Here is a 72,089-nt window from a genome sequence, read left to right as displayed (position 1 = left end):
TATGGGGCTGTCAAGGCCAGAAATAGTTTTTTGCCACTCGGTAGGCATTCCTGCATAACTTCCGGGTTTGATGATGATGTCACGCGCATACCCTCTATTGTAATAGTTACATTTATCATTGTTCATTTTGTTCATTGTAGTGGAGAATCAAATCTGACACCTTAGCTTTTATCAATAAATTAGCATACCTTTTTTTTGTTTTTGTTTATTGTTTTTCTTGAAACTAATTCAGAACTGCTGCATATTTGTGTTCTCTGTTACACTAGATGGCAGATGCCATGGAAATGATGCTCCTCAGTATTCTGGCCCCTCAGCTCCATTGTGAGTGGAGATTGACCGGCCTCCAGGTGGCTCTCATAACATCGGTATAAAGTCTCTTTTGTTATCGTTATATCTGTGTTCATGCCATCATTTCTTCATCGGATGTGAAAGTTATAATTTCAATAAATAATGATTTACCTACATTGTTTTTCATAACCACAATATGGTTATTATGTCTACCAGGCGGTGTTCATTGGGATGATGATCAGTTCCTCTATGTGGGGTAATGTATCTGACAAATACGGCAGGAAATTTGTGAGTCTCACATATTTTTGGCTTTCATATCATATACAAATATATTTAAATAAAGCACACATTTGATTCATATTTTTAATCATTGAGTTATTTTGGTTTTGATTAAGTTATAACGTTTTTATGTGTGCTTTTTTGTGCCAAACAGGGTCTGATACTGTGTATGGCATGGACTTTGTACTACGGCATTCTCAGTGCCTTGGCTCCAGTGTTTGGATGGATCTTAGTCCTGCGAGGACTCGTTGGTTTTGGCATTGGAGGAGCCCCTCAGTCGTAAGTTCACTGTCTCATTGGAGGAGCCCCTCAGTCGTAAGTCCACTGTCTCATTGGAGGAGCCCCTCAGTCGTAAGTTCACTGTCTCATTGGAGGAGCCCCTCAGTCGTAAGTCCACTGTCTCATTGGAGGAGCCCCTCAGTCATAAGTTCACTGTCTCATTGGAGGAGCCCCTCAGTCTAAGTCCACTGTCTCATTGGAGGAGCCCCTCAGTCTAAGTCCACTGTCTCATTGGAGGAGCCCCTCAGTCGTAAGTTCACTGTCTCATTGGAGGAGCCCCTCAGTCTAAGTCCACTGTCTCATTGGAGGAGCCCCTCAGTCTAAGTCCACTGTCTCATTGGAGGAGCCCCTCAGTCGTAAGTTCACTGTCTCATTGGAGGAGCCCCTCAGTCTAAGTTCACTGTCTCATTGGAGGAGCCCCTCAGTCGTAAGTTCACTGTCTCATTGGAGGAGCCCCTCAGTCGTAAGTTCACTGTCTCATTGGAGGAGCCCCTCAGTCTAAGTTCACTGTCTCATTGGAGGAGCCCCTCAGTCTAAGTCCACTGTCTCATTGGAGGAGCCCCTCAGTCGTAAGTCCACTGTCTCATTGGAGGAGCCCCTCAGTCTAAGTCCACTGTCTCATTGGAGGAGCCCCTCAGTCGTAAGTCCACTGTCTCATTGGAGGAGCCCCTCAGTCGTAAGTCCACTGTCTCATTGGAGGAGCCCCTCAGTCGTAAGTCCACTGTCTCATTGGAGGAGCCCCTCAGTCTAAGTTCACTGTCTCATTGGAGGAGCCCCTCAGTCTAAGTTCACTGTCTCATTGGAGGAGCCCCTCAGTCGTATAAGTTCACTGTCTCATTGGAGGAGCCCCTCAGTCTAAGTTCACTGTCTCATTGGAGGAGCCCCTCAGTCGTATAAGTTCACTGTCTCATTGGAGGAGCCCCTCAGTCGTAAGTCCACTGTCTCATTGGAGGAGCCCCTCAGTCGTAAGTCCACTGTCTCATTGGAGGAGCCCCTCAGTCGTAAGTTCACTGTCTCATTGGAGGAGCCCCTCAGTCGTATAAATTCACTGTCTCATTGGAGGAGCCGCTCAGTCTGAGTTCACTGTCTCATTGGAGGAACCCCTCAGTCGTATAAGTTCACTGTCTCATTGGAGGAGCCCCTCAGTCGTATTAGTTCACTGTCTCATTGGAGGAGCCCCTCAGTCGTATAAGTTCACTGTCTCATTGGAGGAGCCCCTCAGTCTAAGTTCACTGTCTCATTGGAGGAGCCCCTCAGTCGTATAAGTTCACTGTCTCATTGGAGGAGCCCCTCAGTCATAAGTTCACTGTCTCATTGGAGGAGCCCCTCAGTCGTAAGTCCACTGTCTCATTGGAGGAGCCCCTCAGTCGTAAGTTCACTGTCTCATTGGAGGAGCCCCTCAGTCTAAGTTCACTGTCTCATTGGAGGAGCCCCTCAGTCTAAGTCCACTGTCTCATTGGAGGAGCCCCTCAGTCGTAAGTCCACTGTCTCATTGGAGGAGCCCCTCAGTCTAAGTCCACTGTCTCATTGGAGGAGCCCCTCAGTCGTAAGTCCACTGTCTCATTGGAGGAGCCCCTCAGTCGTAAGTCCACTGTCTCATTGGAGGAGCCCCTCAGTCGTAAGTCCACTGTCTCATTGGAGGAGCCCCTCAGTCATAAGTTCACTGTCTCATTGGAGGAGCCCCTCAGTCTAAGTTCACTGTCTCATTGGAGGAGCCCCTCAGTCTAAGTTCACTGTCTCATTGGAGGAGCCCCTCAGTCTAAGTTCACTGTCTCATTGGAGGAGCCCCTCAGTCGTATAAGTTCACTGTCTCATTGGAGGAGCCCCTCAGTCTAAGTTCACTGTCTCATTGGAGGAGCCCCTCAGTCGTATAAGTTCACTGTCTCATTGGAGGAGCCCCTCAGTCGTAAGTCCACTGTCTCATTGGAGGAGCCCCTCAGTCGTAAGTTCACTGTCTCATTGGAGGAGCCCCTCAGTCGTATAAATTCACTGTCTCATTGGAGGAGCCGCTCAGTCTAAGTTCACTGTCTCATTGGAGGAGCCCCTCAGTCGTATAAGTTCACTGTCTCATTGGAGGAGCCCCTCAGTCGTATAAGTTCACTGTCTCATTGGAGGAGCCCCTCAGTCGTATAAGTTCACTGTCTCATTGGAGGAGCCCCTCAGTCTAAGTTCACTGTCTCATTGGAGGAGCCCCTCAGTCGTATAAGTTCACTGTCTCATTGGAGGAGCCCCTCAGTCTAAGTTCACTGTCTCATTGGAGGAGCCGCTCAGTCGTATAAGTTCACTGTCTCATTGGAGGAGCCCCTCAGTCTAAGTTCACTGTCTCATTGGAGGAGCCCCTCAGTCGTATAAGTTCACTGTCTCATTGGAGGAGCCGCTCAGTCTAAGTTCACTGTCTCATTGGAGGAGCCCCTCAGTCGTATAAGTTCACTGTCTCATTGGAGGAGCCCCTCAGTCGTATAAGTTCACTGTCTCATTGGAGGAGCCCCTCAGTCTAAGTTCACTGTCTCATTGGAGGAGCCCCTCAGTCGTATAAGTTCACTGTCTCATTGGAGGAGCCCCTCAGTCTAAGTTCACTGTCTCATTGGAGGAGCCCCTCAGTCGTAAGTTCACTGTCTCATTGGAGGAGCCCCTCAGTCGTAAGTTCACTGTCTCATTGGAGGAGCCCCTCAGTCGTAAGTTCACTGTCTCATTGGAGGAGCCCCTCAGTCGTAAGTTCACTGTCTCATTGGAGGAGCCCCTCAGTCGTAAGTTCACTGTCTCATTGGAGGAGCCCCTCAGTCGTAAGTTCACTGTCTCATTGGAGGAGCCCCTCAGTCTAAGTTCACTGTCTCATTGGAGGAGCCCCTCAGTCGTAAGTTCACTGTCTCATTGGAGGAGCCCCTCAGTCTAAGTTCACTGTCTCATTGGAGGAGCCGCTCAGTCGTAAGTCCACTGTCTCATTGGAGGAGCCCCTCAGTCGTATAAGTTCACTGTCTCATTGGAGGAGCCCCTCAGTCGTAAGTTCACTGTCTCATCCACTGTCAGTTTTCTGAAAAAGCTATGTTTCTATGTCAGTCGTTCTTCGATTTTTCAAAAATAGCAGACCTACAAGCTCGTAGCGCGCCACTCGGTGGCGCACTATGAGCTTGTAGATCTGCTATTTTTCAATAGCTAAAATGGGTTAAGTAATTAATTAAAATATTTCAAATTATCTGGTAGGCTATATTATTCTAACTAACATTTTAAATGTAATGTCATGGTACAGCCTTTTTATACCGAACCAATACAGCACTGGCTACACTGGAGTATCAGAGTTGTTAAGAAGATAACAAAAAAAAAAACATATTCTTTTGTTTAAGGGTGACACTATACTCGGAGTTTCTTCCTACGAAGACAAGAGGTACCTGCATTATGTTGATTCAGGTATTGTGATCCATAATACTCCTTTTAATTTATTTTGTTGTGACAGTTTGGCTTGTTGATTTGGCTTGTTTGCAATGCAGTAGTGTAATGAATCCCCCCCCCCCCCTGTACATGTCAGATATTCTGGGCTCTGGGTGCAGTGGTTGAGGTACTTCTGGCAATTTGGGTAATGCCCACTGGTGGTTGGCGTTGGCTACTAGGCTTGTCCACTATACCATTGATGGTCTTTGTAGGCCTCTGCTTTGTAAGTATTATTTTTTTGTTTTTGTTTTGTTTTGTTTTCTTAAACAGATCATTGCTTTGCATCTCCCAGCCACTTGCTGAGGGAGGGCGTTCGGTCTGACCGACATTCCTGACAAGAAAGTTCACTTACAGCTCTATATCTTTACACAGTGGCTTCCCGAGAGTGCACGTTTTGATGTACTAAGAGGGAACAGTGAAAAGGCGGTGGCGACAATGAAACGTATTGCATTGGACAATGGCAAACCAATGCCCCAGGGGACCCTGGTTGTCAACCAGCAGGTGAGGCTATGAACATGTAGTCATATTATTACATCCTGAAAATATAATAAGAGTTGTGTAAAATTACATGTGTAATTGTATGCAATTACAATATAAAGCTTATTTGAATGATATAAGAAAAGAGTAATAGCCTACAATAAAATAAAATGTATAAAATACCATACATATCCCATTGCCCAATAGGCCTATGACTTCTTAAAGATGTGGAAGAGCTTGTTGTTCAAGATATCTATCTGCAGACAACAAGGTTTTAAGCACTGCACAAACAAAGTTCGGAAAGGAAAATAAGTGCATTGAAGTTGAAGGTTAAACCGTATAAATGCTCCCTCTTCTCTCACCTTGAATTAGTCCATCACTGAAGTAGTTAAAGGGCAAGACTGAGTCTTAACTTGAATATTATGTTTGTTACTGTGGTTGAGCACCATTCCTATCTACATAACATGTGTCGTCTATTGTATATTGTAATGTATTGTACCTGTTTTATTTATTCATGGGGTTTTGATTATTGTTTGGACCCAATGTTTTATACAATTGTAGGCCTACTAACTAGCAATGAGTGCTTGCTCAGAATGGGTTGACTATTTCTGTGTGAGAGGATATTCAACATCGTCGCCATTACAATAATATTGAATGCTTAAATCAAATCATGGTGTTTTTCTTTTTGTATTTATAGCAAGAACGTGGAAGGATCAGAGATCTCTTTACACCACAATATCGCAGGACTACTCTTCTTCTGTGGTTTATATGGTAAGCACGAATAGCACATTGCCCTTGCTACATTCCTGCACGCAAGTTTCCCCCTGCCCTACTACTAGTAGTCAAGGAAAGCGCCGCCCACGCGGGCCGAACCTCACCTTCTAATATAAACACAAACCCCTGTTCTGCCAGCTGCCTTGCTAGCCTAGTGGACTGCTACGCCAGCTTGTAATACATGCTTCGCCCGTTCGTGCCCCACTGCCGCCACAACAGCAGACTTTTTAATAGTTTTTAGATTAAGGTTGGTGAGGGGTGCGTTAATAGTTTTTGGATTAAGGTTGGTGAGGGGTGCGTTAATAGTTTTTGGATTAAGGTTGGTGAGGGGTGCATTGAAAAGACTGGATTTAGGTTAGAGTTAGAGATAGGGTTAGTACTAGTCATAGAGTACTAGTAGGGAGCAGTATGGGTTGGCACCCCAGCCTGTGTCTTCCGTGAGGAAGAAGCCCAACAAACCCATGGTGAGGCCTTTAGGAGGGCCATTCAAGACTCAAGCGGAGTCTGCGGCACCACCAAGGGCAAGGTGGAGCCTGCGGAACCGTTGCGGCTCGAGAATCCACCATTCCTGAATAAAGTGCCTGGTGCTGGGAGTCTGGTGCAACGCACAGGGCCTGACCTGGTGAGAGCAGGAGTGGACCTGGTGAGACGTAGGAGGGGCCCGGACAGGAGGCAACCCACAGAGCCTAGTCCTTCCATGTGCCAGAATGGTACCTCCCAGTCCCGGAAGAGTAGTTCAGGAGGAACGGATTGTGTGGCCCTGGTTTTTCCCTAATGGGACTTATCGAGGGTAGCTACTGGGACGTAAGTCGGGACTTGATCACCCCGGCTGGGTCACCTGAGTGAGGGTTATGAAGTTGCGAGACCCGAAACCCCGATGACCTTGGGATACATCACTGAGGATACGTCCCAGGTGCATCCATTTATGTATGTATTTTGTTATATAGGCATAAACACTTCAAAAACGGTCCAAAACACAGCCCAGCGCTTCCTACTCCACTGACAACCAATCACAGCGCTCCAAATTCCTCGAATCTCGCAGCCATCCTAGGAAAAAAAAACTCGCTTCCTGCACATACGTCATAGCTGTTACCATATTTTGTTCTTTTCTGTCTTACCAGTGTCATACACCAATATTATTTACCAGCATTTACTAACATATTATGCCATTTTATTCTCAGGTTTGCAAATTCCTTCTCGTATTATGGGATAGTGCTGATGACTACTGAGCTGTTCCAAGCTGGTCATGCATGTGGAGGTCAGTACCCGATGCACCGTGGTTTTGTACACTGCAGTGGTTCCCAACCTTTTCTGGATGAGGGTCCACTTGAAAATATCAAACGTTTTTGTGCTTCTGGTCAAACTGAAATCAGTTTCCTTTTGGAACTTTCTAGACTGTCGTTGATATTTATGTTTGATATATCACAATGTAATAACTAGCTCTATATTCTGAATCATAGAGTGTTTGCTCACTATCAGGAATCTCCATGTCTGCAGCTCTTTAGTGAAAAGAAAATGCATTTTCAGTCTGGGATACCAATTTTATCCAATCAAGAGAGAGAACTCACACACAGGATACAGGATAAACAAGTGCAATTGAATCTGATGACACAGACTATCAAATTGAAGCTGATAAATGAGTACTCTCTCCCAATTGGCAGAAATCTATTTTGGTCATCCACATGTTTATTAAAGAGCTGGAGAGACTACAGCAATGATTGCTATTAGAAAATGTCAGTTAACCTATCTTTAATAAAATAACAAAATGAATGCAAATTAAATTGTTGTTGTTTGGAGTCAAAAATAGAACCTTTAATGAATCAAACTATCAGAATATGTCTGCTTCACGCAATCCCTGCCAAAATACAATTGTCCCCCTAACCCTAACCCTTCTTCATAGTTACCAGAGGTGCCAAGATTGAGCCAAGTTGTAACCTGGAATGCACATATTTGACGTTAGATGACTACAAAGACCTTTTATGGACCACGTTGGCTGAATTCCCAGGTGAAATGACAACAGAGCATAGAAATCTACACTGATAAAACAGACAATTTTGAGGAACTTTTACTTTAATTGAGTGATAGTTATCATACTATGATACAACGTTATAATATGTATTAGTCTACTCTAAGTTAAGCTACCCAGCAGCACATAAAGAAAAATGATCCGTCTCACCTTTACCAGCTGCATCATTCAAGTGATGAACACATGAATGCATTATTAAACTTCCAATAATATGATGAAAGGGCCATGTATAATAAGTCCTTTAAGTAGGCCTATATGGATGTTCTACTCCCCGGAGCATGGCCTCCTGCGGCGGGAAGACAGGTGCCCCCGTTACGTTTTTCTCAAGTTCACTGGTTTCTCGATTTCACTGTAACATGTATATCTTCTTCTCTTGCATTGCAGGGCTCCTTGTAACCCTTTTCGTGATTGACCGTATCGGCAGGAAGAAGAGCATGGCCATGTGTTTCATCATGTTTTCTCTGTGTATTTTACCTCTGTATGGCTGTATTGGGAGGTAAGACCCCCCCCCCCCTACACACACACACACACACACACACACACACACACACACACACACACACACACACAGTCACACTTTAGCCAAATTCATGGTATTCATGTATCACAGCTGATCTGTAAGCTCATATGGTATCGCATCCTTGATGCATTGTGAGCTTACAAATCGCCAATTTTTTGGTCTGCTTTCCCCTTTTATCAATCCAGGGTGGCTCTTACAATTTTCATCTTCATCGGCAGAGCCTTCATCACAGGAGGATTTCAAGTGGCGTATGTTTACACACCAGAGGTATTGTATTTAAATCATTGCCGTACAAGTAAAATCTACTCGTTAGATCCTTTATATTTGTCACCATGCTTTCTCTTCTCATTCCTTTAGGTGTTCCCTACGGAAATTAGAGCTGTGGGAATGGGAACTAGCAGTGGAGTAGGCAGGGTGGGTGCTCTGCTTACTCCTTTTGTGGCACAGGTAAGCATGGCTGACCAGCTGTATAGTTAGTGATTTCCAAATTTGTATTTTTAAAAGCGGCAACCCAACTTTTCAAACCATGTTCCCCTGTGCAAGTGCCAACATTGTTTTTGTTTTTTTTACGGTTGAGCTATGAGGGCGAGCTCATTCAGAAGGCGAGTTATTTCTGTTTGACTTTTATGCAATAACTCTCGTCAACCAGGGGCCTGGGGCCTATTTCACGAAACTTGGATTAGAGATTAAGCCGGGCTTTAACACATATCCTGGCTTAATATATCCTGGATCAGTGCTTAACCAGTTTCATGAAAGCTGGTTGATCTTGCCAGATTAACTTAACCAGTTAACCTGGATATGTTGAGGCTTGATTCGGTTTCATGAAAGTGATGCTACATTAGTTACCATGGAAACTAATGCTTTGGACTTAGCCTGAGCAGGCTAACAGCCAGGTTTAACCTAATCCTGATGTCTTTACTGTTCATTAAGCAGTCAAACTGATCACAAACCAATGATGTTTTCCAGATTTATTCAATTATTATGGGTTTATGTTGCCTTATTTGTATCGGTCTGCATTAAAGGACTAATTTAAGCACTATATAAAATCAAATAACCAAAATATATAGGCTGCACAACATCATGACAGCTTGTGAGCTTGTAGATCAGCTGCTTTTGGTGAATGTACCCCATGAATAGGTTTGCTGTCGTGCAAGTGCACGGTTAAGAAGAATTATTATATTATATTATATTATTATTTTATTTTTTTGTAAAAGTGAAAACCACTAAATATTACCATTACTCATTGTTTTACAACATATTACCATTGTAACGTTTCACCCACTACTAGTCCTACATACTTACACCTAGAAACCCCATTCAAACCTATTTAGGTTCATCCTACGGTGGACATGTGTGCCTGAAAAGGAATCTTTGAAATGTTTCATAGTTTTAGAAATATAGTGCTTTCAAATTTGAGACATTTATAGGCAGATAGTGGCACTTCAAAAAATCACTTTCACCTAGAAACTCCATTCACACTTTCTGTGGAGACACATGCTGGAACTTTTTACTTTGAAATGTTTTGTTTTAAACGCCCAATGCATTCTCAATAGCACAAACTTTGGCATGCTACATGAACCCATGACCCTCACCAGTCTGGCCCCTGTCTGGACAACAACCCCCTTCCCCAAAGGTAGCTCCCTCAGAGGAGGGAGTTATGGCCAAATATCACAATGCGACAATATCATTATGCTTACAATATTAAGAATTCTGTTTTAAGTTAATAGTAGTGGTAAAATGTAAACTATATTTTGGGGTAGTTAATCATTCAGTCTATCCACTATCAGTATTTATTTTAGAAGCTTAAGTCCTTGTATCAGTAAGTCTTGAATAGATTAGTAAAGATAATGAGATATACAGAAGGGGGCTGTAATGCAACTATTAAGGATGCAAACTGCCTTAATACCCCATGAAGAAGAAGGATCAGTAAATCTGTGTTCTACAGAATGGGTCTAGAGACAAAAAGCCAGACGGTCTATTAAGCCAGGCTTGCTGATCCCGGCTCGCCAAATCCCCAATTCTGAGCCTCGCTTGGCTTTAGTGGAACGGAATAAACCAGGCTGTAAAGATCAGGATTTAAAAAGCCTGGCTTTGGCCTAAATCCTGGATTAGTTAATCCAAGTTTCGTGAAACAGGCCCCTGTTTCACGAAACTTTGATGAACTAATCCAGGATTAATAATTATTCTTAACCGTGCACTTGCACGACAGCAAACCTATTCTGGGGAACATTCACCAAAAGCAGCTGATCTACAAGCTGTCATGATGTTGTGCAGCCTATATATTTTGGTTATTTGATTTTATATAGTGCTTAAATTAGTCCTTTAATGCAGACCGATACAAATAAGGCAACATAAATAAGTCTGGAAAACATCATTGGTTTGTGATCACTTAATGAACAGTAAAGACATCAGGATAGTTAAACCTGACTGTTAGCCTGGTCCGGAGCAGGCTACGTCCAAAGCATTAGTTTCCATGCATGGTAACTAATGTAGCATCACTTTCATGAAACCGAATCAAGCCTCAACATATCCAGATTAACTGGTCAAATTAATCTGGCAAGATTAACCAGCTTTCATGAAACCGGTTAATCGCTGATCCAGGATATATTAAGCCAGGATATGTATTAAATCCCGGCTTAATCTCTAATCCAAGTTTCATGAAACAGGGCCCAGTAATGGTCCCACATGACCACATGATCTAATGATCAATAGAAGAGCACGGAAACCACTTCAAACTACCGCAGTTGAGTTAGTAATGTTGTATTAAAATAGTCTAACACACACAATAGATTGCAGCTTTAAGATAATTATTTTAGTGATTGATTGACCGTCTATGTTGCAATTCACCGTCTGCTGGTTTTGACCGTATAGGTACTGCTCAGGAAATCCGTATATGCATCGTTGTCGGTGTACTGTGGCTGTTGCCTGCTAGCGGCTGGAGCGTCTATGTGTCTGCCAATTGAGACATCGGGCAGGTTTCTCCAAGAGACAAGTCAGTCCACAGGTGAACAGAACACGGACAGGACAAGCCAGGAGACCAATGGTACAGTGCCTGCTCCACACACCAGCAATAACATGGCACTGAAATCCTAAGACAAACAGGAAGATGTGTCAGCACATCGATTGAAGAGGATCTATCAAATTTCATCCCTATATCCAAGCTCTTACAGATGTCATATCTTGCTGGCCATTGACTTGAGTCTCCCCGGAGGCTGTACTTCTTGCCCCTCTTCACCAAATACAGTATATTAGCCACAGACAATCTACAAGGTAAGGCACTGTGAGCTTGTAGATCTGTTATTTTACTGAATGTTAGCATAATGACGCGGGCATGTCATTATAGTTTTAAATGCATACATAAAAGCTCACAGTGGAGTTGCGAGCATATCTAAATGGATAGAATTTGACGACAGGCTCATTAAGGATAATAGGCACCACAATTAAATGCTAAGCTGACACACTCGTGTCAGCTTGTTTTTATGTGCGTATGTATACAAAACAATACAAACAACCTCAGACCACATTAGTGGCCTTGATATTTGCAGATTATTTTATTAGTTTTATTGAGAGAACACACATGAACATTTTAAATATTTTCATTTTTTGTGATGCTGTACAGTATGTTATGGCTGTTATGCAGTTAAATTAAAGCAATATATTATATAATGATTTTGACATATTATTTGTGTGTGTGTAATAGTGTAAGCATGTGTGTGTGTGTGTGTATGTATGTATGTATGTATATATATATATATATATATATATATATATATATATATATATATATATATATATATATATATATGGTGTCATGTAAAGTGGGCCGTCAGGTAAAATGAACCAGCTAAGGTTTCAGGCTCCTATAGCTACTGTGTCTTTATTTATTTTACAGCCAATGACTCTTCAGCTAAAATGGGCCACCCATTTTGTCTGTAATGAGCCCCTCAATTATTGTAATTTCTGCATGCCTGCACCTGTGTGATTGTGTTGTGTAATTTCTATTCACATTTTTCCTGGGCTGTGTGTGCTCCAGTTCCTGTCGATTTGATCCAATGAAAGCCAATGAAACTGGTCAGATGACCAATGATATCCAATGAAATCAACAGGAACTGGAGCACACACACACAGGAAAAAGGTGAATACACTAAAGCTAAATTCCAATACCGCAACTTTCACACTCGCTCACTCTCCTCGCGTCCTCCACTCGCTCCTCGGCTCCGCCCCCAGCGAGGAGGAGAGGAGGAGGAGGAGAGGATTCGATGCGAGGACAGAGTGGTGGTCGAATTTTCCTATAGAATCGGAATGTACTACGCTGCATTTCAAAGCGACGGCACATTCCGCGATATAATGACGTGTATCAATTCAATTCAATTCAATTCAAAGGGCTTTATTGGCATGGGAAAACATTGCCAAAGCAAAAGTGGTGGAACAATACAGTGTCACACAGCTGGATCACTGGAACTCCGAACAGAGCCGTATACAGTCTACAGAATAGACAATTCATCATTTTGTGCATAGTATCGCGTTTCAAGCAGTGTTTTTGTGCCACATGTGGAGGAGGCGGACTTATGTCACTGGAGAAGGAAAAAAAACAAATACACGTGATGCTACAAGGCTGCCAGTCAGAGGTGGTTACAAATGTAAACTGCTTGTGTTCATATTTGGAAGCCTCTGCAATGTCCATGTGAGACGCCTGCAGATTGCAGGAATGCCCGAGCCGAGAGCTAAGGCAGTGCAAAACTTTGTTCAGCGTCTGTGTTAATTGGTATAGTCACCATATAAATGGAGGAGGCGATGTTTAGCTGTATCCGTGATCTGTATCCTCAAATACTTGTTGTTGAGCTTCCCAAGCCTGTGCTGTGCATCTACTACTGTTTGTGTTCAAGAATGTCTTGCTATATGTGTATGCTACTGTATGTTCGTATGTGCATGTGTCGTGTCACGTGCAGATGTTTATTTGTGTGCGTGTGTTCGTGCATGCACATGTCTGTGTGTCAGCAAGTGGGGAACAAAACAAACCAGGACTCTGTATTAACTATTACTATAACTATCACGTACATAGCTGGTGACTATAATATTGATATTAATAATCCTAATAAGAATGCTTTGATTGATGAATTTATTGATGTAATGTTTGGCATGAGTCTATATCCTCTTATTAATAAGCCTAGTAGAATAACATCACATTCAGCCACTATAATAGATACTATATATACTAACAACATGGAAAATAACATAGTGAGCGGATTAATTATTAATGATATAAGTGATCATCTGCCAGTATTTGCAATATATGATTGTAATTATATGATGTTGAAAGAGGAATCCCCTATTAGATATAAAAGAGTACAAACAGAAGGTGCTCTCAATGAATTTCAAAGTAACTTGTTATTACAGGATTGGAACAAGGTTTATGAGGCAGAAGATGTAGACTCAGCCTATAATTCATTTCTAAATATATTCATACAATTATATGATAGACATTGTCCACTTCAACAATGTAGGAATAAACCAAAACACCAGAATAAGCCCTGGATGTCAAGAGGACTGCAAAATGCTAGCAAAAATGTATAAAAGCATCCTTAAGGCTTTGGTACTTTATCACCTTGGTAAGGAATAATGTCCTAAATGGACACTTCTCTAATGTCCTCAACAACATCTGGTGTATTTTCTGTATTACCTCTAAGGTATCATGCATTTTCATTATTGCACATTTGAAAAATGGCAGTTGAAACGTGCAAGAGTGCATTACATTTTTGCACGCACGCACAGGCAAATAAAGCCTGGTGTTGCAATTATATTACAGTGCTGGTTAATTGATGGACTGATGGTTTTTATAATAACCTTTCAGAGAGCCACAGAAACACACACACACACACACACACACACACACACACACACACCCCTATCTGCATTGTTCTGAAGGTCTTTGGGGACAGAGCCAATCAGCCTGTTAATATCAGCATCTTGGTTTAAGCATATTAAACGGAGGGGGGGTTGACAGTTATGAAAGAGCTGTAACATTCACTGAGTAATAGAGAGAAATAGGAATGTACCGTTATGGCTTGTCTTTCCTACAAACAGTTGTTTTAATATTTGTATTACGTTTTTCAAATAAAAACAGACAGAAGGAAAATAAAAGTGACAAGACAAAAGTGCTGGGAGAGAAGAAATTGTAAATATCTTTCTTTTCAATGGAACTCCATGATGGGGTGTCAGTGGAGACCTCCACTTTGTAGCCATCCTGCCAATATGCAAGGGTCCTTACATTCACTGCCGGGACTGCCCAATAATAATGCAAAAAACATGGTAAACCTAATATCTTTCTTTCCACTGTAGCTAGCTTCCAGACACACTATCGTAGTTCTCAGAACCATAAAATGGTATGTCTGAGTTATACTAAAGAACTAAAAAGATATAAATGTCCTGTACCTGCGTCAGTAATTCTTCATACTATAACCAAACTGTAATGCAGACAAAAAGGAAAACACAAAACTGTTGCTTTTGAAATTAAATTGCAATATCTGATTTAAACTGGATAAAAAAAAGATCTATTAAATATTCAACCATATTCTAACCAATATTCCCTTTGTTATCACGCAGTGGGCTATGTTCCATTCTCTTTCAAATCTCAGGAAATCAGGTGAAAGTGTCTCCAGTGTCCTGTCTGATCTTTCCCAGTATGTCCCCCCATATTAAGCTCAGCTTCTTTGCAGTCCTCTAGCTGTTCTCCTATACAGCTGTGAATGCTGGACCCTGAAGCCTGCTCTACAGATGTCCCTGGACACTGTGCTACACCAGAACGCTATGTGCAGTACTGCATCAACCAGGATGAACATAATGTTACCAACAAGAATTAGGGGGCTACCAAGGGTGTGTGAGAAGAAGGTAGCAGGGAGAATGGGGCAACCAGACGGGTGTGGGACATGGAGATGTGGAACAGGGATTTGAAGAAGGGTGGAAAGTCCAGGTGGAGCGAAATGCCTTCACGACTGACGACCTATGTCGCGACGTATATTTTTCCGTCGCAACGTATATTCGAGTACGTCCTGGCGTAAATATCAATTCGTCCCGGCAGAACGGACTCGTCGCGGCTATATCTACCCGTTTGCGACCTAGTAGTTTGACTATTCTTTTACGTCGCGACAGAACGGGACACGTCACGGCTATATCTACCCTTCTCGACGTAAAAGGTAATTCGTTGTGGCGTGTGTGGACTCGTCGCAACAGAACGGAACTCGTCGCGGCTATATCTACCCTTCTCGACGTAAAAGGTAATTCGTTGTGGCGTGTGTGGACTCGTCGCAACAGAACGGAACCCGTTGTGGCGTGAGCTGGCCTCGTCGCGACAGAACGTGACTCGTCGCGGCTATATCTACCCGTTTGCGACGTAATGGTTGACTTTGTTATATGCCCGGTGCGCGGTGCCCTGCGCGGTGCCCTGCGCTGCCCTACGCCCACCGCGTGCACCTTGCCGGTCCGCCCTGCGCCCTGTGGCCTGGCACGTGTGCACGTGTGCCAGGCCACCGCGTGCACCTTGCCGGTCCGTGGAGCCCTTCGCCGTCCCCAGGCGACCCTGCGTTCCAGAGCTGTCACCCATGCCCACCGAAAATAGCAGATCTACCAGCTCCTCTCCTACATACGGGATGGCCCGACCCGCGTCTGTGGACCCCTGGGGGGGTGTGTGTGTGAGCGTCTGAGCTCCTATCTGTGTGCCTCCCCCCCCCCCCCACCCCATGTGGACCCTTGCAGGGGGGGGGGGTCGGGGGGTCCCCCTATGCACTTTGTGTAGATGCTGCGTATCGCCTCATACTGAAAAAATTACTATTTTACGCACGGCGCAAGGCAATATGTGATTACGATCGTCCTTCTGGGGGGGGGGGGGGGGGGGGGGGGCTGGCCTACACAATAGATAACCTACCCTGGCCAACACAATAGATAACCTACAAGGACATATGAATTTAATTTATATACACGGCTATATTAATTTAGCCGATCATCAAAGCTCACCGCGCTCGTATAGCGCATTGACTGTCTGTCTGTCTGTCTGTCTGTCTGTCTGTCTGTCTGTCTGTCTGTCTGTCTGTCTGTCTGTCTGTCTGTCTGTCTGTCTGTGTCTCAATGACTTGCCTTAGGCGGATAATATAGACTACAAGTACTTTATTAAAGTAAAGTAAAAGAGTGAGTTCTCATTGCGTTCTCTGCGTCGTAGCGCATGCAGATAGGCAGATAGGGGGGGGGGGGCAGTTCTATAGGCAAGGGCAGAAGGTTCCTATAACGACAGTGGGTGCGTGCCCACCTTAGAGTAGCCTATATATTTTAAGGCACCCGCCCCGCAACTTATTATTATTGGCTTATTATTTTGCCACCAGCGGAGTTGACGGTTGACGCCGTTGTCTAGTATAGACTATAGGCCTGTGCCAGGATGATTTTAAATAAATATGTCTCTGTCTCTGCGTCTCTAGAGCTATAACATATATACTGTAGCACACACACACACACACACACACACACACACACACACACACACACACACACACACACCACACACACACACACACACACACACACCGAGTACTAAGTATAAGTAGCATATAGGGTACGGCTCTAAAAACATTAAATACTGCGGGAGCATTACACTAAACAAAGTTGGATTTGTACATTGCAGAAACGTAACATAACGTAAGTGTTCTTATTATTGTCCGTCTGGGTTTTATAATGCAGTGTGAGTCCGCTCCGCGATAGCCGATCTGCAAGCTCACAACGCGTTGCGCTGATTGACAGTGCACGTGCAGCAGCTACTGTATAAAATTATATTTAAGTAGGCTACTTTTTTGTGTGACGTCTGTGTGTTATTGACTTCTTGTTCCTTAATGTGCAGGTTTATCAGAGCGATATAGTGCAGCTGTGAGTGAGTAGGCCTATAGCTGCTGCTGCTGCGTCCGTGCACCAATAGAGCGACCGCGGCAGCGGCACGTATGCTTGAAATATTAAATAAAAATATGTTGGGCTTCCGGGCGTCCGTTTCTGGACTGTACCAACGGGCTTAGGGCCGGACGGTCCCTTAACTCCACGGGCCCCTATATTTTAGTCCCGTGCAGGGCTCTAGTGTGTGTGTGTGTGTGTGTGTGTGTGTGTGTGTGTGTGTGTGTGTGTGTGTGTGTGTGTGTGTGTGTGTGTGTGTGTGTGTGTGTGTGTGTGTGTGTGTGTGTGTGTGTGTGTCGCATGCGTGCGTAAAGTTAGTAGGCTATCAGAAGCAGCAACCATGCAGAGCTATACCAATCAGATTAAATAGGCTATATGCCTTAAACGTTTGACAAGCAATATTAAAAATACAAATCCACAAGCTCGAAAACCACCTGACGGGCCGCCCAAACGGGTCCGGGGACCCCCGGGCGGTACGGGTCACCGTGGACCCTTGGGGATCAAGGGGGGCCACGGGTGTCCACGTTTGCGGAGACGCTGCCTTCATATTAGCCTACTTAAATAACAAGCAGCTGATCTACAATTGACAATTTGACATGTCATTGCGTCGTATTCTGTCTTTCTTTCACGCACGCACGCACGCAGACATGTCACAGACCACCACATAACCATATTTGTATGGCCATATCGTTTATAGGCCTTATAGCTGAATAGCGCCGGCCGTCGGGGGTTCATTTGGTTCCAACCGTCCCATTATGGTCAACACTTATGATATGCTATTGCATTCTTCCAACTAAAGATTTAAATATTAATCTGAAAAAATGACATGGCACGGACTGGCTCAGAAAATCTCCCTGCATCATTATATCAAAACCAGGCCTATACTGAATGTAGGCAATTGAATTCCATGACTTTTGTTTCAATCAACTGAACTAGACCAATAAAATAGTAGGCTAGTATTTATGTTTTTCGTTAATAATAATGCATGCTAATTATTATTGAACGGTAAGTACGCTGGTATGTATACGCTATGGTACACTATAAGCTTGTAGATCTGTTTATTTTAAGCATGCCGCCGCATTCTGTCAGAATCTCGTGTGTGTTATTATTGAACCATTTCATTTCATGTCTGTCTGTCTGTCTGTCTGTCTGTCTGTCTGTCTGTCTGTCTGTCTGTCTGTCTGTCTGTCTGTCGGCATCTGATCTACAAGCTCACGCATCGCAGCGGACAGCGGTTGATTATCGCTGGGCCGCAGCGGGTCTATATCGCCTAATGTATCATACAGCGAATGAAAGCAAACGTGTGTGTGTGTGTGTGTGTGTGTGTGTGTGTGTGTGTGTGTGTGTGTGTGTGTGTGTGTGTGTGTGTGTGTGTGTGTGTGTGTGTGTGTGTGTGTGTGTGTGTGTGTGTGTGTGTGTGTGTGTGTGTGTGTCGCGTGTGCGTGTGCGTGCGAACTTCATGACAGTGGTGCAGCATTACATTGTATTTTGATTTGAAATAAATAATGATGAATAGATGTCTATACTGTTGCTTGTGTGTGTGTTATGCTATAGGGTTAGCTGGAACACACGCCCTGTATGATCTGTGGTGCGCATCTACAAGCTCCAAGTGTTGCGTCCACATGCAGCGCGTTGTGAGCTTGCAGATCGTCGGTGCCCCACTATAGAGAGATGGTAGGGTAGTGCCCAAGCCTATTCCTATATGATCTGTGGCTATATTAAAGGCCTTTTATGTGATCTCACATAATGTGCGAGTCAGAGCTAACGTTACTCAATGATCATTTGCGTCTGATTGATATCACAGCACAGCGTGTGCTGAGAGAGAGAGAGAGAGAGAGAGGGGGGGGGGGGTGTATGCTCCGTTCATTGGCTCTATATGCCGTGCGAGACAGGATGATTTTAAATAAATATGTCTGTCTCTGCGTCTCTAGAGCTATAACATATAGCACACATGTGTGCACATGTGATGTGTGTGCGCGCACACACACACACACACACACACACACACACACACACACACACACACACACACACACACACACACACACACACACACACACACACACACACACGAGATTCTGACTAAAATAAACAGATCTACAAGCTTATAGTGTACCTTAGCGTACATACCAGCGTACTTACGTTCAATAATAATTAGCATGTATTATTATTAACGAAAAACATAAATACTAGCCTACTATTTTATTGGTCTATAGTTGTTTGAAACAAAATGGTTGCTGCTTCTGATTAGTTACTAACTTTATTAGACCAATTTAAAATAGTATTAGATGTTTTTCGTTAATAATAACTTATGCTAATTATTACTGAACCATTTTAGATGTTTATATTTCACCAACAGGCATGATAATGCATTTATACTGGCAGAATAGGCCAGTGGCCACCGGCCGGCGCAGTACGGCACAATCACAGCTCAGTCCATTTTAATATCATAGCGCAATTCCATGTTTATATACATCTGCTGGTGGGGGGTGCTGCTATATGTTGATTGCCCATTTGTATAACACATTATATAATATAGGTGCTTGTATGGTGCGTGTATATAATAGGCCTACATTTAAATGACCACATTTAACACACACACACACACACACACACACACACACACACACACACACACACACACACACACACACACACACACACACACACACACACACACACACACACACACACACACACACACACACACTAGAGCCCTGCACGGGCCTAAAATATAGGGGCCCGTGGAGTTAAGGGACCGTCCGGCCCTAAGCCCGTTGGTACAGTCCAGAAACGGACGCCCGGAAGCCCAACATATTTTTATTTAATATTTCAAGCATACGTGCCGCTGCCGCGGTCGCTCTATTGGTGCACGGACGCAGCAGCAGCAGCTATAGGCCTACTCACTCACAGCTGCACTATATCGCTCTGATAAACCTGCACATTAAGGAACAAGAAGTCAATAACACACAGACGTCACACAAAAAAGTAGCCTACTTAAATATAATTTTATACAGTAGCTGCTGCACGTGCACTGTCAATCAGCGCAACGCGTTGTGAGCTTGCAGATCGGCTATCGCGGAGCGGACTCACACTGCATTATAAAACCCAGACGGACAATAATAAGAACACTTACGTTATGTTACGTTTCTGCAATGTACAAATCCAACTTTGTTTAGTGTAATGCTCCCGCAGTATTTAATGTTTTTAGAGCCGTACCCTATATGCTACTTATACTTAGTACTCGGTGTGTGTGTGTGTGTGTGTGTGTGTGTGTGTGTGTGTGTGTGTGTGTGTGTGTGTGTGTGTGCGTGTGTGTGTGTGTGTGTGTGTGTGTGTGTGTGTGTGTGCACATGTGTCACACATGATGTGTGCTACAGTATATATGTTATAGCTCTAGAGACGCAGAGACAGAGACATATTTATTTAAAATCATCCTGGCACAGGCCTATAGTCTATACTAGACAACGGCGTCAACCGTCAACTCCGCTGGTGGCAAAATAATAAGCCAATAATAATAAGTTGCGGGGCGGGTGCCTTAAAATATATAGGCTACTCTAAGGTGGGCACGCACCCACTGTCGTTATAGGAACCTTCTGCCCTTGCCTATAGAACTGCCCCCCCCCCCTATCTGCCTATCTGCATGCGCTACGACGCAGAGAACGCAATGAGAACTCACTCTTTTACTTTACTTTAATAAAGTACTTGTAGTCTATATTATCCGCCTAAGGCAAGTCATTGAGACACAGACAGACAGACAGACAGACAGACAGACAGACAGACAGACAGACAGACAGACAGACAGACAGACAGACAGACAGACAATGCGCTATACGAGCGCGGTGAGCTTTGATGATCGGCTAAATTAATATAGCCGTGTATATAAATTAAATTCATATGTCCTTGTAGGTTATCTATTGTGTTGGCCAGGGTAGGTTATCTATTGTGTAGGCCAGCCCCCCCCCCCCCCCCCCCCCAGAAGGACGATCGTAATCACATATTGCCTTGCGCTGTGCGTAAAATAGTAATTTTTTCAGTATGAGGCGATACGCAGCATCTACACAAAGTGCATAGGGGGACCCCCCGACCCCCCCCCCCCCTGCAAGGGTCCACATGGGGTGGGGGGGGGGGGGGAGGCACACAGATAGGAGCTCAGACGCTCACACACACACCCCCCCAGGGGTCCACAGACGCGGGTCGGGCCATCCCGTATGTAGGAGAGGAGCTGGTAGATCTGCTATTTTCGGTGGGCAGGTGACAGCTCTGGAACGCAGGGTCGCCTGGGGACGGCGAAGGGCTCCACGGACCGGCAAGGTGCACGCGGTGGCCTGGCACACGTGCACACGTGCCAGGCCACAGGGCGCAGGGCGGACCGGCAAGGTGCACGCGGTGGGCGTAGGGCAGCGCAGGGCACCGCGCAGGGCACCGCGCACCGGGCATATAACAAAGTCAAACTATTACGTCGCAAACGGGTAGATATAGCCGCGACGAGTTCCGTTCTGTTGCGACGAGTCCACACACGCCACAACGAATTACCTTTTACGTCGAGAAGGGTAGATATAGCCGTGACGTGTCCCGTTCTGTCGCGACGTAAAAGAATAGTCAAACTACTAGGTCGCAAACGGGTAGATATAGCCGCGACGAGTCCGTTCTGCCGGGACGAATTGATATTTACGCCAGGACGTACTCGAATATACGTTGCGACGGAAAAATATACGTCGCGACATAGGTCGTCAGTCGTGAAGGCATTTCGCTGTCTCTCGGAAAGTCAGTGAATCCAAATGAGCAAAACTTTCAGATGTTTTGTCTCCAAAGGAACCTTGAAATTATTGTCAGGCATAGCCATTTTTGAATTTTCAGGGTAAGCTCCTTCCCTCTGCAATATGCTGATGTACAATACCTCAAAAACAACTGCTAGCGGAGCACTTTAAGGGACAGTTTGTTTTGTTATTTGAGTTACTATTCACAGTGAATTATTTTGGGTTCAATTAAAGGTTTTTGAGGTACCGGAGGCTAGCTTAACCATAAATATTTCAGAAAATATCACTTGCAGCACTTTAAAAGTTCTTCTAATTTCCCTTATTAGAAAGAATGCTGTGTTGCATGATTTCCCATATACTGTACATGTACTGTACTTTTTACACACATTAATTTATACATGTGAGCTAATACTGTTGTGTAAATAGAATGGGTAGTGTTTGTTTTTAGGATAATGAATTGCATTTTTATAGCGCTTTTACAAGTGCTCAAAGCGCTTTACAATGGTTCATTCATTCATACATTGGGAGGTGAAGCAGCAACAGCCAACGCCAGCGTCCTCACTTCCCACATTCATACACCAATGGTGGCGAGCTCACACCGACCAACTCATTGGAGTCAATAATAGGGTTCAGTGTCTTGCCCAAGGACACTTCGACATGTGGATAGGAGGAGCCGGGATTCGAACCGCCAACCCAGGGATCATTGGACGACCTGCTCTACCTCCTGATCGAGCCACAGCCGCCAGGATGGTGACCCTGGTCGGTTGGTTCGTGCGACACTTTGATCTCAATGAGGTGATATACGATCAGCTCTCTGTTTGCACTTGGACATTTTGGACGGACAGAAGACCAACCAACTAGATGTGTGGTCGCTGGTCATATAGCTGTAAACTATTGTATTTTAACATGTCTTAAAATATGTGTGGACAGTGTGGATTAGCATAATGCTGAATGTGCTCGTAGTGAATGAACCATAATCAAACATAATATAACTATTCTAATTGGTAGATTGCAGGATATGCCCTACTGCTTTTGGTGTCCCCCTGGCCTTCCCTGACAAGTTGCCTGGTTCTCGGGGACCCCCAGGGGTCCTTGCAGCAACATTAGTTAATGTAGCATGAAAATCAGTTAAACCACTTTAACCCTATTGACACCAGCTATGTGAAAATAGCTGATCTACAAGCTTACAGTGCATCGTGATGCTTGTAGCTCAGCTATTTTGAAGATTTGAAATAAATGTGGAATATGCACGCACGCACGCACGCACGCAGTATATTTTAACAACACAAATCTTGTGCAGGGTCCCCCCTCTGTTACAAAATCTTTTCAGATGGTAAACTGTGACTCCAGATTCATTTCAGGGTCCTTGATATTACAACATTTGAGAACCACCTGTTGACTACTGTTCAGTCATCATATCAGTGGAAGCCCAGGACAGCTAGGCTCTGCAGAGTAGTGTGTGTTGTGTTTTATATTTGGCACACATCCATGCTTTGTTGAATCCTTATCTGGTCCTGAAGACCCAGACTACTGCTACTGTAGCTTTTACTGCATTATAATACTACTACTCTCAGTCCCTGGGGCTAGAGAACAGTAGAGAATCAATGCATTTACAGTAATAGTGTCAGAATTCAATAGATGAAAAATAGCTACGGTATGTTATTATCTATCCATCATAGTCTTGAAGACATTTCGAACCCCAGCCCATGGAAGTGTTAATATATCCTGTGTCAAGACAGTAATTTTCAATTGTGGATTACGTCACAGATCATACATTTTTACAGTACATGGCTTCATATGCCACCATGCTGAAATCACACCTGGTATCTGTGATGTCTTCTGCAATGTAACATTTGACACTGAGGCTGGATGTAGTTGACACTTCATTATCCCTATCTTTGACCAGTTTTATATTATTTATTTATTTTGTATCAACTGCCGTACTGCCTTACAGCGACCTCAGCTGGCTAATATCACATTCTAGACGGCAGCAACATGTTATTGATGCATTTTGCTGCAAAGGAGGGATGGGAGTTATGTAGTGGATGAGGTCAAAACGTGGTTTAATTTGAATTGTATCTCTTTTTCTATTATTTTTCTATTTCTATTCTATGTATCTCTTTTTATATTGACAACTCTTTTTCTCAATTTGGTTCTCATCCTGTCCTATAGCTCTCGTCGCTGCATCTCATGAATACAAAGTATTCGTCAGCACTCCTAAGCCTATAGCAGTCTCACACTCACATGCACAGCACGTGTGCACATTGCAGTAGAATATTGACCAGGTCAATGTGTTTACATCTAGGAATTAAGGGTATACTATATATATTTGATTTGATCTGCTCCTCTCGGAAATCAGGGAACAGAGAAAGCTGTTGTTTCTCAAACAAAGAAAATGCTGTCTCTCTTCATGCATCCTGAGCAGTAATAGGGCACACTAACTGGCTGCTGAGGTGGAACAAGGGGGTGTTATGTAACTATCTATCAATGACATATTCAAGTTGTCAGTGTCAAATATTAAATTTGCTCTAGAATCATCTGTGGTAAGTCAAACTGTACAAACCATGGACTAATCTAGATCACAGTCAATGAGTTGTCAGCCATTATAATAATGTTTCAGTGGGACACATTTTAGATTTTTTGAAACAGCTGACATTTGGTCATACTTGATTCACACCTGCTTAACATTTGAGAATACAATCTTACACGGGGGCACAGTGGCACAGTCGCCTCACAGCTAAGGTTCTGGGTTTGATTCCCGCTGGGGACGCTGTGGGCCCTGGGGGGTGTTCTGTCCTCCACATTATCAGCGCCCATAGTGAAAGGGCCTGTGTGGAGGTTTGTATGTTGCAGTAAAATCCTGGTCTCTATACTGCCTCCCACTGGCCAGCCGGGACTCCTGATAGAGGGGAAAATAACTGGTTGGAAGTTTTATGTTTCACCTTCACTCACCAGAATATTTTCCTGCTAAATAAACATGGAGCCCAGAATTTTCAGCCGTTGTTTCCTGTAGGCTGTTTCCTTTGTGTACATGTAAATGTCACTGGTTCTTGCCACAGGACCAAAGCTTTTCATATTAGTCACTGACATAGTGCTCAGGAATCTTTATAGGAGTGCCATGGTGTTGGCTAGAATGAAGCCATGGAGTCGTCATTGCTACGCCTGGCCGTTATCGTCGGCTGCCATAGGGCCAAGAACTGCACGGGATCACTGATGCGCTACAATAACAACATTCATGTCACTGTGAGTGGCCCAGGTTCCGAGCATTGCAACAGGCACTGAAGAGTGTGAGAGACCAGGGCCGAGCCGTAGTATGCTTTTATTTCTCTTTTGTAGATCTGACTTTTCTTGAGTCTAAACATAAGCACCCCTCTCAATATTGGGAGGACTTCACAGCCGAAGTGGTGACGAGCCAACCAGATTCGTCTGGAACCAGGCTATAACCAACCAGGGCCCAGTATTCAAATATGGGTCGGGACATTGCAAAATAATAATAATAATAACACTGAGAGGGACGAGACTAATATCCACACAGTGATATGTGTGGATATTGTGCGTGCGAGAGAGAGAGAGAGAGAGAGAGAGAGCAGAAGAGACAGGGAGAGGCAGTGCAGAAGAGACAGGGAGAGGCAGTGCAGAAGAGACAGGGAGAGGCAGTGCAGAAGAGACAGGGAGAGGCAGTGCAGAAGAGACAGGGAGAGGCAGTGCAGAAGAGACAGGGAGAGGCAGTGCAGAAGAGACAGGGAGAGGCAGTGCAGAAGAGACAGGGAGAGGCAGTGCAGAAGAGACAGGGAGAGGCAGTGCAGAAGAGACAGGGAGAGGCAGTGCAGAAGAGACAGGGAGAGGCAGTGCAGAAGAGACAGGGAGAGGCAGTGCAGAAGAGACAGGGAGAGGCAGTGCAGAAGAGACAGGGAGAGGCAGTGCAGAAGAGACAGGGAGAGGCAGTGCAGAAGAGACAGGGAGAGGCAGTGCAGAAGAGACAGGGAGAGGCAGTGCAGAAGAGACAGGGAGAGGCAGTGCAGAAGAGACAGGGAGAGGCAGTGCAGAAGAGACAGGATGGAGAGAGGTTGAGAAAGCCCTCAGAGAAGACATGGGATGGGCCACTTAAAGAGCAATAGAGTGAAACAGATAGCATGGATAAAGATAACAAGAATAGAAGAAGAGTGAATAGTGAGAGGAAAAACGAGGGAGCGAAAGATTAAATAGCATTATTTGGCTCTAAGACTACAGTTGATTGACGCCAAGATTTCCCAGCTGTATTCTTACAATAACAGGCTAGCTTCATCATCCTGTCTTACCTTAGTGCGAGGTTGCTGCATTACCACCGTGGCGTGGATATAGCAGGACTTATACTGCAGAAATGTAGTTTTCTACAGAAATGTAGTTTTCTCTTTCTGTTGTAAAATGTGATAGCTAGCAAATTGTGTATAAATAGTTAGTACCCACCTGGGAAACAAATTGGAAATTAATTAACAGGTGTTCAATTTGGCATAATGAATTAGGCTACTTTTATTTGGCAGAGCGAACACATAGCCTCTTCTGTGACTTTCATGGTCTTGTGGGATGACTGATGTCATCCAGCATACATTTGAGCAGCATTCTAATTTATACTCAAGATCATTTCCTAGAATGTGCCAATGTGCTTTGCAATCTGGTGTTAATATTTTGAGCATGCTATTCTAAATGTGACAACAGACCCCAAATCCCACAAATTGCCACAAATCAAAGAGAATGATGGGAATAGCTTGACAATGAATGTGTTTGAAGACTGCTACAGACCTGTCAAAATGATGTTCTTCCACTCGCTCAGGACTCACAAAGCAATTGTCGGACAGTGACAATCTGACACGTTACATTTGTGGTGTTGATTGCTAGTTACGCTGGAACTGGTGACCTATAGCTGACAGAGTCTAGTTATGCTGGAACTGGTGACCTAGCTGCCAAAGTCTGTGACTCCACTGGTGCCTGTTCTGTTCTATGCAAATCTCTCTGATTGAATTTGTGTGCGCGCATTTGTGTTTGTGTGTGTGTGTATGTGTGTGTGTATGTGACTGTGTGCGTGCGTGTGTATGTCCTTTGCATACCTAAAATCACACCCGTGTGAGTGGTGCTCACACGGGGCACATTAGCAGGCAACAGTGCAGCACTATCTCTCTCTGTTTCTGGCACAACAGCGCCACTTTTGGTACTCATTGGTACTGGTGCTCATAGTCACACACACACACACACACACACACACACACACACACACACAAACAAACATGAACACACGGTTGACACGGACATTGCTGTTCCTTGGAGTGGTTGCACCACTCAAAAATCATGGTCATTTCAGTGCCACTGTAGTGGTGACAAGCTGGAGTTTGAATTACGAGAGCGGCTCAAATATCAGCAATTTCAGGCATGTGTGCTACATGACAACTGTTTTAAAGTATTGTACACTAAAGTCTCTGTAATGTTTATGTTGTAATACTAAAAAATATATTAAAATTAAGGGATTTAAGATCATTAAAGCTGGGCTGTTGCCTGAGTCCAGTGCATTTTGCCAACTTCCGGTCCAAAACACACACCTAGCCAAGTAGCCATGCTCTTTGCCAATAGAAGTCTATTATAGAAGAGCCGCCATTGGACTGGCCCCATGAAGTGAGCGGATATGTCGTAACTCTTCTTCAATGGCTCTGGTTGACCCACCCATCTATGCCCAGAGAAGCACAGGGCTCTTCCAGGCTACTGATCTAATGGTTTGGTTATACCTCTCATTTTACCTGCATTTCGCTTGTATTTTAATAACAGTATCAAGTTCCCTTTGTCTGTTTGGGATTCCCCCTGCAACACATACAGTGAGACAGGGTCAGTGACCCCGGGCCTTTTGGGTAATGTTGTAGTATAAAGTTCCTGTTTTAAATCTCCAGAGTTCTCACAGAAGATGCTTATTCCACATTCTGAACAGCTAGACGTTGAAACAACGTTGTTTCAACGTCTATATAGACGTCATTTTGTATGTCCGTGGCAGCACAAATGACTACAAAACATTCTATTAAATCTAAAATGTTTTAATACTTTGCCACTATACCACAGTGTGAAGTAAAAATATATTTGCAATTGCAAAAGAAAAGAGAAAAGTTTTCAAATAATTGTTGTGGAGTAAAAGTACAATATTTGCCTCATTTTCTGTCAGTGACTGATATTCACATACACTGCAACTGTAAATAAACAAGGAATTATTTAGAATGTGTATTGTCAATGTGAATAACTTATTGGATGATACTTTGAAGATTGACAGTAACCATGGTGCTAGGGGGGTGTGTGTGTGTGGGGGGGGGGGGGGGGGTGTGAGCTTGTGGCACACCACAAGCTCCCACAGTGATGTGGTTAATAATTAACAATTTTTGGCGCCAGCTATTATGGCGACAAGATCGAGAAGCAGGGTTGAGTTCTGTCATCTGTCTGTGTTGTCTTTGCTCTCTCTCTTGCTCTCTCTCTCTCTCTCTCTCTCTCTCTCTCTCTCTCTCTGGTACCCACCCACGTTCTGACTTTTCACCATCAGGTTCTTTTCATCTCCATTTCTCAATAGGTTTCTCTGTTTGACAGTATAGAGGAAAATGAAAGGCATGTCTGTGTTGCTCTAATCTCCCAAGACTGATTCAGAGCTCCGTGAAAGGAAAACATTTTCTCTTTTCTCTGCCGATGGGTTCCCAGATGTGTTGTTGTGACGGTGTTGCCCTAAATCTCTGCCTCTCTAGAATGCTCACTTTCTTGCAGTGGTAATTGTGTCAACTAAAACTATGACGGAAACATTTCGTCAACTACCTTTTTTTCACTGACAAAAAATACATTTTTAACTACATTTTATAGATTTCCGTTACCACTGCATGTCGCATTATTGCCTTCTCTGGGTGGGATCTCTGTCGGTTTTCTGCTCTATGTAAAGTGTCTTGAGACAACTTGTTGTGATTTAACACTTTAATAACATTAAATTGAATTGAAAAATGAAATAAAAACTAAGCTATGATGACTAAATATATTGACAATTTCATCAACAAAAACTAGACAAAAATGTTAGGGAGGGACTAGTGGAGAAGAGATCCAGTATAGTAAAAGACAAGTTGGGTGGTTTGCTCTGAAAATCGCAGATCTACAAGCTCACTGGGACGAAGCTTGTAGATCTGCTATTATCAGCATGCAACCAAGTGCAAAATCAATATTGCAATGCAATAGTCCGCCAATATATTTTAGTCTACTAAATCAACTGTAGATTTAGTCGACTATAAGATTTTATGATACAAAAACTAGACTAAAACCAAAACTTTTCAGATGACTGAAATATGACAATTTCTTTTTGAATTTTTATTTGAAATATATGACTCAAACTAAATCGAAATGTGCTGTCAAACTCAACAGTACTCTCCCCTCCTCCTGCCTACTCACTGCCTCCCCCTGCTGTTATATAACATGTCAGGTTTCCAAGCTCCAGCAGATGGGTCGATTAAGGACCTCGCCATGCCGTCTCTCTCTCTCTCTCTCTCTCTCTCTCTGTATGAGGTGTTATGTAAAATGTCAGGTGTCCAGCAGCAGCATATGGGTCAGTTCAGGACCTCCCCATGCAAACTGTTTCCCCTCTCTGTCTGTGGCTGTTTGTATGCATCCTTATGTATGGCACCAATGCTGGTCGATTAACTACTTTAACCAACCCCAGCAGGGGGGGGGGGGTTGATTCTCCAAAATTAGCAGATCTACAGGATGGAAAAAGTGGTCAAAGTACAGTTTTAATGCAGTTCTCTACAATTTACAATGTAGACCTTTAGCCGATGCACTAAATCCAGAGCGACTTACAGTTCCTTGCTGGTAATACTGCAAATACATAGAAATAGTAATCAAGGATCATAAGCAATCTGAGAGCCTATAACGTCCATCTAACAGTAGAATATCTGTACAATGAAAATGTCTACATAAACTATGAGTATACACTGTGACTATACTATAGTTCTATGTCTACATAAAACGCTACCATAATTATTTGAGTATAAGTGGTTAATTTAAAGGTTGGTGGTTAAGTGGTTAAATGGTCTCTCTCTCTCTCTCTCTCTCTCTCTCTCTCTCTTCCTCTCTCTCGCTCCCTCTCTCTCTCTCTCTCTCTCTCTCTCTCTCTCTCTCTCTCTCTCTGTCTCAGTATGATAAAGGCAGTGTAACAGTTTGACATTTAAAAGCCCCATTAAAGAGCTCATGAGGCGCCGCCTACACTATTCTGCTGTCATAACTTCTACTGTGTTCTTGACATGTCCTTACATCATTTGTTCCTTCTGGTCTTTGTCTTCTCTCATTTTTATTTTATTTGTGTAACTCTCTCTCTCTCTCTGTCTCTCTCTGTGTGTCTCTCTCACGCATGCACGCACGCACGCACGCACACACACACACACACACACGCACACGCACACACACACACACACACACACACACACACACACACACACACACACACACACACACACACACACACACACACACACACACACACACACACACAAGCATATTACACAAATAGGCCAGTCAATCTAAGCTAAAAAGGCACATGATCCAAAATAAATTGCAGTAGTAATTAATTAATTCATTAATTATTTTTATGATCCTTAGGGTCATCCAAATAACATATTGAAAATTGTCAATGAAATATTTAGTGAAATATTTAATATAATGGTATAATTAAGGTTGGTGAGGGGTGCGTTAAGGGTTGGGAGAGGGTTAAGGTTATAGGTTTTGGTGTGTTGCCCTGTGGGAGGTTAGGGTTAGGGTGAGGTTTTGAGATATCGGAACAATGGTACAGTATGTCTAACCTACCATAATGGTTGACCTACGGGTACAAGTCTGCTACTCAAACTTTGCAGAATGCTTCTCTACAGCTTTGAAGCTACATAGTGTAATGTGAGTGATTGATGTTGCCAAACAGACCCCAGGGAGTGTTTTGGTCTAGTCCTCATTGACTCATTGCAAGTGAACTCCATTATGGTTTTGCTTTGGACAAAGGTGAAAACCAAACAGCATGGCACATTGAGCACATTGATCTACCTTCACAGGGAACGAGACAAAGGCAGAATTGTTTATTTTCCTCCACATTAAATAAGGACATTAAATAAGGCCAAATAATAGTCCAGCTGGCAAAAACGCACATCCATCCATCATTAACTGCTTGTTGAACATAATTATTCTAATTGCACTCAGTGGAGGTCATAAACCCATAATTATATAGTTATAATATAATTTTGAAACTAAAGCCTGCTATATATGAAAGATGGAGCAGAAGAGAGCACTCAACATGCCTGTGTAGTGGGAGCCCCGGGTTCAATCCCAGCTTCCGCCGTGTAATGCTACACCTGCATAGTTCCTCACTGAGCAATACAGCATTTTGTGAGGCTCTGATTGGCATTTGGTGTGTGATAGTGATGGATATTTGAACCTTATATGTACAATAATAAGACAGACAATATTTGACTCTCATACTCACTTCATTTATGAGGTCCTAGGGATCTGTTTTAAGAGATAACATTCAAACAAATCTGAAAATAGCATCTGTTACTGCTACTTGTCATTTCTTGTGGGGGTGAAGCCCCTAAACAAAGCTGTTTTTCACTGTCTTTTGTACTCAGTTACACATACAGTTGCCTGTCATAAATTCCACAGCTGTGATCCTTCCTGTTTAGAGCTGTTGAAGTACTATCTTCATCCTAGTTTAAGACCCAAGCAGGGGACTTAAAAAAGCCTTGCAACTACATAAGCCGCAAAAGCCTTGCAACTACATAAGAAAGCAATGTTACTGCTAATATACGTCACGCCCAGCTGTCAACACATTGCGTTCCTGAGATTCCTCGTTGACGTAAGGTCAGCTGGCGGTGACTCGACTCGTACTAACCACGAAACATTAAATATCAACATTAACAAAAATTAAAAGAACGTAATTAACATGTCAGTTTATGTTGTATGACGGGCAGCTGCAGCCACCCTGCCTACCCGGAAATGTAGTCCATGTACATGTACAGTAGGCTGTACAGAGTGGAAGAAACTACAAGGATCAATATTATTTAAGCTTCAAAAAGACATTAACAGAAATAAAGAGAGCATAAGAGGGGGTCTTTGACAGGTGAGTTTTCAGACTGAAGTGGAAATGGGGGTGGGGAGGGGGGTACTGACTGACTGAGTGGAGGAGGATATTCCACAGCTTGGGAGCCAGGAGGGACCTAATCTAGCGTATAATCCCACTGGCTGCTATGTGTAATACAGTTTATCTACAGTACCACAAGGAGAGGAAGGAATTCAGAGTGTAAAATGGACCTGTGCTCATTCTCATTCCCCCCTACCATCCATTTTGGGGTGGACATTCCATCAAATGGACATTTTGGGATGGACCTCCGGGTACAAGCCTGCTACTCAAACTTTGTGTTACTGTCCTGTCCCATTATTCAAAGAGCAGCTGTAGAATGCTTCTCTACAGCTTTGAAGCTACAGAGTGAGTGAGTGATTGATGTTGCCAAACAGTCCCGAGGTAGTGTTTTGGTCTAGTCTTAACTCATTTCAAGTGCGAAGCCCAATCCAAGTGGTTTTGCTTTGGACAAAAGTGAAAACCACACGGCATGGCACATTGATGTCTACTGTCAATTGATGATGTTGACTCCATGTAAAATGCTCATTCAGTTTCAATATTTAACCATGGGGGTGACTGATCATCTCTACATTTGAGTGTCACGCCTGCTCACTGTTGTACCCCCCCCCCCCCCCCCCCAACAAAAGAAAGAAAATAAAAAAGAGAAAGAAAATAAAAAAGATGACAGGCCTGAGCCAGCCTAGCGGTCCATGCACCTTGGCTTAGCATGATAGTGTGTTGTGGGTTCGAGTGACGAACTTTGCTGTGTCTTTCCCCCAGTAGAAAAGAGTCATCCTAGTGAGTAACAACAACAACCCTCCCCCTGGCCTATTCCATGTGGACCCACCCACCGTTCTGTCACTCAGTAATCACACCTGCTCTCACTCACTCCTCAATCAGCTATATATACTGCCTGAGTGCCTTTCCATGCAGTCATTGTTTGTCAGCAGCAGCAGCAACAACAACAACAACTCTACCTGAGAGCCCTCTGTCCTGGAGCCTCAGGCCTTGGTTATGCGTCACTGAATAAAAACCATAACTGACAAGCCTCACCACCTCCTTGCTCAACTGAAATGTGTGTCTGTGCAAATGAAAATTAAAGGACGTATAGAAAATAAAAGAATGTATAGACAAGGAACTCTCCTTGTCTATACATTCTTGCCGATGTACCATGGTGATGTAATGTTCAGCCAGTCTCAAACTAAACCTACCCTACACAATAGAGCGTCGCAGTCCCTCCCCCTTTCAGAACGACGAGTGGCCCAGGAAATGAATCCCAATGCGTTTTTCCCATAGGCATTTCAAAACGTATTTATTTAAAGACCTTTTAAGTGTTGTACGAAGCCAACTCTTGTCGTGACAAATCATGACAACACACACAATATTTTGGACCAAACAAATAATTACAAAGAAGAAAAACAACAAAAAAAGTGTAATTCTTTATTTGGCCCGAAAAATTGTGTTTGTTGTCATGATTTGTCACGACAAGAGTTGGCTTCGTACGCTTAAAAAGTCTTTAAATAAATACGTCTATGGGAAAAATGCATTGAGATTCATTTCCTGGCCCACTCGTTGTTCTGAAAGGGGGAGGGACTGCGACGCTCTATCCCTGTTTCCTGTCAACTTCCTGTTACTTTGTATCTATCAATAAAGGCAAAAAAGCCCCAGAAATATCTTAAAAAGAAAAAAGCTGCATGCCCCAAAAAATAAATAAGGTGTTCAGTTTTAAAGGCATTGTGGGGTCTCCCTAAACGGGCAGCCGATAAGATAGGTGCCTCCTCACTAGAGAGACAGACAGAGGAGGGCAGGCCGCCGCGGAGAAGACTGGGACGGGGTTATCAATCACAGGTACATGCCACAGCTCGTCCTTAATCAGATCGATCTCTCTCACCTGTCTGAAACGCCTGGAAACATACAAACCTGCCCTCCTCCAGACAGTCGGCGTCTGCACACTCTTGGTGAAGGTTGGTGCTGGCGGCGGTAGGTTAACCCCATTCATATCCTCCTTAAATGTTGACTCTATAGTGACAGTATTTGTGCATGGTCCGAATGACACAGTTAAAGAGGAGTGCATAAGGAACGCGACTCCATAACGGAGACGCTCTGAAGTGGAAACCTTGTATCTCCCCCCCAGCTCTCTGGTCCCCAGGGAAAGGATAAGAGATTGACCCGTTAATACAAGTGACTGTTTCCCTTGCATAGCCTGGCTTCTAGGACAGAGACTTTCCGTTAATTATCTGCCAAGATCCTAAATTAATCCTATTCTTAATACTCAGTTGAAACCTACATCCTGGAAGACGACGACCTGTTTATTTACTCACCTCAGTTGATGAAAGTTAATCTCCTGTAACCTGAGAGCGTTAATAAATGCCTGTTGAGCAACGTTAGGTTCACGACTCCTGTGTGTTGGTTTTGGGTCAGATGCGACAGGATGTAAACAAACAAACATTGAGGAAATATGCATAAATGCAAATTTGAGGTTAAATGCTGAAACTAGGGGGTGACATTTGTCATCTCCAGGCACCCAAATGATGCCCCTCACTAGAAGTACATATTTGCTGCGAGACTCAGACTCAAAGAACACTATACAGAATGCACCAAGCTGACCCGAGATCAGGCTCAAAGAACACTAGTATACAGAATGCTCCAATCTGACCCGAGTTCTACACATTATATCTCACTGCATTCTGTCCTCAGATCATTTTAATATGAAAAGCCTTTTTACATAAGCTAGCGAGGAGAAACCACAGCAGGAAAATGACTCCCTGCTCCAGTGCATCAATCTGATGTAACAAATATTTTTTTCTACAATAGCAAGCATTGTATGCTTTTCTGTGTTTAATTAATTCATTAATTCTTCTCTCTGAACTTCTTCATTCTGCCATGCATATTTATTAATGTTATGGTTGACAATTGTTGTCCTAACCAGTCTCTGTGATAGTACTATAATGTAAAGGAGAATGAGGACCTCTCATTAAAGCATGACCCTCTGTGTGTAACCCTCTGTGTGTAACAGAACATTTTCTGCACTGCCATAAGGTCTCAGGGAATTAAAAATCACACCTGTGTGAAGTGAGGGGTGCTCTTAACATGATGATGTAAAACAAACATTGAGACAAAACAAACATTAAATTCTCTTTATTGTCAATGGTGTTTTTAAAACAAACATTGAACTAAAAACAAACATTAAACCTGTATATAGGAGGGGCTAGCGCCCCTCAAAAACTCATATAGCTTGACCTCCTGTTTTAAATATGAATAGCTATAAGCACCAGTTTGATTACAGAATCCCATTAAGAACTGAATATGCACCCAGTAGGCCTATTGCAGTGTAGGCAGGTTTGGTCATTTCAAGACAAGATCACATTGTTTTGTATTTTATTTTATTTTATTTTGTATTAATTAATTATATTAATCTAGCATTCTAACTATCCAGGAAGATAATTAAGCTTGGATTCCCCATCGATGATGTCACTGGTAGGCGGGTTTCTGAACTTTCTCTCCGAGACACAATATTCACGATATTATAATGAGCATTAGTGAGGACCAATTATATGTAAAATGGGGTCATGTGAGTGATTAAGTCATTGTATTTATTTGTTTGTTTGTTTTTTGGGGGTCAGCAGACTTTTATTTTTTTATTTTTTTACACCAAATAATAAGAATGATCAAACACAAGTAAAACATACGAATCAATGAAAACAAAAAACAGAAGAAAGAAACAAAAAACATACACAAAAAATAAAAAAATAAACAGAAAAACAGCTTGACATAACTACTATAGTACAGCATTTCCAAGTTGAGTTAGGCAGGAGAAGAACTGGAGACATGACTCACAATACACTTCAGTTATATAAAAGCATTTTTTTCCCCCGACACAACAACCACTACATGACACTTTTACAGACCCATCAACCTCTACACATGTATTGAAACACCCAAATACAATATCACAGAAGTCCATCTAAGTATGAAACTGTCCATTTTTAATTGTAACCTTGCGGTCATTTCTTCCATTATATAAACCTGCTTCAGTTTCTGCTTCCATTGGGTTATAGTAGGTGGCTTTATTTCCTTCCAATTTACTGTTATCATTTTCTTAGCAATCAGTAAAAGTATCCTTAATATGTAACTCCATGCACGCACCTCCTCTGGTATAATACCAAGCAGACATAACTCAGGACCAAAAGGAATATTCAACCCTAAACATTTTTCGATTTCCTTATTAACCTTTTTCCAAAACCTTGAAATTATTGGACAGTCCCAAAAAATTTGTGTATGGTCCCCGATTTCCCCACAATTTCTCCAACACAGTTCTATGGATGGTGTTTTCACATATGAGGAGATGACCAGAAGAGTATTGAAATACCTAGTTTTGAGTTTCCAATCGAATTCCTTCCACACCTGGCTATTTATTCCCTTGTGGCAGCCTTCACACATATCCTCCCAGGTTTTGTCTTCAATAATTATATTTAGTTCCAATTCCCATTTATCCTTAATGTACCATGTGTTTTGAGAAACATCATCCAGTGCTTTATATAAATTGGAAACATGTTTTTTAGTCGGGAATTTCTTTTCTGCAATACCAATGAAGTACATCTCAATATCATTTGGGGTCTTTATAACCAGCTCTCTCTCTCTATGATCTGTGATATAATGTCTTATCTGGAAATACCTGAATAAATCAATTGAAGGGAGTTTAAATTGCGTCTGGAGTTGAGCAAAGGATTTAAAGATCGTTCCGTCAAATAATCGTTCCGTCAAATAACTGGTTTATGGTTTTAAGCCCCTTATCAGCCCAACAACTGAATCCAGTATCGCTTATGGATGGCAAGAAATCAATATTACCCACTATTGGCATTGCCCTTGAAACTGACCCTGGTCCCCACAATGTTTTCTTAACTTCTTCCCACACCTTTAATGTATGCTTTATCCATTCATTTCCTATTTTAATTTTGTTTTTATCCATTGTTTTTTTTTTTTATCAAGGAAGGGTAATATTGACAGAGACACCCCTTTAATTGTGCTCTGTTCTATTTGGTTCCAAACTGTCTCTTCATCATTACTTATCCATGCTACAATTGCAGTCAACTGAGCTGCCCAATAGTAGTGCTTTAGATTGGGAAGGCCTAGGCCTCCCCTATTTTTTGGCAAAATAAGTGTTTTGAGCCTTATTCTGGGCTTTTTTTTTCTGACAGGCAAGGACTGAAACAAGAACAGAAGTCTAGGCAATACGTTAATTTTCACCGTTTCAACTCTACCCAATAAGGAGAGAGGAAGAACATCTCCCCAGGTCATTTTTAATGGCTCTAATTCATTTTGTATAGTTTGCCTCAAATAATTGTGTGGGATTTGGTGTAATTACAATTCCCAAGTATCTAACCTTATAGATAGTTATAGTTATCAATTAGTGCACGCATGCACGCACCAGAAATGATACATTGGTTTTGGATGGCTATAATGATGTAGGTAATGAAAATAAATCATATAAATTAGAATGCATACACCACACTATTGAAATTGTTTTAAAGGATTGCTGTAATGCTGTAGTTATGTTAAAAGCACATAAACTAGTAAAAACACAGGCACTAGTAATGACATATTTGTTTTTATGTCATGGCTGTAATGCTGTAGTTGCCAGTTTGGTCAAAAACAACATACAATATTTGCTTACTGCATTGCCGTGGCCCGTAATAATGAATTAGCCACCTCTAGAGCCACCCTTAGGCCACTTGAAAAAAAGTTACATAAAAATCTTAAGGATAATAATTGCTGAATGCATTCATGCTTGGAAGATGCACCCTAACCCTATTTAAAATGTAGAGGTGTTTTATGCATAAATCAAAAATAGAAAGATATATAACTAGAAAAAGTGCCCCTCAGGGCACATACAGTATATGTCTCCACCAGGGCAGGTTAGGTTGTGGCCTCCTGGTGGTGCTATAATAGCCTAATGTGAAAAGGGTGCCATTTGTTCTTATGCCTTTGATGGCAATTGGATGATTTGTGGCATTTTGTAACAACAATGTGTTTTGCAAAAATCCACCTGTGGGTGGCGCTATAACAGGCCAATGTGAAAAGGGTGGGATATATTCCTCAGCCTAGTAGGAAGGTGCGTGAAAGATTTCACGTAAATTGCACGCTGCAAACTTTGAAAGCCAATGTTAGCCAATTAGGATGGAATATGAAATATCGGACAGATCCGTCTTGAGCACGTGACATGACTATAGAGATACTGTGTGATGATTTGTGGGATTTTTGGACAAAATCTGGAGGAGTAATAGCAAAACATGTGTTTTACAAAAGTTGGCCTCCTGGTGGCGCTATAACAGGCCGTTCTGGAATATTTGGGGCAGAGGTTGGTATCTAGGGAGTGTGTGTGCAAAGTCTGGCATGGATCGGGCCAACAGTGCCCGAGATTAACTGTACACTGACTGACTGACTGACTGTCACACACACACACACACACACACACACACACACACACACACACACACACACACACACACACACACACACACACACACACACACACACACACACACACGGACGGACGGACGGACGGACGTGCAAAGCATACTCTCTCCCCATGCCTTCGGCCTGGTGGAGACAAAAAACTGAGAAGATTGAGACAGGGTATAAGAGAGGATTTTTTGGTCACATTCAACAGTGTCACGGATGGATGTACATTGTGGAAAATGGCACAGGACTGACAGATGGAATGAAAACAATTAAAAAGTAAACAATGGGAGCACGGATGGATGATGGAATGACAGATGTAGAGACAGGTGAGAATGGGGGAGTCAGTCAGGAAACCTGCCAGGCAATCAGTTAGCCAAGCCGATTATTCAACATGTTAGCCAGCCTGGCCAGCCAATAGAACAACCAGCCAACCAAACAACCAATCGTCAGCCTGCCAGTCAATGAGCCAGTACATTTTTCAGTCACGTTGGCACCCTACTTGCCAATTAAAATCAGTCATCTAGCCAGATGCCGTGTCTGTCAGCCAGTCTGTTAATCATTTGGCTAGTCTTTCATTTAGTCAGACCATCATCAACTCATCACTTTATCAGACATTCTCACAGAGCTCTCCTGTCTCTTCACACTTTCTTCCTCCTTACATATCCCCTCCTGACATCTCTTATTACTCATTTTTTGCATCATCCCTCTCCTCTTTTATTCCTTGTCTGGCTAAAGCTGTGGCCGAGCCAAGCAGAGGCATTATAAGTTCGCCCGACGTTGTGAACACGATATCTCAGGAACTCCTTGTGAACCCTACTACGCACTCCTGTCTCTTTAGTAAGGATATGCGGACGGATCTTCTCAATTGACCTTCTGAGATCGTGTCCACTAGGCCCCATTCTTCCACAGAGTTTGAAGTCTTCTTTCTCCCACAGATCAATTGGTTTCGTCCAATGGAGCATGCAATGGGTTTTTGACCGCTTGTACCTATAAACTGTGGCGCTATAGTGAGGATTTGAGCGCCACTCTCAGACCAGTTTAAATTTACAATTATATAATCCTCAGTGCCAGCTATGACATAACATTACTCAATCAATTATTACCAAGACATCTGGATGTGTTGTGCAGCCATTATCTGTTACGAAATATACGGACGGCAACTAGTGCAGATTGACACTCGCTGTGAAGTAATGGGGCTGTTTGGCATAGACCAGATGCTGTTGTGCTCTTGGGCATGGTTGTTATTCTGCTGTTGCTTGTTTACCAGAGTAGAGAGATCGGATCTTCTAATCGGAAAGTTATACATTAAGTTGGAACTTGGGGTATAAGATGGGGGAAATTCTCGAGTTACAGTTAATTTTCACTGCACAGCCTTGAATGTAGAGATTATCATATCACGGTGAGTGCTTCACCAATCTCCTTTCATCCTCTTGTCTTCATCACTCTCTCCTGCTCTTCCACTCTTCCTTTCGTCCGTCCGTCCCTCTCTCTCTCTCTCGGGTTCAGTATTGGGGTGTTAACAGTCGTATAGGCCTACATGTTCAGCGCCAGTGTCTGAGTGTTTTAGCTTATCTTGGAAGCCATAATCCCTTGGAACCCCAGAGCCAGAGGGACATCACTCCACTGGCACACACACAAGCACACACCTCACCTGACACCACGCAGTCACGCACACACGCGCACACACACACACACACACACACACACACACACACACACACACACACACACACACACACACACACACACACACACACACACACACACACACACACACAGACAGAGTGTACTCTGTCAAAGTCAAACCGGACATAGCAGATCTACAATCTCATACATGAAGCATCATGCTCATCAACTTGATGATACATTTTCGGTGTGCCTCACTGGTGCGTAACGATCCTGAACATGAGAGGTCAAATGTACACTGTGCCAACATGAATAGCATGGCGCAACTTCGCGCAAGCTTGGCACACACTTGACAGTGCCTTTGACAGCATGACTGTTTTGCCCATTTTAGTCTGAAGTTCTGAAATGGCGAGAGTTCAGAAACATCCCAGGTCAGATTTAGCACACTGAAAGTGCAAGTATCATATTGAATGAGTGCATTTCATCTTTCATTGGAATGGGGGAAGTGCCATAGCCTACAGTACTTGATAAGTTTAGCATACACAGCCTACAGAAAACCAATTATCATATGCATGACCTGATTAATCAATAGAAGAAACAAAGGGAAATTCAAATAGGACAATAACAAATAGGCTACAATAATTAAAAGAGAGTAATATTTAATATACATTGTTGATTAATAATTAATATTTCAGTCGAACGGCCGCATTTTACAATTATATCAGTCGAACGGCCGCGTTTTACAATTCTATCAGTCGAACGGCCGCGTTTTACAATTCTATCAGTCGACGCCTCAACGATGTACAAAAGCCCTTGCTGTGCACCTGAATCCAATCATGATTAGCACTAGCACACCTGAATGCAATCAAGGCTGAGTCAGAAACCAGCAGAGCTTCTTCATTCAGTGAGCAGACCTTCCTTGAGCAACACACGACAGGATCAGCGCTGTGCTTCTTTCACATTGTTCTTGTTTTTGTGTGCATGCACAAGGACTCAGTTGAGCAGTGCACTGAGAACTATATTGCAGTAGTTTATGTATGAACACATTTGGTTAAATTATACTAGCCTGTTATACTGTTACAGTATGTATGATTTGAAGTGTTGCTTAAATCCATAATGTACGTGCCTGTTTGTTGGTGCTTGTGCTACTGTTTACAGATTGTGTAAGATGCAATTTGATTCCCTGTATCCTGTACCCTGATCAGAGAACTTGAAGGACAGTCTGAAGCCATGTGGAACTCCATATTTGGGCAAGACTAACATCATTTTTGACACGATATTTGAGGCAGCACAGCTTAAAAGCTGACCACACAGGCTCTGAGGGTGTTATTGAGCATCAGCGTTTGTCTTAAACTTTAAGGGAGAGAAAATATTTGAACAGATAAGCACAACTCAAAGGTGGTTTCAATCATCATGTCTGAGAATGAAGAACGCACCTTCATTGCGATTAAGCCTGATGGAATTCAAAGGGGACTTACTGGGGAGATCATCAAGAGGTTTGAAAACAAAGGACTCAAACTTGTGGGCTTGAAAATGACCCATCCTTCTCAAGATCTCCTAAAGAAGCACTATCACGACCTCAAGGACAGACCGTTCTTCACCAGCCTTGTGGACTACATGCACTCTGGCCCAGTAGTTGCCATGGTGTGGGAAGGAAAGGAAGCAGTGAAGCATGGCAGGTTGATGTTGGGTGAGACCAACCCTGCTGATTCTATGCCAGGGACCATCAGAGGAGACTTCTGCATCCAAGTCGGGAGGAACATCATCCATGGCAGTGACAAAGTAGACAGTGCGAAGCAAGAGATTTCCCTGTGGTTCAAGCCAGAGGAGCTGGTGAGGTGGACCAGCTGTGCGCGCGAATGGATCAACTAACAGAACGCACAGGTGCAGTGTTAACAGTTCTGTTCTCTTTGGGCTCATTGTGTTTTGAGACGCTTCTTCAAGCATGTGAGGTTAGCAGCAACAATGAGAATGGCCTTTTCTATACAGCCCACCCTGGGTCTCCCCCCCCCCCCCCTTTTTTCCACCTTATTGTGCCTCACACTATTAAAAACAAACCCTGACACCATAAAAACAATATCTGAAATGAACTGAACCCCTAAATGTTCCCCAGGAGGAGGTTAGTTTCCTCTACCACCAGTGTGTGAAGTGTGAATGGATTATTTGCCTCTGACATGTACTAGAGGACAAGTAAATGTACTGACAATTGGAAATACTTTTCACAACTGCAATTATATAATGGATTGCAATGGAAATAAGTCCCAAACTTGTTAAAGTATTCAATCACAAAACAATAGTCACTCCAGGGGCCACAAATTATTCTAGGCACCTGGGGGACAAAAGGACACCTCTTGCTCCAATCTGCACTGTGCAAGGGTCTGCCGTGACAATTTCAACTAAAAGTTTGTAAAAAGAAAAAAAGAAAAACTGCACCGTTTAACAAATGTTCCAATAAATATGACGGTGGTTTAACACACCTGAGGTTGATTCTACATGTCTGTCTTCTATCCTAACTGTTGTCTGAAAAAGAAACGGATGTTGTGGTTCTCAAACCTTTTCATGTCAAGTACCCCCAAAATTATAGCCTAATTTGACTGTGGAGTGACGCCCCCATCTCTGTACCAGTCACTAAGATTTGAATTTCAAATGTTTGCTTTAACAATGTGTCATTTGGTTCGTACTGTAATTGTTGACCAGAGCAGAAAAACTTCTGGATTGTTTTTTTCATCTATAATGTCCCGGTAATCAGTGGTCACCATGTCCGTACACGAACAAATGTGTCCATGACAAAGAATTGTGGCTCTAACGTATGCCATGCCTTGCCCTTTAAGCATTAACTATTATTGCGGCCACTATAGATATGAATTGATTACTATGATTACTGTATTGTAACCCTTACATTACATAATGTCCTTTTGACAAAATAATGAATAAACATAAAAATAACCAAGGTTACTGTAGCAACAAGTTACTAAGTACTTGATTAGAGTGTACAAACAAATGGTATTTATTTTATTTTTTCATGTACGGTACAGTGTAACAAGCCAACGGTGAAAAGGGAAAACGTGCATTTAATGAATTTACAACTTAGGAACTTAAGTGTCAACGTTTTAATACCGTAACTGTTCCAGCCTTGGGGCTTTTTTTTTAACCACTCCAAAGAACGGCAATGTCCGTGTTAAACTGTTAACCTATGTGTGTGTTAACCTGTTAACCTATGTGTGTGACTATGAGTAGCAGTAGGGGCAAAGGTGGCGCTGTTGTGCCAGAAACAGAGAGAGAGATAGTGCTGCACTGTTGCCTGCTAATGAGAGACAGAGAGACGGAGAGGGGAGTTCCAGCACTCAGTTCACACGGGTGTGATTTGTTTTAGTAGGCAAGTAGGCCTACCCAAGATATCCCGAATCTTGAATAGCCAATGTGTAAAATAATCCTTAAAGTGACACAGATGCTGTCCCAGTCTTAATGGGTTAAAGTTAAAAGCTAAAAATATAAATTCTTTCATAAACATTTCGAATGTCGAATGTATATGATTTTAATATGAATATGAATAGGATATGAATATTGCAGCCTAATATGTTGTACAACTTTCTCTTTCTTTATCTATATGGTCCGGTCCTGTATGGGCCGCGGTTGGTGCTGAGAAATGTGCTCTCTTGAGTCTTGTGAGATCAAATGAATGATTCATAATTATCTTAATAGCCTAATCTTTGTATGTTTTAGTTTACGTGGCACAGAGTCTCACCAGAACTCACACAGCAATTTTATTGTTCTTTTTTTAATTCAAATCTTAATTTAAAATATTTGATTATTCTATTTTTTTTTACATTAGAATATTCATTCGAATATTGAAGTCCAGTTACCAGCTAAGCAAAGATGAACCTCTGCCCCAGAACGTTTCCAGAACGTCCTGTTATAGCACCACCAGGAGGCCGACTTTTGAAAAACATTTTTTATATTACTCCTCCAGATTCTGTCCAAAAGTCCTGCAAATCTTTACACACTATCTCTATATTGTCTCTATTGTGTTCAAGACGGATCTGTCCGATATTTCAGATTCCATCCTAATTGGCTAACATTGGCTTTCAAAGTTTGCAGGATTGGCCCGTTTTGAACAAAAAGCCTAAAATCATGAACCGAGCGTGCAATTTACATGAAATCTTTCACAGACTTTCCTACTAGTCTGAGGAATATATCCTACGCTTTTCATAGATTGCCTGTTTTAGCACCACCAACAGGTGGATTTTTGCAAAACATATTTTCGGAACAAAATGCTTCAAATTATCCAATTGCCATCGAAGGTGTAAGAAGAAATGTCACCCTTTTCACATTGGCCTATTATAAAGATCTGTGCCCCGAGGAGCACATTCTCTAGTTTACATTATACCAGTAAGACGCCCGAGGGCGAGAAGCGACCTGAATGAATGGGTTTGATAAGGCCAGATCAACATTGTACAGGGTTTGTTGAGGTAAGATTAATATATGGAATGTCAGAGTTACCCAGGGTAACTGGACTAAGCTCAATAACTTGTTTACAGCCAGGCCCTGCTCAAAAGGTAGGGCCGGGCCATAATTTACGGGCGTGTGTTTAATGTCAACATAATATGGTATAATATTATTCAAATTAAAATATGTATTTCTGAAGGGAAAAAAATAGTCCAATCTTGTAAAATTGCCTTGTCGGTGGGTCGACAGTTGACGTTAGGTGTCGCAAACATGCATATTGTGGAGACACAGTTATGTCCAACGTGGACGTCACAGGCATAACATACCCACACATGGAGACCATGCATAAACTAGATTTTACCAGGCCTTCACATCTTGTGACTTGTATGTCCCACACATTCACTTCGCTGTCTCCTCAAGCTTGGGTTCAGGGAACTTAAAGTCAGGGAACTTGGTGAGGTCTCCTCCGCCATATAGTCTCTGCAGTTTGGTGATCTCTTCACTCAGCTCCTTCTGGTAGGATGCGCCTGCATCCACAATGCCACCTGCAGCCTTGCTCTTAGTGTTGTACTCACGGATCTTATCCAGGTAAAGTCTCTGGACCGGGTCCAGGTCTTTGGCCCGGTTGAAGAGGACAGCGGAAATGCCAATGTTCCTGCGCAGGGTCACCGCCATGGCAGAACACAGGAGTGATGGCAGCTGGAATAATTGCAGGAGCGCCATTGCAGTGGGGTGACACTCTAGAGAACCTATTGCACACCCAGAGAGTGTAAAATGTCTGACTGTGGTCTAGTAACGGCGTGACTTCTTGTAGATCTCGTAATTCATGTGTTTGATGGCCCCTCTTATACAGTAGATGATTTTGCTCTGAAAGAGGCTAGAACAGTCATATAATTAACTTACAGTCTCTTGAAATCCCTATAGGCTATATATCTCCAGTATGTCATCATATAACATCATATATGTCATCATATACAATGTCATCCGTCAATGAGCTCATGCGTAATCCTTGCACAAATTTGGGCAATCTGAGCCCCATTGACATTCATTATAAGTGATTATCATAAATGTAAAAAGTAAAGATGCCCCTATCTCGGATCTCCCTTCCTTCAAAACTGCACTCAACCCACCCAGATAGGCAAACACACTATTGTTATTTGTCTTTAATTTATCTAATCTGATTGGATGATGATTACATGCCGTAGTCTTATACACGCCTTTATCTCATCCAGACTGTCTAATCTAATTGAAAGCATGTTTTTGCCCTAATATGATTGGACAATATACGGTGACATCACAATATGTGAACTATATGCAGTCCACACTTGCAATTCCCCAGTATTGAATCTTTCTAGTCTTTCTTTTGTTTTTTTATTAGACTATTTATTATATAATTGCAGGGCTTTTGAAAATTCCGTCATATGGCAGCCAAGTCTATGTGATTTTGAGGATATTACAATGTTTGTTTAAAGCACTTATGGCGTAAGTCGTTTGCCAGCCAAGACTTCAATGATTGTTTAGGGCACTAAATGACAACATGAGACGGCATGTGGCCGATACAAATACAGTGGATCTGTGGATTCCCCTCAAGTGTGATTTTTATTTACTGAAGTTGATTCCATCCTTTTCTTTTATGTAATATAGCGACTTTGACTTAGAAAAGCACTATATAAATCAGAGCGATCATTATTATTATCTTGCTGAACCATTCCTGCAGGAATGCCAGCATGCCAGCATCCAATGGGCGACCTTCTACCAGACTGTCTGTGGGGGTGGGTGGGCATGCCAGCATCCAATGGGCAGCCTTCTACCAGACTGTCTGTGGGGGTGGGTGGGCATGCCAGCATCCAATGGGCAGCCTTCTACCAGACTGTCTGTGGGGGTGGTTGGGCATGCCAGCACCCAATGGGCAGCCTTCTACCAGGCTGTCTGTGGGGGTGGGTGGGAACGGAGTCTGCTCTTCTTGGTGTCTATCAAGGAAGGTAAATGAAGGAAATGTACTCAAACCTTCAGAAATAGTGGTTATTTATAAGCTCGTCCACATGGCTCTCATTGACTTCAAATGCATTCCATCACAATCCCAGCTGCATTTTGCCGCCCAGTGAGACGAATCTGCAAGCTGGAATTGCTGGATAGAGAAAATGACGTTAGTGTCCCTTCTTTAATTGACCTTCCTTGGTGTCTATGGAGACTAGACTAGCTCCGCCCAGCTCCTGTCCCCAGGAAGTCCTTTAAGATGGGAAGGAGCACTTTACGCGAGGCCAGTGCATTGCCTTGGTGATAGGCCTTCACGTGGGTATAGGGACTTCTCATTGGACAAAGTTTGAGGCTGGACCGGCCGTCTTCCAGAGCCTGGCTGACCTCCTCTCTATAGGGGGCACTGTGGCTGTACACAGCCAGTTGTCTGAATGGTTGCCGGTTGTTGTTGAAGGCTATGGTCATGGCTATCAGAGCATCATAGCCATGTTTCTGGCAGAAGGAACTCAGATCCTGGTCCAGATCTGCTCGTTGGAGAAACTCCTCCAGGGTCATGTATATAACTGAAACAGCCAGGCTAGAGTCTCCTCCCGACACCGTCTTTATGTCTTTCAGTAACATCTGCTTTGTGCTCAAACCTGAGATGTCAAACTTGGCATTCTGGAGGGACTGGAAGAGAGCGCCTCTCTGAGGCAGGTCAGGGAAGCGTGCCTCCAACAGGGCAGCCATCTGATTGTCTTTAGGAGTCACCTTCCCTGCCTCTGGAGCCATGTTGACACAGTCTAACAGTATAGTGCCATACAGTAGTAAAGCTAGCTGCTGGTCCAGGATGTCTGCAGCCTTCTGGACAATACGCTCCATTACCAAGGTAACGCAGGAGCCCACTGTCTCGACCGCAACTGGGCAGGAGGAGGAGGGGTCTCTCTCCAAAAGGTGGTGGTCGATGACCTCTACTACTGCCCCCTCAAGGTCACTATCAGAGCTGGGCAGGACATTGTGGTCTACCAGGGTCAGCTGCAGCAGTCCAAGGCAGTGCAGATGTCTGAGGTCCAGCTGATCTCTGAATAGCAGCAGGTTCGCGTTCAGACCGCACTGTCTCAACAGCAACAAACTGTCACTCCGCAGCACCAAATCCGATTGGATCAGGTTCAACATCGGCAGGGGGAAGAGCTCATCACTGGGCTGGGTCTTAAACAGGAAGTAGGCGTAGGCCAGAGCAGACACCATGGAGTCCAGATCACATGCCTCGTTCCCCAGAATGACGTGGAACCTTTGACTGGTATCTCTGTTCCCCTTCAGTAAATCATGGCAGCTTGAAAGGAAAGTCTCCATTTGTATCCTTTAAACCAACACTGGCCCTGCAGCCTCTTATATGGAGACCAGGTAGGCCTGATGTCAACTGATAACACGTTCCGCCCTCCAATCACTGTGGAACCCAAATTCCAGATTAGTAACCATGACGATGCCAGAGTTGTCACAGCTATGTGGTGTCAACATGGAAATTAAGGCAGCCGGAATACTAAAATAAATGAGGTACTCCCACTGCATTGTATGCTTATAATGTGAGAAGCGTCTGTTTGACCCATCCACACAGCAACATGCATATCTAAAATCTTCACTGTGGCCGGAGTTTTCAAAAAAGGTTTGTTTTCCGGGGACAAGAACATAATTTGCATGTGGACAAACGCCCCCAAATGCATATAGTTGATTATATGTTAAGCAATTTGAAGTCATCTGCACAATTTAACTGTGGGCTAGCTTTTCACCAGCTTACTGCAGCATGCATGTGCCTTGCTTACCACAAGCAAATATATAGCGAGCTAACAATCAGCATTTGCAAATAGCATTTGGTCAATATCCATAATTGTTAGATTGATAATTTAAATACTATTTATTTTATACAGCCATTAACTTTTTTTCACACCAAAAATGACACATTGCCACTTAAATCCCCTTGCACTCTAAGCTCTCAATTATGCTAAATGCCTAAATTGTGAGTGTGTACACACACTCAATTGAGTCATTTAAAGGTAACCTCTTTTGTTGCACAACCCTTTAGACAAGTGCCACTTGTCAAATAGTATGTATTTTCGAAGGAAACCTTTGATGCTTTTTGTTGAGCGACACCCTCAACAGGCAAAAGGAATTTATACACCATCACATACCTTACAATACTGTAAGTGTCAGTGAAGTGCTTCTGGCAGCTCTGCCCTTTTTCCGCAGCATCTTTAAGCACTTGTCCAATCTTCGGATGCACAGTTTCACATCATCTCGCACGATGCCCATGGCCGAGGCAACATTGAGGTAGGGGCAGGGGTATGCTTCTGAGTGGGATGTAAAGCCGCGGAATGTGTGTCCGCTCACTGTCTGCTCCTTGCCTAGGGGTATTACCCTGGCTCCGGACACCTGCCGAGTGAACAACATGGAGCCCAGCTGAGTAACTGCCTCATCATTCTCGGCCTGGAGGCCATCCAGAGACATGGCCAGTGAAATAGGATTATGTGGGGTATGCAACAGTCTCTCTCCATGTTTCTCAGCCAGTATTTTCAGCTCCTGAGCCAGGAAAGAGTACATGTCCTTTCTCTCTGCCAGGAGTTTCATATAGCCACTGGTTCCTAGTGTAAGCAGGGTGATGAGAACATCAAGGGATGGTGAAGCCGATGCTCGACCTGGGTACATCTCGCTTATCTCCTTCATGAAGGATTCATTAAAACCTGCTATTATGGCACCACCCACAGGTACCATGAAGTTCTTGTCCAAGCTCTGCACAAAGGCATCGATTCTTCCGACTTGAGCTGCCTGCTGTATCAGATGCATACATTTGGATGACTGCACTCCATAGGCATTGTTAACAATGTGGGGTATGTTGTATTTGGCACAAATGATAGCCAACTCCTCAAGCCTGTCAGGGACACGTGGGGAAAAACAGGACGTTGTGGAGTGGACACACAGGATGCTCTCTGCACCAAACTCCTCAATCTTGCACTCGACTGCCTCCAAATCTGTCCGCAACTCGTCACCTTCTAGAGTGTTCTCCACTACCACTGGCTTGAACCCTGCAGTTATCATGGATTTGAAGCATGACTTCTGGTCAATGCGAGGCCAGATAATGTAGCGAGCCTTGGGTCTCTGGTAGCGAAGAGTCAGGAAACACAGGGTCAAGCTCATCCCAGTTGCCAAGGGAACCACAAAGCAACTAGCCACACTAGGGACACCTGAGAATTTTAAAATGTCCAACACAAGTGAGTTTGTCAACTTATTAAGCAGGCTAGATCCTGCTGCTTTGGGCTGAACAGCAGCGATGTCTCCAGATCGACCTATGCCGTGGATCAGCCTGTAATGACGTCTAGCCACCAGGCTGGAGGCAACTCTGCCTTCCCTCTCTCCAACGCCACAGTTTCCAAGGAAGTTATTGCTGTCCATCACTGCCAGCTCATTCATGAGAAGTTCTATGGTACTCTCATTCCATCCTTCCTCTGGACACTTTCCCTGTTCCAGTAAGTGCCTTATGAGCTTCTCATGGCTGCGGCGAGCTTGAGACCCTTGTCGGACATAGGAAGATGCAATTATCTTTTCACATAGGGTGAAGTTGTCACTGTTCATCACTGCATAGGCTTTAATGCTTCTTCCACAACGGTATATTTTGTGTTTGTCAAGAATCTCAAGATATAAATAATATATTCAATAATCGAGTTGTGTGAACACCTGGTATGGGGAGCTGTCAGAGTTGTCATTCATGAAAGTAGAGTCTTTGAGTGAGTGAGTGTTGAAAAGTGAGCCGCGTTTGAGATCCATGCATGTTCACCGCGGGAATCTGAGACGGTTAGGCAGTGTAAGCTGGCTTGCGTTGATGCTCTCATCCTCACGATGAGGTCACCATGCCCAAATATGGAATTCGCCTCAGAGTACTCTGATTAAGTAATAATTGTAAGTCCATATGAAATGCATACAGTAAGTAATGATGGCAACATATAGTCAGTTTGAAGACAAATCAGAGAGATGCCAGTCCTTATACTTGCGTGTTTAACCCTGCGTGATGGAGCTACTTTGTTTAATGTCTCACGGTAAAACAGTGCATACTGTACGTGTGATGCCACTGTTGAATATGTGGTCCCACAGCTTGTGACAGCATTGACAGGCACGCTTGTTAGCATCTGTGTGTCCCCAGTGTGCAACCCATATGGTGTCACACTGCAGGTGCACTGCACGCGTATCTACAGGTGATGTGCGTGCATATGGCTGTGAATATGTATGCCTGGCCCTTCCACTTTAGGGGTTAGATGATAACACTTTTCCGGAGCTGTGGTTTAATAGGAGGTGCGTGACCTCATTGAAACAAGCATTGTGTTCCCTCTTCTCACCTGACTGCACCACACCTCTTTATTTGTCTCTGTGTTCCTGTTCTTCTCCTCTATTCCTCTATTTCCTTTCCTCTCTTCACCTTTGAAGAAGGGACATGAATATTTGACATAGAGGCCATGTGAAAGCATTCTACGGAGCCCCTGTGAACTTCAAGAGACTATACGTCATGTGCGACAGAGACTGTTTGCATGCGTGTTTGTGTGCTACCCTGCAGATAAGATAAAGCACTGGATGAGACCCCAGAGAGAACACGGAGAAGGGGGAAGGTAGATGAGGGGAGAGGAAGCAGAGGGGAGAGTGAAGAGGAGTGGAAGGAACAGAGAATTATGGAGAAAGGTGATGGAAGGGAGGAGAGGTCAGACAGGCAGCCTCTGTAAACACCAAAAGGGGTTCCCGTACAGAATGCGTTAAAGCACAGCTCAAGACCACAGACCATTTTTTCCACCCTTGCCTTTAGTTGAGTTTTTAAATCCCTGTTGTTATTCGTGTAGGCTACTCACTGTTGTGCCTGTTTTGTTGTTTTGTGTTTAGTTTTTAAATATCTGTGTTATTCATGTATTCACTGTTTGGCTACTTTAGCTGCCTTTTTTATTGTTGTCTTATTGATTTTGTCTTGATATTGATGTTGTTTTATGTTTTTTCTTTCCTTTTTCGTTCTGTAAAGCACCTTGTGCTGCATTTGTTATGAAAGGTTAATGTTTATTATTATAATGTTTCTTCTTCTAATTCTTCTTCTTCTTCTCCTACTTCCTTCTTCCTCTTCTTCCTCTTCTTCCTCTTCTTCTTCTTCTTCTTCTTCTTCTTCTTCTTCTTCTTCTTCTTATTATTATTAGAGGGGGCCGTGCAGGTGAGGACCTATAGGATGGAAAAAAGGATGAACAAAGTCTGGAGGAGAGAAGGAAGAGAGGAAATACAGAGGCATAATGGACTGAAAGGTGAACAGAAGAAAGGAGAGTGCCAGAAGAGGTAGACATGAGAGTATAGGAGGAGGAGCCTATAGGGAAAGAGATAGACAAGAATGCAATGAGAGAAGACATGAAGGAGAGAGGGGGAGATCAAAAGATGGATGAACCTGAAAGGAGAACCTGGAAAGAGTGATGACAGGACACAAGTATGATGACCTTCCCAACAGCAAGTGCTCCTCTCTCTCTCTCTCTCTCTCTGTCAATAATTTAGAAGCAGTTTCCTCTTTCCACTATTACTCCTCTCTTAGCTTGTCTCCTTTCCTTGCCACCACTGCCACCTCTGGGAGAGAAAGAGAGAAGGAACGAGGAGAGGAGAGGAGAAATCCAGAGAAAGAGAAAGTGTGTTACTGCAACATAATATGATGTTATATAACACAGTAATCTGTGAGATATCAGATAGGATACTGGATATTGGAGAATTGGGCCATTTTGGCCAGCCCGGTCAATTCAATTCAAAGGAGCTTTATTGACATGAGAAAACATCTGTTTACATTGCCAAAGCAAGTGTCAAAATATAATTAAAACAGTTGAAAATGGGGAAAGTATACAGTTGTAGGGGGTATATAGCATTGTGTAAACAGAGCTATGCTATGTAAGTAAGTAAGTACATTTTATTTATAGTCACACAGATCCTTTGCAGTCAATTTGGTTCAGATGGTTAAATTCTTTCCTCAAAACTATTTAAATAATATACAAAAAAACTGATTTTAAATATGTGTAAAAGCAGCAGCTCTGTTTACATGTACAGTAGGTCTAGAGGTCTACTCGATACATTCACTCCATTTATCACAGGGGGTTTAAGTGATTGTGACTTTGGTGGAGGGGAGGCGTAGACTCTTGTGGTCACCCGGTGAGTAATAAAACGTCTGGGTTTCCGAGGCTACCCGGTGAGGGAAGTGGAACAGCGGCATTATTATCCCAGAGGACTCTGAGGAGCAAAACGAGATAGGCCTAATCATATAATAATGTTGAAGGAGGTGATGAACGCTGGGGCAGGTTGAGCCAGTATGTGCTTTAAGAGTATCGTATTGACGATGAGCAGACAGACTCTCTAGTCTAACACACGCGCGTGTGCACGAAGGCACAAAACTATCTTTAATCCCATCTTCTTTTACATATGGTGTGTCTTCATCTGTGACCCAAGAACCCATGGTGCACAAGCCAGCAAATATTATAAAGCTGAGTCTGACCGAAACAAATCACAGTAAACAAATAAGACACACACACAAACATGCACACACGCACGCACGCATGCACGCACGCACACGCACGCATGCACGCGCACATGCACACACGCACGCACGCATGCACGCAGTAGAATCCATGCAGACATTCATTGCACAGAGGCTAGAGCACCTCAAAGTCTGTTACTGTAATATTTAGCTATTTGTATTTTAATTGTATTGAACCGGGCTCCACTGCCTTATGTGTTATAGACAGAGGGCCCAGTTCACTAAGCTGTTTACACCCATATTTTGGGTGTAAAGGCATGTTCCATGTTAGTAGTCTAGAATAACTAAGCCATTCTAATGGCTTTGGTCCCATGCATGTAAGTCTGCAACCGAGCAGACTTGAGAAAGAGCGGCCCTCCGCAAAATGTACAGACAAAAAAAGAAAGATTACTGAATCAGACTACTGTGACGGCCCCCTGTATAGATTGTATTGTACTATAGTACAATATATTAGGGTGTATGGTATGGTATGTATGGTATGGTAATTATATTAGGTGGTCTGGTGTAGCTTTATATTATATTTATAGTAGGCCTACACTTTGGTTAGTTTATGGTTTCTTTGCTTTGCTGCCCTAATTTCTGTTCTCCTTATCTTGCAGTGGATAGGGGAGCAGAGCTGGGATGTCATGACAATCAGTCAAGCGGCGGCACCTGGTGCCGACGCCCTGTATAAAAGCCTGTCTCCCCAGTCCCTTCCTCAGCTCTGTTGTACTTGTGTTCAGTGCTCCCTTGCACTTCTCCCACTATGAACCTTCACCAACACTTTTGTTACATTCTGCATTCATACCATAACATGGGAAGTTTGGAAAATTCCATATGGGTCTAAGCAGCTCAGTTAATCTCGCAGCTCGGGCCCAATATGTAGCATGGCCTGTCATGAGTTACTGCTTAATTACCATCACTTGAAGCATCACTCGTTTAATCTACTGAGATTGCCAGGGGCGACAGTTGGAGGTCATGGCAACCAAATTAATCTAAATTGGAACGGTTACTAGATCTGTGTGACATTGTGTGTGTGTGTGTGTGTGTGTGTGTGTGTGTGTGTGTGTGTGTGTGTGTGTGTGTGTGTGTGTGTGTGTGTGTGTGTGTGTGTGTGTGTGTGTGTGTGTGTGTGTGTGTGTGTGTGTGTGTGTGTGTGTGTGTGTGTGCGTGCGTGCGTGCGTGCGTGCGTGTGTGCATGCATGTCTGAAAAGTGGGGGGTTGCTAAAGACACTGACATTAAATCTGGCAGGAACTGGCTGGACTTTTGCCCTCACAAGGATTGAAGTGAAGACATTACGTGGTGGATTAGGAGTCAGGTACTAGCTCGAGCTACGAGCTTAATGGTGTGTGTGTGTGTGTGTGTGTGTGGGTGTGGGTGTAGGTGTGGGTGGGTGTGTGCGTGGGTGTGGGTGGGTGTGTGCACGCGTATATGGCTGTTGATTTTGTCGGCTAAAACTATGGTGATTTTTTTCCCGTTGACTACCTTATTTCACTGACGAAAACTAAATAACTAAATAAATTTTAAGCTATGATGACTAAATATATTAACAAATTTGGTCAACAAATAAAAAATAGACTAAGATGTTAAGGAGGAACTAGTGGAGAAGAGAACCAGTAGAACTAAGACAATGTTTGGGGACGGTCAGGTGTTGAGCTCTGAAAATAGCTCACAAGCTCACAACGCATCGCGTCTGAGCTTCTAGATTGACTATTTGGGGGCATGGGCAAGTATGATCACTACGTTGTGTTCCCACCACGGCACAGGCATTCAACTGCAGCTCGTTTGATGCATTATAGATCAAAGACGGTTTCTGTCTGTACCAATGGTCAGGCAATGAAGGGACGGATGGACAGACGGACAGAGAACCATATATGAAGGGAGTCAGGGATCTATTAGCAGTTTCTATTAGCTTGGATTCCCCATTGATGATGTCACTGGTGGATGGGTTTCTGAACTGCCCACAGTCTTCCTATGAGACACAGACGGAGTAGGAAAAGAATGTGGTATTTTATCATGATTATTAGTGAGGACCTATTGTATGAAGATATAGGTTGATACTGTAGTAGGTCCTTTAACTATTAACATCCCTAGTAACAGTTAATCGAACTAATACAGTATACCATTTTCATATCAAGGTCCATTATTTATTCTGCATTTGAGCCACGGACCACCATTTAGCATCTCAGACCCAAAACTAAAGAATATTTTGTTATCATTGGATATTTTGTCCACAATTCCAGTTCTTCTACCTTCATTATCTAATTGTGTACACTTCTTTAAGTAAAGCATACCAGAATTGAACTCTTGAGAGTGTACAATGTAGCTGGGGACCACTTGGAACCCCCTCAAGGACTATTGTTTGTTGGTCCCAGGACCACTGGTTGAAAACCATGACTGATACAGCATAATTATACTGTATTACATTAAGGATAAACTAATATAAACCACAGCAAATGTATGGAAAAAAATCAGTAGGATAGGATTCATCCTGTAAACTGATTAGATTACGTGCAACATAATATAACTACAACTACAACTACAGGAAATTAAGCGTCCACTTCTATATTCTGGTTATAGTCTGTCCTCTGGGGAGCATGGACGTATACAGCAGCACATTTGATTGCAAACCACACAATGGTTTTTGATATGCTGTTTAGGACCAAAGAGTTGGATCCAATGACATCATCTTACTTTCAGCCCCGACACCAGCAGGGCTATTAGAGTATGCCTATTTGGCAGAATTTGATATAGCCTATTGTGAGTGACTCTGTGTTAATTTTGACAGCAAATTTGTATTTTGTTTAGTCATTGTCTTTTGAGTAAAATGCCATTTAGTTTTAGTCATATTTTAGTAATCTGAAAGGTTTTAGTTTTAGTCTACTTTTAGTCAATTAAATATCATACGATTTCAGTTTACTAAATCTACAGTTGATTTTGTCGTTTTTATTTTGGCGGGCCGTGATAGCATCGTAATGGCTGATTTTATACTTGGTTGCATGCTGAAATTAGCATGCACGCACGCACACACACACGCGAGCGCGCGCACACACACACACACACACACACACACACACAAAGTCTGCCTGTCAACTGAATAATATAAATCATAATAAGCAGCGACACCTGATTTTAAGTGTGGTATGTCATGACATGTGAGGGAGCTCAAAGTCAAGAAATCTTTCTCTGCTTTGAATTAATCCTGAACCTAAAACCTTCTTCTCCTTCTAAATTCTTTCCTCAAATTGACGTGAAATATAAGCTCAGAAATTGATTGACCAGAATTGACAAAATGTCCATTAACAAAGTAAGTCTTTCTGACCTTTATACTTTTAAAGCTGTTTTGAGGGCATTTTGGTTGTCCATCCATCCATCCATCTTCAACCGCTTATCCGTAGTCGGGTCGCGGGGGCAACAGCTCCACCAGAGAGCTCCAGACTTCCCTCTCCCGAGCAACATCAGTGACCTCCTCCTGGGGGACTCCGAGACGCTCCAAGGCCAGATAGTCGATGTATTTCCTCCAACTGCGCCTTGGTCTGCCCCGGGGTCTCCTCCCAGTGGGTCCAACCAAACGCAACGAAGTGAAACCGCCTCCCAGAGTGGAAATCTTTGAGAACGCCGTTTCCTATGGTCTCCATATAAACAGGCAAAACGGTGTATCCGCAAAACTTATGACATCATGGCTCACTTTGGCTCACAGCGCATATGTTTATTACATTGATGCAGAGCAATATATCATTATGATATAATGGAGTTCCTGAACAAGCCTCCCTCCTCGCCTACAAAGTGATGCTCATCAGCGATGTTGAATGTAAAACCATGATGTAAATAAAAAGCCTTGTGATAGACGGCAGCAGCGTTTATTTAATAAATATATATCATCCCGTGGCGCGCCCAGAGCAGTGTTGCGCCGCTTGCGTCTTCTTCTTGTACGTGGGTGACCTGTCTATTTGGCAGCCCGTTATCGCCACCTAGCGACAGTATAGCATAATAGCACATTATATCATAACGTGTGCGTTCTCGTGTAAAGGGTAAGAAAAAATGAGAACGCAACGGGACTTTGACGTGTTATATGGAGATGGTCGCCGTCTAAAAGAGGCCTTAGTCTAGCCACAACGCCAAAATCTATTTTCTCTCTGATTAGTCACAACAAAATTCTGATCAGCAAACAAAACAATCTCCAGGGTTTGTGTACTATCAACGAAAAAATGATAGGAGCTTTCAAACTATTTGCACCTGCTGTCTAAAATCGGAGCAAAAAAGAAAAACATGATTTCGTAGATTCCTGGACTTCCTTTCTGAGGGCCAGCAACACTGTGGAGTGCAGCATCCAGTAGTGGAAAAGGTATTCACATGATTTACTTAAGTAAAAGTATCAATCAGGGGTCATCAACATCCCGGCTTGTGATGGACATTTTCTTCAAACTAAATTGTTGCCACGGACACATTGAGTGGTCGATAATAAATAGCCTATACTAAATGTTTACTCATCCAGTAGACAGTCACGATGGAGAACACAAGCTGTGTTTTTAAAGAGGGAGAGTGGCTTGACCTCAACCCTTTTATACTTGAAAAGCTGAGAGGGAAAGCAATTTGTAACCCAGTTTAAATATGCTTTAAATGTCAAGTGTATTATTGTTATTATTTCTATGGCCATCTCTGTACTTTTGCCTAATTATACTTCACCTTCTTCAATTTCTATAATGAAGTGATTGCTTTTGAACTTTTCATAGCAGAGACATTTGAAAGCCATACATTGGAGGGGTTAGCGTGCCCCTCAAAAACTCTGAGAGATTTCTCCAGGCCCAGCATGTTCTGTATCGCCACTGTTTGGTACCTGGTTTAACATAAGGTTTGTATACCCCCAGGGGTCCCCGCAGAGTGTGTGTTTTTCAGTTGATTCATCCCTTATCTGTGTCTCCTTTTCTACAGGCTCAACCATGACAATCTCTGGAACCAGAAACACAAAAACCCCTTCCACATCACCCCACTCCTCCACGCCCTCCTCTGGATCAGCTGCCCAATACAATTGTTCCTTTGCTAAGTTAATTGGCCTTTTCATGACAACTGCGTCTTCCCCAAACCATCCCCATCAGCTGTTGCATTCTTACAAGTCTCATTGTTGATTAGTCTACATAACTGATAACCAAACACAGACATAGCATTGTCATTCCATTCACAACATACCTGGTGGCGATGTCTCAATGTATACTTTATCCCTACCTCTGTTTCCCCAATTCTGCAGGCTCTGCAATGACAATCCTTGGAACCTCAGGCCCTTGCACAGACAACTGCTTCTTCACTAAACAATCCCCATTGAAGTAAGGCTGTTGCATTCTCACAAATCCCATTTCTGATTGAACTACATCACTGAAGATGATGATGATCAAACACATCACTGTCCTTTGTTTCACATCTGAACTGGTGTTTCTCCCATTCTGCAGGCTCTACTGGCCAAATCTGTGCAACGTCATGGCACTGCTACATTTTGAAATGTTGTGACTTTGTCTACCTTTGCTCCCACAATTTCCTTCCTCCGATTTACGACGCGCGCCACTAGGATGAGCGGGCCGAAGGCCCACGAAATTCTAGTATTATATAAATGAAATCAATCTATTGTACATGAACTTCCTGACCTCACCACTTGTGGTCTCCATCTACTCATAAATTGATTACATACATTGGTTACCAATATAAGCTGGATTAATTATTAATATATAGATGCACTCAGGAGGGGATACACTCGACAATAATGGTGTTCTTTTTAACACAAAGTTTTAGTTCAACAGCAGAAATTAAACAAAGTGAGTACAGTGTGATTCAGCATGACTAATGGTACGTCTCTCATAGGATAGGCTATAGATAATGTAAACACTCTGCTGCTTGGTAGCATTCTAGGCCCATGTAGCATTGGGAGTATAACCTTCCCCTGCAAATGGTGCACTGCTTACCCTGCTGTGATTTATGTGCACGTAATGTTGGGACTGTGTATGACTCATTTATGTGCAAATTAGAATATCGGTCCCGATCCCTCATAGTCTGCTGGCTCTGTGCATTGCTAAAAGTGCAGAGAATTATTTCTTGGGTTGTGTTATTTGTGCGGCAGTGAAACTACTGTCACACTCCTTGGGCTATAAAAAGGTGATGACCTCGTCACATTTGTGAAGACGGCTATGGCCGTTTTTAGCCCAATGAGTGTTTTTTGTGAAAAACTAATGCTTGGAATGGGTTCAGAATCATGAATGTTTTCAATGGTATACCGCAACGTTCAACCCCTGCATTTCCCAAATTTATATAATAATCAATTTTTAATGTGTTATTTGGATGACCCTAAGGATCATAAAAAAACGATTACTATTGCAATTTATTTTGAGTCAAATCTTAGATTGACTGGCCTACTGTGTGTGTGTGCATCAGTGGCTGTTATAGAGAGTGGAAACCCCCTCCCCTTGGAATGGTATTCCCCAGAACTTGTATGTTTATGTCCGGCCCCAGTTTAATACAGTCATACTAGAATGCACACTGCTGTCTCGTGTCTCATTATTATACACACAAACAAACCTGACTATAGACCCGGACGTAGATTAAGTAGAAGAGTACCGTGCTTCACTGCGGAACCCGTGAAGTCGTATCAGAGTAGTTCTTCCACCACTGGGGTGTGTGTGTGTGTGTGTGTGTGTGTGTGTGTGTGTGTGTGTGTGTGTGTGTACACAAGTGACAGTGACAAGTAACATACTGACACTGTACAGCTGTACAGGATGTTACTTTAATGATACAAGATTATGATTTCAAATTTGACCATTTAGCAGAACCTCGCTTCCAGACTTCCAGACTTAAAATAGTAGGATGAATTAAGACATGCACCAGTATCATTATGTTTTCATAAGCTCGATTTTTCATTGGGGTCCTGAGCTGAGAAAACATTAAGACTCTCTGGTGTAACACATAATAATAACATACTCTATTTATAGATTTAATGGCAGAACACCGTAGGGGCACATGCACATCTGTTTTTGTAAAGGCAAAGGGAGTGGTAATGTTAATGTGATACCAGGGGAGCAAGACCAAGACCAGTGGAGCAGCAGACAGAGGCCGATAGAGCCCTTGGTGCCCTGTTCAACTATAAGTAAAGACTCAGTTTAAGAGTTTTAAATCCACCTGGTTTAAAATACTTTAAAAGGCAACTACCGTATGTATTAACATGTCCACAAATTGCAATGATGCATTTATCATGTTGTATTGCATACAGTATCAAGCCAGTTTCAATACTGTATAGGCCTAATGATGTGTGATACAGTGGCTTTGTAAAATGGTTGACAGTATTGCCAAATAACAAAGAGTTGTAGGCCTATACTCAATGGTACACTTATTACACATGCTACACTGATTTAGATAATGTTAAGATAGATAATTTAGATAATTTGTTTTTGCTCTATGAATTAATTTGGTTCTACTTTACTATTCTATAAAGCTGGATAGATTCACAATAAATGCATGGCTTCTGCTGCTACCCTCTCTCCTCTGAGTTACACAAGGTGTACAGTATGTATATTCAAGGAATCATGAGGGACTTGTAAAATATACATTAGCCACAGCAGACACAGCATTGTAATATGCTGTCATACTGTATGTGTAAGTGTACAGTCTCTGCACCCATTCATTTCTCTTCTTTAAAAATACACACATTTTAAGTCATGTGCACACACGCACGCACGCACTCACTCACTCACGCACGCACGCACACACACACACACACACACACACACACACACACACACACACACACACACACACACACACACACACACACACACACACACACACACACACACACACACACACACACACACACACACACAATTATTATCATTATTATATGTCATCATACTGATTTGAAGCATACTACTTCTACTACTAATATTACTGTTATTTCACTTCTCTCCATTCAGTGGGTGTGGTTATTATATCCCTAAGTGTGTCAAGCATAAAGGTGGCAACTGTATGGTCCTCTTTCAAGCATATCAAACTCCCTCCCTGTGACTTCATACCACCGTTGTCCCCAAACACCATCAGGGCGATTTGTGCCACTCCTCTGAGGAGCTGTGGCAAACTGTGTAGCATGCACGCTCAGCATTAATTTGCTTTACAATGGCTCTCTTTGAAGCTACATATATCTTTATCAATTTGGACACCGCTGGAGTCCCTCAGTCCCGAGGATCACAAGGCCCGTCAGGGAGTTGAAGGGGATAGTGGCATCATTAAATGATAAGGTCGATAATAATTTAATGATCGACCTGATTATGCAGGACCCTAATGAATGCAGAAGGAGCGGTTTGGTGCAGTGAATGTATTATGAAAGAGCTTTGAGGCAGTTTTTGTCTTTGTGATTATGGATTGAGTTGTTTCATGTGTTTTGTCTGATTAGCCTATTGTACCTCAAATACTGAGGAATATTGAATTATTCATGGATTTTCTGCCCCAGTTATGCTTCAATATGAGACAATGCACCATTATAGACCCTAGTCCTCTTAATCAATGTTTTGCAGGCAATGCACTGCAATTAAAATCTCATGGGTATTTCTTGTTTGTAAAAGGAAGTTGATGCTGTGTTTTTTCCCAATTGCACTGCTATCATTTCCATCACAGCAGCACACAGAAATAGATTGAATGTTTGACCCTCACATCCCACCAACCAACCATGCTTGTTTGTCTATTGATTCATGCAGCACTTGTTTACAGCGAAAACGTATACCGTGTGAAGTTAGGTGGAAAATCAATGTAATAAACCTGTGGAACAGAATGCTTGACCTACCAGATGACAGAATGGCAAATAGGATTTTCAGATGGGATATTCTAATAGGAGGTTATTGGGCACAGGAAGTGTCTGATCTTCTCCATGATATTCAAGGAATTGGCTATGACAAAATACAGAGTTAAATGGTTGGAAGAAATCAATGACAAACCTAAACTACGCACATATTGCCAGTTTAAAACTGTGTATGAATGTGAAAAATATTGTGGTGTCTCGCTGAGGGACCGTGTGCAACCTGACCACCTCCCTGGAGAGAGAGAGAGCATGGGAGGCGGAGTAGAGCGCAACAGGCTGGACTGCGTCATAGGAGGCAGGTACTATCATGATTACCTGCTGGAGAGCTTCAGATGAGAAACACCTGTGCTCCCAGCCAAACACTACAAAAAGGATTCGTCTCCCCGCACTTGCTCTTAGCTCTCTCCGTGGCAGGTTGGCGGGCGGTCTAGCGGTAAGCGAACACACACTCCCTCACAAATATTTATACTATTTGGTTGGGCTCTGCCGGAAACAAGGCTTGCAAGTACATGGCTTGGAGAGTGGAGGACTCCCTTTAAATCCCCCCGTGTGTGGAATTTATATTCAAGTAAGACAAAGACTGTTATATGAAGCCCTGGATGGGCCACCTTACAGTATACTCACCTATGCCAGGACGTCCCAGAAGATATTGAGTTGATTATTGAAAGCTGAACTTTTAAGTTGACTGCCCTGGAGCCTGAGACTATTATTTCCAATTTCAATCCCTGTGAATCGAATTTGTTTCAATAAATGAGTGCCGAATCCTGGGATTTAACTAGCCTGGTTTCCAGCCTGATTTGTTGCGTTCTGTGATTTGTTTTGTCACTTCACTACTCAGTCTGGTCAGCCTCCTGTTTTACTCGTATTTCATAAAATCACCTGTTATGTAGTAGCCAGCACCACTCTGTCCACACCTTTCTCACTGTTGAAAACCTACCTTAATGAATTAACCTAAACTTAATTTTATATTAAATTAATTTGATTCAGTAGTGCACTGTCAGATTCAGTAGTACAACATTGATATGTACGTTGCAGTGCAACAGCAGTAGCTGTTTTTGGGGCTTTTTATGCCTTTATTGATAGTGAACAGATGGGGAGTGACACGCGGCACGCTGTCCGGCTGGCTTGCCAGCCTCGGAGCCATAGAGTAAGACAGAGTTATGACAAGTCCGTTCACTTCAGGCTCGGAATGCACGAGTACATGAACCACGTAACCAGGCGGTTTTCTGCCCCCTCAATGTCGTAACTCTGTCTTACTCTATTGCTCTGGGCAGCCTAGGTGCGCTAACCGTCCGGGCCCAACCTGTTTTTGTCCCAACCTGCACCACAGACCAACCAGAAGCCTCAGGGCGATTTTGGTGTGTGTCGGTCGCCTCCTGCTTGATCTGTTCCTTGTTTATGTTTCGCATCGCTGCTGATTCAAACACACTATTTTCAGGTGGATTTTCATTAAATGGAGTTACAATCGCGATGCCTTAATTCTTCAAAGGTTAGTGTCAACACCGGCAGGGAACGGGTCGTTAGATATTTATTTATAACGCAGTAAATGTGTTTGACAGCCAGATCCGCCAGAGTCCCGGCCTAATTTCTCCATTTGTATAATCTGTCCTCTTTGATATCTGTGTTTGTAGAATTTTGTAGTTTTAAGCTGCTTTCTTGAATATGGATTTTTACTTTCCAAAAAGTGTGTGTGTGTGCGCGCGCCACCACATAGGTTGTGGGTTCACCGGCTTTGTCAAGCATCTACCAAACACAATTTACCCAGAGACAGAGTGTCATTCTGATTCACCGCCATTCCGTCTACGTGGCTTCCGCATGTGGTTAGGGTTAGTTAGTATTAGTGACAGGGTTAGTAATGCGGCGAGTTGGAATAGTTTTCACATTCACTGTTACATTTTCATTCACATTTCACTTTACGTACCAAAGAAAGAGGATGTAAAAAGTGGAGAGGATTGGGGTAATTAGCAGACATATTTGACTACAGACAAGCCATGTCCAAAACGGGACATTTTTTTGCTTCTTTTGCACAACACTACTGTTGTATGATGATGGTGTATGGCATTCATTTTAGAAAGAAAAAAAAAAACTAAGTATGAAATTTGGAGGTAGGAGGCTTCCGCTCGAGAGTAACGATTATGTGGATTTAATTGAAGATGAAAGTGGTGAGAGTTGCTCTCTTGGTTCCCTAGTCTAATCTGCTCATTCTACGAGGCTTGAAAGCAATAGCAAAGCAATACTGTAGAATGTAGATGCTTGTTTTTGGTTAGTCAGAGATTCTCATCACAAAGTACATTATCCTTATTTACATAGTAATTAGTACTAGAAGTCCAGTTGCTGAACAAACGACTACAGAGGCTCGTTTATCAAAGGAAAGAAACTAATTTGTATTGTTTGTTTCATGTCTGGAAACTCATTAATTGATAATTCTTTCATGTTTGAAGAGAGAAAGGGAGGGAAGAGAAAATGGGAAGTTAAGCAGGCAGGTTTTGTATTTTCAAACATTATTACACTATTTTTTGTATGTGGTCTAATATTCCTTAGTTTAGTTTATAAGCAGCAGCCACATGCATGCAACTAAATAAAGGTCATGATGTGCATGGGTAAATGCGTATGAGTATGTTTGATGTGCACATGCATAATGTGGGTGGTGGTGTGTTGAATGTGTGTTTCTGTCTTGTGTAGGCTGTGCATCCTTTTGGAGAATGTGTAGCCTAATTTCTTGCTAATGAGCTCTCAGACTTTATTCAGGTGGTTAGACGTTCACTGCAAGTTAGGAGACAGATGGAATGGAGCTGTTTGAAAGAACAGCTATTTCCATGAAATATGAGTAGTGGATCTGTGTGTGTGCGTGCGTTCATACGTGCATGGGACACAGAAGCTTTTGGTCTGAGTGCTGGCAAAAAAGGGAAAACTGCAAGTTCCTTATGGTGTTTTGTTTCCAAAACGCAACCTCAGTTGTCCCCACTCAACTCCACAAATCGATTCCCCTGTGAGCCCTGTTACCCTGTGAACACAAGGTTTCCACTCTCTCTACAGTTCCTATATAGTGTTATGTTCTGCAGGCTTTGTTTTGGAAATGAAACGTCTTTCTGGTCTGTCTTGAAGGTTGACTTACAGGCAATGGTTGCCCTTCTCAAAGCTCACAACTGCAGCATACACCGTCACCATGGGGCCACTGGGCCGGGCAGCAAGACATGCCTGCTGTCCGTGCCAAATATATGGTGCCCGTCCCATCATCCTTCCAAATTTGACATTATCAATATATGACATTGAAGATCCACAAGGTGGCATGCCATTATTATCAAATGTTGTTTTTGCAAGGCCATTTTCTCTTTGTCTCTTTACTGAGGTATATAAGCTGCGTTTGAAATTATAAATGAAAGTGGCTGATCTTGGTACGAAGCATGCTGACCCCCATGGAGACCCCTGTGTGATGTCAGAACTAGTATGATGTCAGCAATGTAAAAGGCAGACATCAACATATTTGGGCTTCCAAGGAAGAATGGCTATAATAACAGCCGTTGTTTTAGAGGGATCGCAGATGTCAGTGCTTACCGGTCCAAAGAGAGGCCCTTTCAAGATGCACAGTCGAAGGTCACAAAATACAACAGTGACCCTTCCTCTCAGCAAATAAGGCACGTCAAGAAATCTCTGGATGTGTTGAAAAGAGGTCAACCCAAATCGTCACAGATGGAATCATTGCCATTTGAGGTGAAGATGGCTGCTTTCTCTGACTTGAGGATAAATACACCTGGCAGTCCAGTACTTCCCGTTCAACATAAAGTGTGCTGGGTGTCAAGAGCGCAGTCACCAAGGCCTCAAATTCGAAAGCAAGTATCCAAGAGCAACAGGACTGGACCGCAAGAAAAGCATGGGCCCCGTCAAAGTGCCAGTGATGCTAAGCCTTGTTCATCTGCTGACCCAGCAGGTCAGCTGACTAGGGCTGTGACTGACACCGATGGCTCTGAGCCAGTTACCTTGTGGGCTAATGTTGCCTCTCAGCCTTTGAAAGTGCATGCCGCTAAAGAAAGGTCTGTCAGCAGTAGCACCGCTCAGAAGAAAGAAACTAGGGAAGAAGATGCTTCAAAGAAGAGGGAAAAGAATAAGAAAGCCAGACCACAAGCACAGAAAAATGAGGTCAGTGAGAAGAAGAGCAAGATTCCTGTCCAGTTGGACATTGGAAACATGTTGGCCATCCTAGAGAAGAAACAGCAGTCTCGTGAAGGTAAGCAGAAAGCCAAGCCACTGACTCTCTCGCTTGGTGGAGCCCTGCTTAATGTTTACCATAAGCAGGATAAGACTGCCCACATTCCACTGGACTCTGCCATGGTGAAGAAGAGGGGCAAGCAGAGAGAGGTACTCAAAGCCAAGAAACCCACCATCCTCAAAAGGGTCATTCTGAAAGAGCGGGAGGAGAGGAAGCAGAACCGATTGATGGAGGAAAGAGGACTGCTTCTTGGAAAAGAGGAATCCAAACCTGCCAACAATAATGCAATAGAGGAGCGATGTGAAGCCAATGATATCGACAAGATAAGCATTCCACCAACGGGACCAGAAGATGAGCCAGAGGGTCACGAGAGTGTTCAAACAGAGGGACCAGTAGAGGGAGACAGAGAGGAGACTGGAGTGCAGAACACCAGCCAGGCACTGCCCATTCTCCCAAATAAACCCAAAATCCACAGCAGAAATTTCAGAGATTACTGTGTCCAGGTGCTGAGCAAAGACGTGGACGAGTGTGTGACGGCCCTGCTGAAGGAGCTTAGTCGCTTCCGGGACCGGCTTTACCATAATGACCCCATGAAGGCCCGTAGGAAGAGGAGGCTGGTGATGGGCCTCAGGGAGGTCCTCAGACACCTCAAACTCAGGAAGGTCAAGTGCGTCATCATCTCGCCTAATTGTGAACGCATTCAGTCCAAAGGCGGTCTTGACGAGGCCCTCCACACCATCATTGACACGTGTCGGGAACAGGGTGTCCCATTCGTCTTTGCTCTGTCCAGAAAGGCCCTGGGCCACTGTGTCAACAAGGCTGTGCCCGTTAGTCTAGTGGGCATCTTCAACTATGATGGTGCGCAAGACTATTATCACAAGATGATTGAGTTGTCATCAGAGGCAAGGAGGGCCTATGAAGTGATGGTGGAGAAGCTGCAGCTGGCAGACCAAGCTGAGATGAGACAGGAAGAAGATAACCCTGGAGAACAGTGTCACAAAACTAGCACGGATCCTTGAAAATAACCCAGAGTAAATACAACTTTGGAAGAAAATACTTGAGAAGGAATGCAACCACAAGTTTTTTAAGTTAGAAGAGCAATTGAGCTCAATGCACTTGGTCAGTGATCACAGTGAACAGACTGACAGATGTGAAAAGAGTTGACACGGGAATCTAAATAATAAACACTGATCACCAGCCCGGAATTAAATACTTTACATGATACAGTAGCAGGCTAGTACTGTGTTACATTACCAAAATCTGACGCCATGGGCTGGTGATTGCGCTATTGAGTCACATTCCTGACGGTCCTGACATTCCATGATTCATAATTAATACATCATAACTAATAATTGCAAAAATCACACCTGTGTGAAGTGAGGGGTTGTGAAGTGATTACAACATAATGTTTGTGCTAATGTTTGTTTTAGTCCTCAAAACAAACATTACATTTCTCTTTATTGTCTATGGCGTTTTCTTAAGCAAGCATCGTTGAAAGACAAACATTAAAGCTGTATATAGGAGGGGCTAGCGCGCCCCTCAAAGATGAGGCAATGGTCAAACAAGGAATGGCCAAGCGAGGGTCCCCACCAGTGTTGTGACTAACGCCCTTACATCGCGTTACGTTACATAACGTAACTACTATTTGCAGTAACTTGTAACCTAACGCTTTACATTCCCCATTCCATAACGGCCTTATAGTTATTGTGCGAGCGTTACCCGCGTTATGGCGTTATTGTCAACTTATGTGATCAGTGAAAAGTCTCGCAGCTCCGTGACTCCGTGAGTCTATCATACAGGCGTCTCTGTGCTGCTGACTGCAGTGCAGAGACTAGAGAGCGCTCTCTGTGTTGACAGTTTCGTTTGTGCAGTCATACTAGCCTCTCAGCCCACATGGCTTACACCCTAACATGATAAAAGCACGTCGCAGAAGAGGTCATTGATTGGCTAACGTAGGGCCAGATTCAATCAGAGACAGTCTACAGGGTGGGCGGGCTGACTGGCAGTAACATATTTATTCACAGACACACGAACCCTTGTAACACATACACTACACAGACAGAAATCGCCGGTAGAACGAAAATCATAATACAGTACCACACGCTAAAATGGCAAATGCGGATCATGACAGCGAGATCGGTTGCTTTGGGGGTTGGAAATTTAAACACTATTTTGAGTACTTGCGACCCAAGGACGACAAAAACATTGAGGTGAAATGTAAATTGTGTGGCGGACATTAAACATTGTCCTCAGCCAAAAAAAGCAACGCAAACTGACAGCAGCATTTGTTTAATTGTTTTGAAGGCAAGTTGAGGCTACAATAAAGATGCCTGTCAAAATTCCTGAACATGTTTTATTGTTCCACTACATTTCATAATGTTAGGAGGGAGTTGTGTTTTCTCTTACTGTGCGACAGAACAAAAAACCTTCTTTTAAATCATTTTTTATATTATAATTTTTTAAGTAAAGTAAAGTAAAGTAAAGTAGTTACTTTCATAATTTCATGTAAAGTAAAGTAACAAATTACTTTTTTAGATAAGTAACGATAACTATAATTCCTTACTTTTTAAAAGTAACTTCCCCAACACTGGTCCCCACCAGTACACCAATAAATGTTTAATGACCAGATGTAGCTGATCGGTCCAGTGGTTTCTGAGATTATAGCTGTATATTTTGAAATGTATGTTTGAGATTTGGCGTAGAAAGTATAGACCCCCGGTGTACTCCATTCAAGTAGCCTATATAGTATAATTAATCTAGTCTCTCTGAGTGGAGAACAAGCAGTTGATGATCAGTGGAGGATTTGGTGGAAATCCTCCTCTACTCTTCAACGCAAAGGTCCTGGATGTGTGTGAGGGAAGCCTTCTGTTCTACTGGTACAGGGACAACCTTTGTTCCTATTGAGAGGCCTGTGTGGAAGTTGGGGAGACTTGACAGGGTGTGGTTTATGTGCAATGTACAGTAGTAACACTACTATGGTGTCTCCATATTTGGGAAGTCCTTTCCGACCTCCTTTGAATTTCTGTGGATAAAAACTGTGTGTGTGTGTGTGTGTGTGTGCGTGCGTGCGTTCATTGTCTTCCATAATATACAATAATTCAGAAAGTGAAACTTTCATATATTCTAGATTCATTGCGCATAAAATGTTTTAATCTTGCAGATTCTGGCATACAGCTAATGAAAATCAAAAAAATCTCATATTAGAATATTTTATAAGACCACTAAGAAAACATAATAATGCATCAATGTTGACTATCTGAAAAGTATGTTAATTTATGCACTCAATACGTGGTCTGTGCTACTTTTAAACAAAATAATGTTTTCAGTGGGGCGTGGCATGGAGGTGATAAGCCTGTGGCACTTTTGAGGTGTTATGGAAGCCCAGATTTGCTTTGATAGCAACTTCCTCTTGACAATAAAACATAGATTCTCTGTGGGGTTCAGGTCAGGCCAGTTAAGCACAGTAATACCACAAGGTCAGTACACCAAGTACGTACCAATTGGTCTGGCGGATAATAATACTGCTCTCGCTGCTCCTCTCACTTCACACAGTGTGATTTTATTATTTTTTAAATGAGAAGAGAAGAGGACAGGAGACTGAGGAGAGTGAATATTGACAGTAATTATACAACAATTTCATACGAAAGAGCCTTTTCACAGGGATCGAGTGGTGTCACTCCCCGCTTGGATCTGCGCTCACACTGTACTCCTCTGTGAATCAACACATTTTAACTCTGGCGTGAGTTGAACAGTGCAACAGTTTCATGGGATGATGGGGGTGCACCCGCTTGTTGTTTTGGCTGTCAGTGTCAAGTTGCCCGTGCTTTGAAAACCGCATAATCACCTCTCATTGAAAATTTATTATTGTGTGTCAATCGATTCCCATGTGAAAAGGCCTTAAAGGAATATATAGTTCACACCATGGAGCCTTGAATTCATGGAAATTTCTTTGTTTTTGTCGCATTTAAGACAATAATTTGATGACCGGCATAGACTCCATCAGAAGGCAGCAAGGGCAGAATCCATTTCTTGCGACCGACGGTCCGTCGCGACGCACCGTCGGCCGGTCGGTCCGTCGGTCCGTCGGTCCGTCGGTCCGTCGCGACGGTCCGTCGGTCCGCCGGTCCACCGGTCCGTCGGTCCGTCGGTGGTAACTCTGTCATTTCTCTACCGTTTTGGACGGGGGTGGGCTCATTTGAATCGTGTGGCCCCCCCGGGGGCGTCTATGGGGGTCTCGAGGTTCGGGGACCCTTGGGGACCCCCAGGGACCCCCAAATGGTAACTCTGTCATTTCTCTACCGTTTTGGACGGGGGTGGTCTCATTTGAATCGTGTCGCCCCCCTGGAGGTTTCTTTGGGGGTCTCAAGGTTCGGGGACCCCTGGGGACCCCCAGGGACCCCCAAATGGTAACTCTGTCATTTCTCTACCGTTTTGGACGGGGGTGGGCTCATTTGAATCGTGTCGCCCCCCTGGAGGTTTCTTTGGGGGTCTCAAGGTTCGGGGACCCCTGGGGACCCCCAAATGGTAACTCTGTCATTTCTCTACCGTTTTGGACGGGGGTGGTCTCATTTGAATCGTGTCGCCCCCCTGGAGGTTTCTTTGGGGGTCTCAAGGTTCGGGGACCCCTGGGGACCCCTGGGGACCCCTGGGGACCCCCAAATTGTAACTCTGTCATTTCTCTACCGTTTTGGACGGGGGTGGGCTCATTTGAATCGTGTCGCCCCCCTGGAGGTTTCTTTGGGGGTCTCAAGGTTCGGGGACCCCTGGGGACCCCTGGGGACCCCCAAATTGTAACTCTGTCATTTCTCTACCGTTTTGGACGGGGGTGGGCTCATTTGAATCGTGTCGCCCCCCTGGAGGTTTCTTTGGGGGTCTCAAGGTTCGGGGACCCCTGGGGACCCCCAAATGGTAACTCTGTCATTTCTCTACCGTTTTGGACGGGGGTGGTCTCATTTGAATCGTGTCGCCCCCCTGGAGGTTTCTTTGGGGGTCTCAAGGTTCGGGGACCCCTGGGGACCCCTGGGGACCCCCAAATTGTAACTCTGTCATTTCTCTACCGTTTTGGACGGGGGTGGGCTCATTTGAATCGTGTCGCCCCCCTGGAGGTTTCTTTGGGGGTCTCAAGGTTCGGGGACCCCTGGGGACCCCCAAATGGTAACTCTGTCATTTCTCTACCGTTTTGGACGGGGGTGGTCTCATTTGAATCGTGTCGCCCCCCTGGAGGTTTCTTTGGGGGTCTCAAGGTTCGGGGACCCCTGGGGACCCCTGGGGACCCCCAAATTGTAACTCTGTCATTTCTCTACCGTTTTGGACGGGGGTGGGCTCATTTGAATCGTGTCGCCCCCCTGGAGGTTTCTTTGGGGGTCTCAAGGTTCGGGGACCCCTGGGGACCCCTGGGGACCCCCACATTGTAACTCTGTCATTTCTCTACCGTTTTGGACGGGGGTGGGCTCATTTGAATCGTGTGGCCCCCCCGGGGGCGTCTATGGGGGACGATTCAAATGAGACCACCCCCGTCCAAAACGGTAGAGAAATGACAGAGTTACCATTTGGGGTCCCTGGGGGTCCCCAGGGGTCCCCGAACCTTGAGACCCCCAAAGAAACCTCCAGGGGGGCGACACGATTCAAATGAGACCACCCCCGTCCAAAACGGTAGAGAAATGACAGAGTTACCATTTGGGGGTCCCTGGGGGTCGCCAGGGGTCCCCAGGGGTCCCCGAACCTTGAGACCCCCAAAGAAACCTCCAGGGGGGCGACACGATTCAAATGAGCCCACCCCCGTCCAAAACGGTAGAGAAATGACAGAGTTACAATTTGGGGGTCCCCAGGGGTCCCCGAACCTTGAGACCCCCAAAGAAACCTCCAGGGGGGCGACACGATTCAAATGAGACCACCCCCGTCCAAAACGGTAGAGAAATGACAGAGTTACCATTTGGGGGTCCCTGGGGGTCCCCAGGGGTCCCCAGGGGTCCCCGAACCTTGAGACCCCCAAAGAAACCTCCAGGGGGGCCACACGATTCAAATAAGCCCACCCCCGTCCAAAACGGTAGAGAAATGACAGTTACCATTTGGGGGTCCCTGGGGGTCCCCAGGGGTCCCCGAACCTTGAGACCCCCAAA

The 72,089-nt window shown here is 43.5% G+C and overlaps 5 protein-coding genes across 5 annotated transcripts in view; 2 read left to right on the top strand and 3 right to left on the bottom strand.

Annotated features, from left to right (window-relative positions):
* The window catches only part of LOC310864201 (synaptic vesicle 2-related protein-like), a 14,334-nt gene extending 2,812 nt beyond the window's left edge, over positions 1 to 11,522 (top strand). The window contains exons 4-16 of the mRNA XM_083772790.1: positions 267 to 365; positions 505 to 576; positions 722 to 846; positions 4,188 to 4,251; positions 4,370 to 4,495; positions 4,645 to 4,773; positions 5,447 to 5,520; positions 6,705 to 6,781; positions 7,424 to 7,528; positions 7,934 to 8,045; positions 8,255 to 8,336; positions 8,427 to 8,516; positions 10,941 to 11,522. Of these exons, the coding sequence (XP_083628916.1) occupies positions 267 to 365; positions 505 to 576; positions 722 to 846; positions 4,188 to 4,251; positions 4,370 to 4,495; positions 4,645 to 4,773; positions 5,447 to 5,520; positions 6,705 to 6,781; positions 7,424 to 7,528; positions 7,934 to 8,045; positions 8,255 to 8,336; positions 8,427 to 8,516; positions 10,941 to 11,162 (1,377 nt within the window). The 3' untranslated portion in view covers positions 11,163 to 11,522. The remainder of the gene's footprint in view (positions 1 to 266; positions 366 to 504; positions 577 to 721; positions 847 to 4,187; positions 4,252 to 4,369; positions 4,496 to 4,644; positions 4,774 to 5,446; positions 5,521 to 6,704; positions 6,782 to 7,423; positions 7,529 to 7,933; positions 8,046 to 8,254; positions 8,337 to 8,426; positions 8,517 to 10,940) is intronic.
* A 29,865-nt stretch (positions 11,523 to 41,387) lies between these two features.
* LOC310864541 (nucleoside diphosphate kinase A-like) lies at positions 41,388 to 41,846 on the top strand (the record flags this gene model as incomplete). The annotated part of the gene is made up of 1 exon (XM_083773230.1): positions 41,388 to 41,846. One exon carries the CDS (start codon positions 41,388 to 41,390, stop codon positions 41,844 to 41,846), a length of 459 nt encoding a protein of 152 aa, XP_083629356.1.
* A 2,973-nt stretch (positions 41,847 to 44,819) lies between these two features.
* On the bottom strand, positions 44,820 to 45,143 carry LOC310864207 (ATP synthase-coupling factor 6, mitochondrial-like; the record flags this gene model as incomplete). Its single annotated transcript, XM_083772797.1, has 1 exon — positions 44,820 to 45,143. One exon carries the CDS (start codon positions 45,141 to 45,143, stop codon positions 44,820 to 44,822), a length of 324 nt encoding a protein of 107 aa, XP_083628923.1.
* A 1,473-nt stretch (positions 45,144 to 46,616) lies between these two features.
* Positions 46,617 to 47,729, bottom strand: LOC310864540 (exopolyphosphatase PRUNE1-like; the record flags this gene model as incomplete). Its single annotated transcript, XM_083773229.1, has 1 exon — positions 46,617 to 47,729. One exon carries the CDS (start codon positions 47,727 to 47,729, stop codon positions 46,617 to 46,619), a length of 1,113 nt encoding a protein of 370 aa, XP_083629355.1.
* Positions 47,730 to 48,563: 834 nt separating this feature from the next.
* LOC310864539 (O-phosphoseryl-tRNA(Sec) selenium transferase-like) lies at positions 48,564 to 50,000 on the bottom strand (the record flags this gene model as incomplete). The annotated part of the gene is made up of 1 exon (XM_083773228.1): positions 48,564 to 50,000. The coding sequence occupies one exon, from the start codon at positions 49,998 to 50,000 to the stop codon at positions 48,564 to 48,566; it is 1,437 nt and encodes a 478-aa protein (XP_083629354.1).
* Positions 50,001 to 72,089: the final 22,089 nt, after the last annotated feature.

Source organism: Protomyctophum parallelum, assembly GCF_964188405.1.
Source record: "Protomyctophum parallelum genome assembly, chromosome: 9".
NCBI lineage: Eukaryota > Metazoa > Chordata > Actinopteri > Myctophiformes > Myctophidae > Protomyctophum > Protomyctophum parallelum.
This window is presented reverse-complemented; position numbering and strand designations above follow the sequence as displayed.